This window comes from Acinonyx jubatus, chromosome B4 (assembly GCF_027475565.1).
Source record: "Acinonyx jubatus isolate Ajub_Pintada_27869175 chromosome B4, VMU_Ajub_asm_v1.0, whole genome shotgun sequence".
In the NCBI taxonomy this organism is placed as follows: Eukaryota; Metazoa; Chordata; class Mammalia; order Carnivora; family Felidae; genus Acinonyx; species Acinonyx jubatus.
In genome coordinates this window covers 130153198-130204208 of record NC_069387.1, presented here as the reverse complement: position 1 = coordinate 130204208, position 51011 = coordinate 130153198, and the positions used below count along the sequence as shown (strand labels likewise).

General features: G+C 59.2%; 1 protein-coding gene across 6 annotated transcripts; it reads left to right on the top strand.

The window, feature by feature from the left end:
* Window positions 1-25519: 25519 nt before the first annotated feature.
* Window positions 25520-43662, top strand: PDGFB (platelet derived growth factor subunit B). 6 transcript variants are annotated; one of them, XM_027070706.2, is made up of 7 exons: window positions 25520-26562; window positions 34400-34496; window positions 36836-36925; window positions 38732-38937; window positions 40311-40455; window positions 42771-42921; window positions 43298-43662. In XM_027070706.2, exons 1-6 carry the CDS (start codon window positions 26500-26502, stop codon window positions 42893-42895), a joined length of 726 nt encoding a protein of 241 aa, XP_026926507.1. In that variant the 5' UTR covers window positions 25520-26499; the 3' UTR covers window positions 42896-42921; window positions 43298-43662. The 6 variants fall into 6 exon arrangements, with proteins under 6 accessions (XP_026926507.1, XP_026926505.1, XP_053082793.1 ...); XM_027070704.2 differs by having other exon boundaries at window positions 36836-36937; XM_053226818.1 differs by lacking the exon at window positions 25520-26562 and adding an exon at window positions 28817-30044.
* The last annotated feature ends 7349 nt before the right edge of the window (window positions 43663-51011 follow it).

Genomic DNA, 51011 nt, shown 5'->3' with positions numbered 1-51011 from the left:
AAAGCCAAGATGAGGGGCTTGGAGCTTCTACACCCCCCTCCTCCCCCTCCGGGGGTGGCTCACCTCCAGTCACTGGACTGCAAGGGCTCTCCGTGCACAGGGGCCTCTCCGTGTCCTGGGTCTCATGCCAGCCCGCGCTCTTAGGCATCAAATGCCGGGAAGCGTGGGTCTGCGGGAAGGCCTTGCTCGGGCTGGTGGTGAGCGGAGAGCAGGTGGTCAGTCCCTGGGCTGCCAGCCCGTGGGAAGCAGCACATTTGTCTCTTGGCTGAGTGCTCCTCTCCGCTGTCCACCTGTTGCTTCCACCTGGGGGCGGGGGTGACGCAGGAAGCTAAAACGGGGGAAGAGGAGGGTCAGGCTGGGGAGGAAGCCGGGCTGAGAGCCCCTCCTCTGGCAAGCAACGGGGCGGATCGGCTCCGGCGCTCACGCATTCACCCACCAGTTGCTCCCCCAGCCCTGGGCCGGCCAGCTGTGCCTTCTGGATGGACGTGCCGACCACAGGACGGTCACTGGTTCAGCAGACTTGCCGAGAGGGTGGACGTGGAAGCCTGGGACCGGGGCTGCCCTGCCCCCCACAGTGCTCTGTTTGAGCAGGAGAAGAAAACCACAGAATCACGTCAATTCCTTAGAGTGTTTGCCAGGGTCCAGGCACCGCCCCAAGGCGCTCGAACAAGTGGAGTCTCTCAATTCCCTATGCAACACTCGTATGGCAAAATCATTATAATCTCTGTTTCTGCATGGGGAAACTGAGGCTTGGAGAGGCGCAGGGACCGGATCAAGGGGTCCCAGTGAGTTAGCTGCAGAGCTGGGGGCCGAGACCTGGTGTCCTGCTCCCAGGTCTGGGTTCCCTCCCCACCGTGAAGCTCCTTCCTCTTTTCCCCACCTGACCTTCTAGAACTTAGACCTGGTGCTCGGCACCCCGCACCCCGCCCCTTCCCCCCAGTATCTGACCGGTATTCGAGAAGGTGGTCCGGTGTGCTGAAGAGAAACTTGCAGCAGCCGGGGGATCTGGGCTGAAGTCCTCACTGTGACCTGGGCAAGACCCCCACCTTCTCTGGTTCCAGGTTCTTCGATGGGCCTTTGGAAGGAGCTCTGTCTAGGGCGGCTCTGGAGAGCGTGGGGTGGGTCAGGGTGGGCTCCCTGGTGGGGCCTGGGTCGAAGCAGCCTTGGGGAAGGGTGGCTGCAGCCTATGGGTCATTTCCCAGGGGACACTGGAGTCTTGCCCCCCTCCCCACCAGCACTGGCCGGCTTATCATTGTCTGTCTCAGGCGGTTCTTCCGAGCGGCTCCTCAGATTTCAGCCTGGAGTTTGTGATAGTGGGATCGTGGGGGGACCCGGGGAGGGGGGAAGGTGGGTGGCCTCGCTGCTCGTAGGGCTCCGGCACCCCGTCTCCCCTGGGTTATCTCCGTCTGGGACGGGCTGGGAAAGTGAGAAGCTGTATTATCTCCTCCACTTCCCTCCGGAGATAGGGCTGCCTCAAAGCGCTCTTGTTCTGGCCCCCTCACACCCACTGGCCCCCCGGGGAAAGCGGGGAGGCACCGTTGCAGCACCGAGGCCACGGCGGGGGCTGCTGAGTGGACTGAGCCCGGGGAGGGGAGCCTCGGGGGTTTTCAAGCCCCTCCTTCACTCATTCACCCCATACTCACTGAGCACCTACTATGTGCCAGAGCAGGGGAGAGAGTTAAAGTGGTTCACATCCAGCGTGGCCCAGGCACTGGCCAATCAGGTGACTGGGAGCGGGGGAGGAGGGGGGCGGTGCCCGACCGGGGACCCCCTTCTGGGACAGGGGGTGCCCACTAGGTGCTAGTTCCTGAGGAGGTCCGGGGGTTCTCAGGGGGATTTGGGCAGGTGGGGGGCACGTGGAGGCCTAGAGCAGAGGCTAGATGTGTTGATTTGGGTGTATTTCAGGATTTTCGCCGCCTCTAAGTCCTGGTGACTCCCAGCCTGCAGCGTCAGGGGGAGGAGCCAGGGGCGGGGCTGAGACCCCTGGAGTTCTGTAAAATGGGTCTGGGCGGGGCTGGCTCTGTAAGGACAGTTGCTGTGGACGCGAGGTCCTTCATGCTGGCTGCTGCAGGCCCCACGGCCCGTGCCCATCGGGCTGACCCGATGAAATCGCTGCTATGGGCCCGTCTGTGACAAAAACGACAATTTCCCAGGCTCAGGCTGCAGTGAGTGCCGATGAATGTAGGAATTCATGTTTCCTAGCCTCCTTCTAGGTGCTGGGGACACAGCAGGGAGCAAGATTGGCTGGGGGCCCACGTCCAGTGGGAAGACGGGCCACGGCGGGCGCGTGGTGGCTGGTGGCTCCGAGGAAGCGTGACACACAGGACAACAGCTCCCCTCCCCCCCTCCCCCCAAGGATGACCGTGTAGCCTGAGCCCTGGAACCTGTGACTGTGTCACCACACAGGGCGAGAGGGACTTTGCCATTGAGGATCTTGTGGTGGATTATCCAGGTGGGCCCAATGTCATCACAGGGTCTTTATAAAAGAGACACATTGAACTCTACACTTAAAAATGGTTAAAATGACAGGGGTTCCCCGGGTGGCTCAGTCGGTTGAGCGTCCGACTTGGGCTCAGGTCGTGATGTCACAGTTCGTGGTTTCGGGCCCCGCGTCAGGCTCTGTGCTGACTGCTGGGAACCTGGAGCCTGCTTCAGATTCTGGGTCTCCCTCTCTCCCTCTCTCTCTCTCCGCCCCTCCCCTGCTCATGCTCTGTCTCTCAAAAATGAGTAAACTTTAAAGAAAAAAAATTTAAGTTTTAAAATTTTTTCTAAGTTTATTTATTTGTTTTTGAGAGAAAGAGGGAGAGAGAGAACAAGCAGGGGAGAGGCAGAGAGAGAGGGAAAAGAGAGAACCCTAAGCAGGCTCCCCAGTGTCAGCACAGAGCCCCATGTGGGGCTCGAACTCACAAACCGTGAGATCGTGACTTGAGCCAAAACCACGAGAGTCGGGCGCTTAACTGACCGAGGCACCCAGGCGGGTTTAAAATGACAACTGTTACGTTAGATGTATTTTATTACAATTTAGAAAGTTAGTAACGCGATCAACCCCAAACCAGAGACTTGCACACTTTAAATGGCGGAATTGGATGGCATATGAATAGTGTCTCAAGAAAGCTGTTTGAAAAAACCAAGTGGAGAGACGTTCTACAAAACACCCAAGCAGCACCCCTCAAGTGTCAAGGTCAGGAAAGCCTAAAGAACGTCCCCTATGGGAGCAACAGAGGTGTCATGAAGGCCAAATGCCCCGTGGGATCCTAGACGCGTTCTGGAACAGGGAAAGGACATCGGCGACAAAGCTGGTGACATCTCAATAAAGTCTGTGCTTTACAGGGTTGTATCCCTGTTCACGTCTTCGTTCTGATAAATGCAGCGCAGTTACGCGGGATGGAGTGTATGGGAGCTCTCTGAATGATATTTATGACTTCTTTAATTTTTTTAATGTTTATTTTTGAGAGAGAGAGAGAGAGACAGAGTGTGAGCAGGGGAGGGGCAGAGAGAGAGGGAGACACAGAGCCAGAAGCAGGCTCCAGGCTCTGAGCTGTCAGCACAGAGCCCGACGCGGGATTTGAACCCACGAACCGCGAGATCATGACCCGAGCTGAAGTCGGATGCTCAACCGAGCCACCCAGGGGTCCCCAAATTTGTGTTGTTCTAAGCGGCCACGCTTGTGGTAATTAGTCGCAGCGGCCACAGGAGACTCCTACAGAAGGTAAGGGGGCACCACTGATGGGCCTTAGAAAGGGCACGGCGTGTTCTTGAAGAGCTTTACGGACGTTAACTCAGTTCATCTTCAAACACCCCTCTGCAGAGGGATTATTACCACTCCCATTTTAGATGAGGAAACAAGGTACAGAGAGGTTAAGGAACTTGCCCAAGGCCACACAACTGGAGGTGGCAGGGTGGGATTCTCAGCCAGGCAGGTGCCGGCCCTTTGCCTGTGTAGCCGCTGCCCTCACTGCCTGGCTTCGCCTTGTATGTGAATTCTGACCCCACCCGGTCGATGTTAGACCCTTTACAGAAAGGATTTGGTTCCCTTCATAACTACCCTAGGGGCTAAGATGTTTTTGTCATTCTCCATTTTACAGGTGGGGAAACTGAGGCCCAGTGAGATGGGGGCCCTTGCCTGAAGTCACAAGGGCCAGGCTGGAGAGGGGTCCCCCACGAACGAGGCTGCTGCCTCCAGCTGGGGCCTGGGCCGCTCTCCTGCCTCAACTCCACATTCCCTGTGCTTCCAGAATGGAAATGGCATCCTCTTGTCAAATGTCCCCACACCCCTGCATGCCAGAGGCTGAGGGACATCCCGGACCCATTGTTCGGGCCAGGAAGCTACCCCCTTCCTCAATGGCCAAGGGAGGCGGTCTCTGGGGGGAAAGTTCCTTCCCAGAGAGGCGAAGGCCCGGGGAGCAGACCCTGGTTGGGCCCAGGACAGAAGACACACGCTGGTCCTTTAAGGGAGGAGCAGGGGTGGGGGCTTCAAGCCAGGGTCTTTTCTTATGAGAAACCTTTTCTGGGGGACGGGGGTGGACCCAGGACCAAGGAGGCTGGTGACAGCAACTGGGGTGGGGCTAAGGGGCTCTTGTTTAGGGGATGGCCTCCTCCCTCTCTGGGCTCGGTTTTCTCTGCTGTATAGTGAGACAGAGGGGCAGGGGCTCTCTAAGCCCCCCACGTCCTGTGAGCCCGCAACCCCCTGGGTGCGTGTTCCCTTGTCCCTTCACGACACAGTGAATGCTTACGGGGGCGTCCGCGCCAGGCCTGCTTCTGCTAAGTCTCACAGTGATGGTGAGCCAAGCCCTCCACTCCCGTGTGCTTCAGAGGTGAGGAAACTGAGGCACAGAGAGGTTAAGGAATGCCTGAGCTCAGCCAGCCGGTGAGCGTGAAGCTGGGATGTGCCTGGGAGTCAGACTGCTCGGCAGCCCAAGACGCCAGCCACACTCGCTGCCCTGGGTCGGGGTTCACTCTCCCTTTCTCTCCTACCCGCCCCCCAACACCCCCGCTCCAGTAGCAGAGGGTAGGGGGGTGCTGGATCAGCGGTTGGGGCTTGGGGAGCGAGGGTCTTCTTGTGGGAACTGAGAACGCGGACGTTGCCGACGCTCTCGTCTCTCCTTGTCCGGACGAGGGTGCCGGAGCCAGCTGCCAACCCTGCCCTGGGTCAGGGGGGCTTCTTGGAAGAGATGGCGTCTCAGTGGACAAAGCCTAAGCATTAAACAGGTAAAGGAAGGGGGAGAGGGCATTCTGGGTGGCGGGGGGGGGGGAACCTCAAGATCAAAGAAACGGAAAACCTCCAGCCTGACGTTTCACTTCCAGCTCCCAGGTGCCGTTGGGAAAAAATGCTTGCAGGGAGCCCGTCGGACCTTCCCTGGCAGGGCTGTTGGCCTGCGGGGGCCTCTTGGGGCCAGTCTTCCCCACTGGACTGTCAGCCACATGCGGTTAAGGACTTGCACTCAGGCGCCCGACCGTCCCGCTCAAATCCTGCCTCTGTCACTCTCGGCTCTGTCACCTGGCCCCAGTGACTCCGCCCTCTCGCAACTTGTCTCCGTGTTCCTCCCGCCACTGGTCGTAGAGTTGAATCCTTCCAGCCCGGCGCGCGTCACAAAAGGCTCACGGACTGCATGTGTGCGGGAAACGTAACCAGGGCGCTGAGCGCAATGTGGGGTGAGGTGGCCAAGTGGGGTCTGGGTAGCGGGGGGTCCCCCGGCATGGCCACATTAAAATTCTCCCAACTTTTAAGGGGAGGCCACATTTTATTTGATTATTTTATATTGTATTTTATTTTTTAAATGCTTACTGTTGAGCCAGAGCGAGCGGGGGAGGGGCAGAGAGCGAGGGAGACACAGAAGCCCAAGCAGGCTCCGCGCGGTCGGTGCGGAGCCAGGCGTGAGGCTCGAACTCACGACCTGTGAGATCATGACCCGAGCTGACATAAAGAGTTGGACGCTTAGCGGACTGAACCCCCCCAGGCGCCCCGGGGAAGGCCAAATTTTAGAAAACAACTTGGGGTCGAGGAAAACTGGGCAGGAGGGGCTGCCGGATGTCCCCCCTCTCTGCCTTCTCCCCAGCCCAAGATTCTGATATGTAAATAAGCACCTCGATTTGCGGACGGCCAAGTCCAGAGGCAGGGGAGAGTATAGCCTGCCTGCCCTCCCCCTGCTTGCTCCTTCCCTCCATGCCTTTGGGGTGGAATCGTCTTGAGGGAGGGGGTTTTGCCTGTTTTGCTCACTAGAGTATCTCCAGGGCCTACACCTGCCCCTGGCACACAGTGGGTGCACCTTACCTGTGGAATGAGTAAGTGAATGGTTAGAGGGCTCGTAAAGACGGAGGTAGACGAGGTACAGAGGAAGGATGGCGGGTGTCCCCGACTGGCTCAGCGACCGTGGACAGTCCAGGTCGCCTCTTGGGACCTCTCTTTGTTCATCCGGAGAGTGGGTGCAACTCAGGAGCTTTGGAAAGCAACTTGACCGAGTGCGCCACAAACGTGTATGACTCACTGACCCGGTCATTCCATTCCATGCCAGCGCAGGAGATATCCCTAAATATGGAAACAAGAACAGCTTTCGGTACCTTGATCTACCAAAATATATTATTGATGATGTTGGAAAACTGGAAATAGCGGAGACGTCCAACAATAAGGGACTGGCTACATAAACTGTGGAACTGCCTCTTGACCAGATATCAGGCAGCCAATGAAAATGGAGCTCAGCGAAGAGGAAAAAGAAACGAGGTTCCAGAGAGAGAACCAACCAGAGAAGGGCCCGTGCTCTAACGGCAGGTCAAAAAAGGCAGGATACCACCGTTGTGTTTTTCTTTCATTACACAGTATGATCTCAGCCATGTTTAAAAAAAGTCCCGAAACAAAAAACTATGGAAGGAAATACATCAAACCCTAACAATGATTGTCTCTGGATGGCGGGGCCGTGGGTGGTGATTTTTCTTCCTTATTTTGACTTTTCTGCATTTTTCAGATTTTCGTAAGCGAACGTGTATCGTTGCTCTTACAGTGAGGACGTTAAGCAGGAGAAAGAATTAGAACGTGGGGGTGAGCGTTGATGCTAAGATCTGCCCGGGGCTCTTAGGAGGTCAGACTTGCCGCCTGGGCAGCCGGGAAGTTTCTGGGCTTGGGATTGGCAGCCCAGGTGTCAGAGCCACGGCTGCCCGCGTGACCCCGGGGCAAACCTCTCTGCCCCTTGGCACCCCAGTGGTGTTACCTGTCAAATGGGGCCTGGTCCCCTATTTCCCGGGGCTGTGGCAAGAACAGGACAGGAACCAGGCCCTGGAAGGCCTTCGGGAATTCCGACTGAATGCACAGGAATTACCAGTTCATTCCCGGTTCCCGGGAAGGCCAGTGGCCTTTCAGGCACCTTGGAAAGATGTCAGCATTCTTGTCAGGAAGCCCCTGGGAGTATTTTTGCACCCCCCCCCCCCCCCCCGCCAGGTACAGATGTTCCTGACTCACTTTGCAAAGTAGAGCTGGGGTGATTTCCAGAAATGTATCACCAGGCAGAGAAGGAGCACAGCTGGGGGTTGGAGTCCTGGGATCTGGTCCCCGCTCTTCCCTTACAGCCGTGTGACGTTGGACGAGTCTCTCAACCCTCCTGGCCTCGGCTTCCCTGATGCCACGGGCTCTGGACACAGAGATCCCTAAAACTGCTAAACTCTCGCTGTTGAACCCAGGCCATAAGGGCAGGGACCCTGGAGTCTGAGAGGCAGCCCCTGACAGCCTGGGGTCCCCAGAGCCTCCCCTGGGTGACCGGGGTCTCATTTCTTTCCCAGAGCCCCGACCTGCTTCAGACCCCTGGATTTGGGGAAAGAGCTCTTTGCACACGAATGCGAGGGGGCCTGTCTGTCATCCCTGGCTGCTGGGCGCTGTGCGGTGTTCGCCACACAAGCCAGGAGATGATTGGCTGAGGGACCCAAATAACTCTTCACTCGTTCATCCATCTACTGAGATCCTTCTCAGTGCCAGGTCCTACGCCTGGCCCTGCGGGATAAGGGTGAGCAAGACCCATCTGCTGCTTATAACTCAGGGACTTCCAGGAGGAGGTGACAGCTGAGATTTGGTCAGAGGGAGGAGGGAAGAAAGGGTGTTCTGGGCCCGGGGGACGGCTGATGCGCGGGGGAAGCCCCGAGGTTTCTGGGAGGTTGGCGAAGGGGAAGGAGAGGAGGCTACGAGGGTCCGATGCTGCCGGGGCCGGTGGGTGGGTGAGGGGGGAGGCAGGCAGGGAGTCCACAGGGGGTCGGCCACTGACTGCCAGTCCCCGCTGGGAGACTGAGGCCCACCCCCGGGGAGGGGAGATCCAGTTGAGGAAAGGATGTGGTTCCTGACTTCCTGGGTCACAACGGGAAGGGGAAGTGGGGGTTGGGCTGGGTGGCGCTGAGGTCACAAGGCAGGAGGGGCCACCGTCCCAGCAGCGCCCCAGCCGTGGCACCCCAGCGATGGTCCGGGAGGCTGTTCTGCAAGTACTCATCTCCCAGAGGCGGGAAGGGGGAGAGGGAAGTGGACCCGGCTCCCCGGGCCTTCTCTGACCACAGCCCCCGGCTGTCTTCCTCACTCACGTCTTCACTGGCCTTGCTGTTTCTCCAAGTATCCAGCTCATTCCTGCCACAGGGCCTTTGCACCTGCTCTTCCCACTGCCTCATAATGGCTCTCGTGTTTTAATCAGGTACCTCTTCAAACGTCACCTCCTCAGAGAAGTCTCCCGACACCCCTAACCTGCACTGCCCCCTCCCCACCCACCTTTCCTGCCCCAACACCACTCGATCGTTCGTTATTGCCCTTATTACCGTGCGCCACTCCGTGCCTGTGTGCTCCCTTGTTCATCCTCTGTTTCCCGTCCCGGGAGATAAGCTCTGGGAGGACAGGGGCTTGGTCGATCCGTTCATCACTGAATCCCCAGCTCCAAGCACAGCGCCTGGCACGCATCAGGCCCTCAGCAACACAGCACCAACACACGGCCCTACGGGGAGTAACGTATTTAATGCTGAAAACCCCGTGGGGAGGCAGGGGCTAGTCCTGGGCTGGTGGGGCCTGAAGCTGAATAATCTTGGGACCTGTCAGGAAAACACACACGGTTAGGAATATAAAATAGGAATTTTCCACGTGCCCTGGAGGTGCTGTGCACAGGAGCGGTGCACGTTCGCTTTCAACAAATGAGTTACCCTCTCTGGGCCTTAGTCTCCTCATTTGGAGCACGAGGATGCGCCCTGAACCGGCAGGAGGGTGGCCCATTTCGAGGGACTCGATGCCCCTCCGCTCGCCCGTCAGGGGTTTGGGTTGAGTGGAAGGATTCTGGACTCATTCGTTCACTGAGCCACTCATCCATTCATTCCAGAGACAGCTGAAGCGCGACCACGTGCCCTGCCCCTGAGGACAGAGCGGTAAAGAACAAAGTCGCGGCTGGCAGATGACAGTGGAGGAGGGCAGCCAACGGAACATCGAGATACAATGGACCAGGAGGTGGGAGAGCCAGTGGAGAAAAATAGAGCAGGGAGAGAATGGGGAGTTTCGGGGGCACGGTGCTGGTGGGGAGGCCTCACCGAATCGGTGACAGCTGAGCTGAAAGCTGAGGGGTGTGAAGCGCGCTGGGCAGACGTGTAGGGAAAAGGAACCTGAGGCAGAAGGAACAGCATCAGCAGTGGCCCTGAGGAAGTAATCGCTGGCTGAGTTTGGGGACCAGCTAGGTGCAGTGAGCGAGGGGAGGGGGGAGAGCTGAGGTCAGGGGGCAGACAGTGTAGGGCCTGTGGGTCACTGTCGGGACTTGGGGGGAGATGGGAGCCACCGGAGGGCTTTGAGCGGAGGTGTCTCTGCTCTGCAGGTTCGCTCTGGCTGCCGTGTGGAGAAGGGACTGCAGGCTTGAGGGCAGAAGGAGGGAGACCAGTCAGGAAGCTACTGCAAGCATCCAAGCAAGAGATCATGGTGGCCTGCATGAGAGTGAGAAGGCTCATGGAGGCGTGAGAAGGCACGGAGGCGTGAGAAGCAGTTGGATTCTGGATTGTTTTGAGCATCAACCCAACGCGACTAGCAGCGGGTTGTGTTCCAGGGAGCTACTGGCGTGTAACAAACCCAAACTGGGCAGCTTAGGACAATCAGAATCATTTTACTATTTGTCATGGTTTCCGCAGCTCGGGGATTTGGGCTGCGTTTGGCTTGGTGGCCTGGCTTAGGATCTCCTGTGCATTGCTGTTGGTGGCTGGAGCTGGGACGGCGGGGGGGGGGGGGGGGGGGGGGAGGGGGCAGTGGTGTGAACTGGGACGGCAGGCTGAGAGCGGTGTGAGCTGGGACGGAGAGGGGGGGAGCGGTATGAGCTGGGATGCGGGGGGGGGGGAGCGGTGTGAGCTGGGATGCGGGGGGGGGGAGCGGTGTGAGCTGGGATGCGGGGGGGGGGGAGCGGTGTGAGCTGGGACATCAGGGGGGGAGTGGTGCGAGCTGGGACGGCGGCAGGTGGGGGGGAGCAGTGTGAGCTGGCTGGGCGTCTTTCTCCCCCTCCGGTACTGCCAGGGCCTCTCCATTTGGTCTGTGGGGGCTCATTGTGCTTCCTCACAGCATGGCGGCCCAGCGCTCTGGAAGCAAGTGTCCCAAGAGAACCAAGCAGAAGCCACGCTGCATTTTCTGACCTAGTTCGGAAGCCACAGAGCGCTGCTTTTGCAAATGCAAATGTATCCAGATTCAAGAAGAGGAGCACGGGAGGGGCTCCGCGAGCCTGAGCTTCCCCAGTGTTTGCCCCACTCGGTGCAGCCCGGAGAGGCTGTCTTCCGCGGGGGACTTGGAAACAGGCACTGAGCGGCCCACCTCGTGGCGTCCGTCAACCACACGCCACCTGCCTGGGCCCGGGCTGCCCTCCTTGCGTGTGCCTGTGTGCGTGCGTGGGTTCACGTGCGCTCGTGTGCGCGCACCCGTGTGCTCAGTGCCTGTGGGCGCATCCCTCCGCCAGCCAAGCGGTGAGGGGCGTCCCAGCCTCCCGCCAGCTGCTCCAGCAGGAAACCTTGCCTTGCCCACCACAGCCGGAAGGTCATCTGGTCCCGAGAATTCCCCTCCAACCTAGTTATCGGGATGCCCCCCACCCCCTTGACTTTTCTTGGCCACGCCTGTCATGGTGTCCTCCGCCCTGCTGGGTCGCCGGGTCCCTCCACCCTCCTCGAGCCCCCTCTCCAGAGCTGCGTGGGCAAAGCAGACAAAACCACGTGGCAGGGGCAGACGAAACACATACGGGAAACCTCACAGGCGCCGATGCTCTGGGGAAAAGCAAAGCAGCCTAGGGACCAGGGGAGACCAAGCCCGTTTCGAGGTCCTCAGTGACCAGTCCCCTCCCTACTGTCCCCTCCCAGAGGTCTCCCCTTGAGGCTGTTCCTCAGCAGCCCAGGTGGGGCCAGGCTCTGGGGTGGGGTGGGGTGGGGGGCGGGGCTGATGGCCTGTGCTTCCACATGACCAGGTGAGGACAGGGGGACACACTCCTGCTCTCATTTCAACAGCAGGATGAGGGGACATAAAGGGTTCCAGGTCCTTGGGAGCACGTCCTCGGCACACACGTGCTCCAGGCTTGGGCACACACACTGTCCTCGGACATCAGTGCCCATACCGGGCCACTGGACTCGGGCTGGCGTGTAAATCCACACCCCGACTCTGGTGCCTGTTTTCTTTTTGTGCACATTCTCCAGGACGCACTCTCCGTGCGAACACACACATCCATCGCAGGTACGATCAGGATCACATTTTACTGGTGGGGAAACAGGGGTGCTAAGGGGTAGTTACCATGCCCCAACTCTGCGACTGAGAGCAGAGAGCTGGGATCTGAAGCCAGGCCGTCTCTGGCTCTGGGGTCTGGTGTGTGAGGCTCTCCGTGGAGACCACCAGGTGTTGGGGACACCTGTTTGCAGTGTCTCCTGCTCGTCAGCGGCCCCTGTGCCCCAAGTGTGCACAGCAGCTCAGAGGTTATCAAGCCCTCTCCCATCCTGAGGGGGGAGTAGGGCGGGGTAATTCTCCCGGGTTGATGGAAGAGGAAATAGAGGGAGGAAGGACAGTGATGGTCTTGCTCAAGGTCACACGGGGGGCCGATGGCAGATCCAGGACTAGACTCCACATCCCTGGTCTCTTGACCTTGTCCTGCCCTCCAGGAGTGTTCAGCTGCTGGCCACTGCCAGGTGCACCGGCCTCCCGCTGCACAGACTCAGGACTTTTCTGACGAGCTGTGAGCCAGGGGAGGTGTCAGCACATCCCTGGCACTGGGCAGGACGGGAGCCCTCTCGAGGAGGCAGAATGTCCGGCCTGGTTTTGGGGGGTGGGTTATGGGGGCAGAGGAGGAGTCTGAGAGGCCAGACGTCCTGGGTTCCGAAGCCACTCTTCGGACCGGCCCCCTGCAGGGGAGGAGGGGCCGAGCACCGCAAGCGTGTCTCATCCGTGCCTGTCTGACGGGGGCGGCTCATCCCAGCCAGAGGACAGGCACTCTAGAATCTGGACCATCCCCCGCCTCCCAGAGGGACAGCAGTGTCAAGGCCAGGGACGAGGGGAAGTAAGCAGGGTACCTGTCTGGGACGAGGAGTGTCGGCCCAGGAAGTGTGGCTCCCAGCCCATCCTCGCTCGCTCCGTCCTCCGTAGGAGGCTGTGCCGGGCCAGGCATTGTTCGCAGGTTTAAAAATAAAGGCGTCTTGGCCTGGGCCCTGCTGGCAGAGGGGCGGAGGGGGTGGCCCTGCCCCAGGCCTAAAGGGCATCTGGCTGGAAAAAGAGGCCTCACCCAGCTTCACCACCAGCATGGCTGGGAGCGTGGGGGGTCCCCAGAGAATCGCCAGCCCCTCGGCGTCTGCCACGAGAGAGGCAGGCCAAGGGGGCTGTGGGTGCCGGGCGCCCCGTCCTCGCTCCCACCGCTCAAGGCTGCCCGGCCCCCTCACCAGAAGCTTCCAACAACCTCGGGCCACTGGGGAGACACGAGGCTCCCCCACAGCACCCTCTTTCCCCCACCGGCTGATAATACTAACAGTGACCGCTGTGTCCCAACAGCCCCGGGTGGGGAAGGGATTGCTACTATGGTACTGTTATTAGTACCCTGAAGCAAATGAGAAAATGAAGGCTCAGAGAGGTTTAGTAACTTGCCCAGGGCCACAGAGCCGGCCAGTGGAAGAGCCAGGGCTCAGACCCAGGTGGGTCTGACTCCTGAGCCAGGATCCTCACCAGGTCCCAGGCCCTCCCCCTGGCCAGAAGAGGCGAGAAGCAGTCTACTTCTAGGTGGTCAGGGAGGGAGGCAAGAAACAGATAAGGAGCTGGAGTGTGCCAAGGCCTGGGGCGGGGGTGGGGGCGGGCTGGTGCTGCTGTTACCACATTCAACTCTTTCTTTTTAAATGTTTATTTATTTACTTTTGAGAGAGGGAGAGAGAGAGAGAGAGAACACGCGTGCTTGTGCAAGCGGGGAAGGGGCAGAGAGAGGGAGAGAGAGAATCCCAAGCAGGCTCCGTGCTCAGTGCAGAGATCACCACGGTGGTGGCGCTTGAATTCACCATGAGATCATGACCTGAGCGGAAATCAAGAGTCGTACTGCGGGGCGCCTGGGTGGCTCCGTCGGTTCCGCGTCCGGCTTCGGCTCCAGTCACCATCTCGTGGTTCGTGGGTTCGAGCCCTGCGTCGGGCTCTGCGCTGACCGCTTGGAGCCTGGAGCCTGCTTCGTATTCTGTCTCCGTCTCTCTCTCTCTGCCCCTCCCCTGCTTGTGCTCTCTCTCTCTCAAACATAAATAAACATTTAAAAAATTAAAAAAAAAAAAAAAAGAGTCGTACTACGCTCAACGGACTGAGCCACCCAGGTGCCCCAACCATATTCAATTCTTACATAGGGGGGATTGTCTCCATTGTGTAGATGAGGAAACTGAGGCCCAGAGAGGCAGTCGCTGTCGAGATGGGATTTGAACCCAGATCAGCCTCAGCCTCAAACCCTTTTCTCCACACTCCGCGTCTGAAGGGTTAATAGGAATCTCCAACACAGAGCGCTGCCTCCCCCCACCCCAACAGGGTTCAAGTATAAACCAAGAAGCGCTGAGGGTGTAGGTAGCTGGAGGGGAAGGGCGTGATGGGGGGCACGGTCGCTAGGGAAACAGCTCCCCCACTCCAGGAGAGATGAGCCAGCAGGCGAATAGTTCGGGGAGCCCTGAGGGGGGGCTCTAGTGTAGTGTAGATACCCCCACCTGAGCATGTGACAGGCAGGGCCCTGCCCTTCCCCGGTGGTGGCTCATTGCTGCCAGCCTCCCATTCCAGACGAGATCCGGTGTTCCCCCGTCCGCCCCCGAGGCCTCTGCTGAGGTTGGCACACCGGTGTTGGCACCGGAAAGCGACATTCCAAAGCCCCCCCCCCCCACAACTCCCTGCCAACCTTGGATTCTTGGCAGAGCAGGGGGGGAGGGCTGCGGTTGGGGAGGATCGTGGGAGGGGCCAGAGTCGGAACACCTGTCCACAGGATGTGGGAGGAAGCGGGCCAGAGAGGGGCCAGACCCCACCCCGTCCCCCAGGAGCTGTGCCTCTCTGGCCGGGTCACCGGCCCGGCAACAGGAGCCTGGGCTGAGGGCGGTGTCTCATCAGAGGTGGGGTTGGCGAAAAGACACATCGTCTTCAGGTGGCAAAGTTCCTCTTCCACCTTCTATAAAAGGTTTTCCAGGCAGACTTCCCATTTGCTGTGTGACCTTGGGCAGACACAGGCTCTCTGAGCCTCAGAGACTCGGGAGAGGGCCAAAGCAGGTAAACCTTGAAGGTGCCCTCCAGCAACCGGTGTTTAGTACCCCAAGGTACTGTGACTTCAGTCTCCTCCCCGGGCTGTCTGCTGACCCCTGGCCACACAGCAGCCCACAAATCGTCTTAAATCTGAGTCAGGCACCGGCTCCCCTGCTCATCACCCCGGGGAAGGGCACCTCCTCTCGCTCGGGGAATACTAGCGACCCCGACTTCTTCCCCACCTGGCCCCTGCTGCCTCCTGACTCCCTCCTGGGAGTGGACCCCTGGCCTCCAGACTGCCCCAAACCACCTAAGTGTCTTCTCTCCTTGGAGTCTGCCCTCACCCTCTTCTGGCCCGGAGGGCTCAGCCCCACCCAGCTCTTCGAATAGTTCTTTCTGGTCATCCAAGACTCGGCTCAAATGTCACCTCTCCGAGAGAGGCCTCCCTTGACCCTTTCTCTAAATCGGGGCCATCCACCCCACCGGGGTTTCGCCATCAGGTCCTCTCCAGTTTATTTCCTTCAGAGCATCTGGTAGGACGAAAATGATCTTGGTCATTCACAAGCTCATCGGCCTCCTTCCTCTATCCTGCCCGCTCCGAGGGGGCAGGGTCCCCTCCTTCCCGGGCGCTGGGCCCAGCCTGCAGCCAGCGCTCGGCCAGTGGGACAACCAGGCCATGTCGTGTGTCTTCCAACATGCCCAGGCCCCTGGTGCCTGGCCATGTGCTTCTTGCCCGGAAGCTCTCCCGCCCCTCCCTCGGGGGGTCGCTGCTAAAAAGTTCCTGCAGACTCAGCTCTGGGCCCAGCAGCCCGAGAGGCAGGCGAGGCGTCGGGACAGGCAGGGAAGGAGGGTAGACCCATGGCCCCTACCCCCTGGCAGTCCACTCCCCAGGAACAGGAGGGGAGCCCTGGACCTGGAAACCCCCAGGCCCGGCTGCTGGGGCAGGCAGTTCCGGGGTGACCTCATCGCCTTGAAAGGAGGGCAGCAGGGGCAGGAAGCAGAGGACGCATCAGATGGGCTAAATTTAGAGCGTTTGATTCAGCTCAGGCGGGACAATATTCCTGGAGTCCTCATTGTTTGCGAGGGGCCAGAGGGCAGGCTGTCCGTTGAATGGCTGGGTCTGAGCCATGCCAGGCTGTCTGGGCAGGCAGAGGTGGGGGGGTGGGGTGACCTGCCCCTTGCTGGGGGAGAAGCCAGGCCAAGGGTCCCAGGCCAGGCTCTGGAGCTGCTGCCCTTGGGATTAAGGCCCGAGGCGGGAAGGGAGATGCCTCATAGATGAGGGAGGGTCTCTGGGTGATCACTGCTCAGCTGGGGGACCCTCACACCCGAGGGTCCCACTAACGGACAGCCATTAGCCCCCGTCCCTATTCTACCCTTGTACAGTCCGGGAGCCTGAGGCTCAGACCCAGGAACCGAGCTGACCAAGGCCACACAGACGCCGGGTGTCCTGACTCGCAGCCTGGGTCCGCGGCAGTCACCTGAGCCCGAGCCCGCTGCCCTGCCGCCGGGACACCACGACACCAGGACACCAGGACACCGGGACAGGTGCTGTGGGCCCTCATCCCGGCAAAGCCCTCACTCTCCGTGAGGCCGGGCAGCTGCGGGGGGACACGAGAGGAGGGTGGCTCCGCGTGCGTGCGCAGGCTCCAGAACCCGTTGCCATGGCAACCCAGGGTCCAAGCCTGCCCGGCTCTGGAGGGGAGCCTGAAGCCCAGGCGAGCGGGCAGGGGCTGGAGCTCGCTTCTGACCCTGCCTGCTGGCGCCCCGGGGACCGGCCCCGCACACGGGCTAGGCCAGTGGTCCCTAACGGTGTCCTGCTTCCCTATGCCCCACCTCATGCCCACGCTGTGGCCAGGCAGCCAAAGGAGGGTGGGGATCGTCCTCCACTGAGGGCCACCCCGGGGGGAGAAGGCACCTTTTCCCCCACCTCGCATGCTGCGACTCCTTCCCGCCAGTCCCACGGGAGCCCAGGGGACTCCTTGGGGCACCTGCCTTGGAAACGGGGGACGGGACTCGAAGTCCCAACGGACCCGACCTTCCCACTGATGTGTTAACAGGCATGGGGAGAAGGCCGGGCGATGCTCAAGGTGGGCCCTGTCCTCTTTCCTCTGCCCAGCTCCGGGAGGGCCTTGGGAACGAAGCCCAGGCCCCCTCCCCCCACCCACAGGTCCAGGTGAGTCACTTGAGGGTCCGAGCCGGGATGAGGCTTGTCTGACACCGTTCGGTGGGGCTGCCGTTTCTCCCGTCCTCCCCGGCCCTGCCCCCGGCCGGTCCCCACGCACCAGACCGCCCCCCTCTCCCTGGAGCCCCACTGCCCTGCCCCGGGCGGTGGCCCAAGGCTGCTCACGGCTCCTCTTGATTTCACATCATGACTCATGTTATCATGTTCTCAGGAGCTGAGTAACCACCTGAGTTATTTATATCCTGGCTTAGCAGGCTTCCTTCCCTCCTCCCAGAGCTCAGGCAGGGAGGACTGGGAGGGGGGCGGGGAGGAATCTGGGAGAGGGGGGGATGTGGACTGGGAGAAGGCAGCTGAGCACCCCCCCCATATCACCTCCCCTGGGGTACCACCCCCGTAAAGCACCCAAAAATAACCGTGACTATCCCAGCACAACAGGATGGGCCTAGATCTATGGCATCGATGTACAGGTGTTACGATGGTTTGGGGAGGGGGGAGTTCCTTTCCCGAGCGAGTCACCACGCTGGAAAAATAAAGAAGGAAAAAGCTGAAATTTTTTCCTTCCATCAAAACAGGAAGGAGCCAGGGGAGGCGGGGGGGGGGGTGGATGGGGAGATGACGGGTGGGGGCTGAGATACATCCTCCGCCCTGTGGTGGTCTTCAGGGAGGGGAAGCCCCGGGGCACCTGCACACAGGGCCCACCGGCCCGCGGTGGGCATCCCTGGCCGCCCAGGGGTGTTTTCATCCGCTCCCTCCAGGGCCTGTGTAGGTTCATGGACACATTCACACACACCGCACACAGACCCGCTCGCTCACCCCCACACGCCCTCGCCAGATCCCACAGGAGAAAAGATCTCACTCTGGGCGGCTGGGACTTGGGAAGTCTGTCCTCCTGACTTGTTTGTGCTTCCCTCTCCTTGAGCACTGTTCTGGGAGTCCTAAAACTTAAGCTCACATCTGACTTTGCTCTAACAACGACCAGCAGGGTGACCTTAGGGAAGTCGCTTCTCCTCTGGGCCTCAGTTTCCCATCTGTAATATGGGTATGGTCATTCCTATGCTGCTTCCCTCTGGGGCAAACGATGGAAATGGCCTCGTCCAAGGGAGGGGTCTTGGAACCAGAGCTCCCATTTACTGAGAGCTCTCTGTTTGCGGAGCATCCACAATTAATCGCTAGATTAATGCCATCACCAAATGTGCCGGTTCCAGAATTACCCTCATGTCGAGCCCAGAGGGCAGGGACTCACCCAGGGTTACACAGCTGGGGTGTGGTGGAGGTTGGTTTTGAACTCTGGGCTCCTCTGTACTGTTCCATCCAAGAAAGAATGAAAGAGGTGCCCTCAGAGTCCCAAGAAAGAGAAGGAGGAGGGGGAAGAGAGAGAGAGAGAGAGAGAGAGAGAGAGAGAGATCTAGCTTCCCTGGCCTTGTGTTCCACCTGGGACCACTGTCTTCGGTCCAGGTCTTCAGCAGGGATGTGCCCTGGTGGCCAGGGAGCATTATGCCCACTGTTGCGCTGGTTAAGACGATTAGTCACTCCCACTGGGCTGCCCTGTTTGCTTATTGACTTATGTAAGCACCGCCCGAGGCTGTTTGTACAGTTGTCTCGGTCTTTCTGTCTGTCTTCCACCTGCCTGCCTCAGCCTGTATGCCCCTCAAGGGTCGGGGGCTCCAGAGAGGTGAGCTGGCAGTGTAACACCCGATTCTTTGTGAGGACAAGTCCGGGGTCCCATGCAGGGCATGTCTGCGTATACTCCCCACACGCAGGTTGGGCCGGGACCCCGTTGTACAGATGAGGACACTGAGATCCCCCAAGCTCAACGCTGCACGGGCCCAGGACGGCCACTCCAGGGGCTGGAGCTCTGAAGCCCATGGCACTGGTTCAAATCCAGCTTGGCTAACCCCTGATCACGTGAGTTAGGGAAGTCATGTGATCTCCCCGGGACTCAGTTCTACTGTCTTTAAAATGGGGATAATACACTTTGTTCTCCCTAGATTGTTGGGTGGTTCAAGGGAGTTGGTGTATTAGTTTGAGCCGCATGAAATCACACTGCTTGACCATTTTGACCTAGTCCTTATTTTTATTTTGTTTTTTAAGTTTATCTATTTTGAGAGACAGAGAGAGCAAGCAGGGGAGGGGCAGAGAGAGGGGGAAGAAAGAATCCCAAGCAGGCTCTGCCCTGTCAGCGCGGAGCCTGACATGGGGCTTGATCTTGTGAACAGTGAGATCGTGACCTGCCCGAGCTGAAATCAAGAGTCGGATGCTTAACCGCCTGAGCCACCGAGGCGTCCCTAGACCTACCTTTTAGATCAGTGCTTCTCAAACTACTGTGCACGTGGGTCACTGGGAGTCTTCTTAAAATGCAGATTCTGACCCAGGCAGGACCGGTAAGAAAGTGGGTGAGAGGGGCGCCTGGGTGGCTCAGTTGGTTAAGCGTCTGACTCTTGATCTCAGCTCAGGCCACGATCTCGAAGTTGGTGGGTCAGGCCCTGCATCGGGCTCTGTGCTGTCAGGGCAGAGTCTGCCTGGGATTCTGTCCCTTCCTCTCTCTCTCTGCCCCTCCCCTACTTGTGCAAGTGCTCTCTCGCTCTCTCTCTCTCTCAAAATAAATAAGTAAACTAAAAAAAAAGAGAGAGTGGGTGAGATGTGGTTGGAGAGGAGAGGGAAGGGTGCACACGGAGGGGGAACATCACAAGTAAAGGTGTGGCCTGGGGTAAAAATTAGCCATCTCTGTAAACCCCAGCCTTGCCCAGACCCTTCTCTCATACCCACCCGCTTCCTTTCCTTTCCCACTGCACACACTTCCGTGGTCACTGCCCTGGGGTCCTTCCTCCGGCCCCCAGCCCCCAAGCAGAAGAGGGCCAGGAGTCCCTGGAGTTGGCAGAACCGTCCCTCATTTCTGTCCCTGACTCACTGTGTGATCTCGGGCGGGTCACGTGATGTCTCTGAACCTCAGATGTCCCCTCTGAGCACCCTTGGCTTGTTCTGCAGCGGCATGGTCTTGAACACTGATGCTGTGTCAGACTTTCTCCCAAAAGAGGGCTGTCTAATGGCGGTGGGAGGAGATGGGGACTCGGGTGGCAAGCTGAAGGAAGGGCGGGGGCAACGACCATCCATAACCTGCCAATTGTGTCTCCTTTCTAGCGGCCTCCCCTGCCCAGCGTCAGCCTGCCACGGTGAGTGACAGAGCGAGGAGGCTCCTACAGCCAGGGGTCCGGCCCAGCACCCACCAGAGGGCCCTGCCCAGATGGGGGTGGAGCGAGGCCAAAATCTGTAGGTGAGTGAGGGCAGGGCCCAGATGAACTGGGCGGCTGCGTGTCATGTCTGCCCAGGTTCAAACTCCACCTCTGCCCTCACTCATCCACGACCACGCAAAGCTGTTCTGGGCCTTGGTTTTTCCATCTGTAAAATGGGGGTGAAACACCTCCTCTCTCGTAGGCACGTTGTGAGGCTTGACTGGTTGAATGCACCTCAAGGCCTGGGCTCATTTTCTCTTGGGAATAACGAGGACAAATCTGTGACTCTTACACCGTGATTAGCTTCCCATCCTTTGGACAGGCCCGTCGTGTTTCCTGCAGTTACAAATACCTTCCTCCGGAAAGCTGGTGGGGGGGGGGGGGAATCTGTGTGCTGTGGTACCCCCATCGAGGGGGACTGCCCACTACCTGCCTGCCCCTCTCCCCCCTGCCCTACTCCAGTCAAATCTTTGGAACACAGCGGCAAGGACATCCCGATTTGGAAAGGGCTGGCTAACCCAGATCTGGTACACATCCTCCCATCTGTGGGTCCTCCGGGCCCACCGCCTCCAGCCCTGCCGGCTTCCTCCACGTAGCTCACTTAATCTGTTTAATTTTCTGCAAGGAGAGCGACACGAAGCGCTGGGCAGCTCTCATCCAGGGCACGCAGGGAGGCATCACATAACGGGGAGAGGGCAAAAGCGTGGGCTTTGGCATCACAGCTCTGGATTCAAATCCCGGCACGGCTGCTTCCTTGCTGTGTGACGCCGGGCAAGCTGGTATCCCTCTCTGAGCCTCAGTGCCCTACACGATAAGAGCACCAGCCCTCCAGGCAGTGGCTTTGTTCCGTTGCTGACACTTGCTACATTTTCCTTGTTCCAGTTAGCTCAGGCGGAGTGCTTGGCCCAGGGCGGATGCTCTGTAAGTGAGGTTCACGGTTACCCGAGGCCCAGCATGTGGGCAGCAAAGGGTGCGGTAAGGACAAACCTTCTCTGGGGAAAGCCGACCAGTCCCAGATCCCGGGTGGGGTCACCTCCCAGCCCACTTGGGGGGAGGGGGCTTTGCTCCATTTCCAGCCAGCTTCCAGGACAGGTAGATCTGAGCTGCCCCGTCCAAACATCCTCTTCCTCGTCTGGAGACTAGCGGAGCTAAAAATGCATCACTCAGCCCCAGGAAAACAAACACCGAGCTTCCCTTGCCTTTGTATACAGGACACGAGGCCCAAGGCGGCAGAGGCAGTGTGCAAGGATCCTCCAGGCTGCCCTAGGCCTGGGGGGGTCTGTCTGTCTGTCTGTCTGCCTTCCTGGGTCTCTCTTGCCTCCCCGGGTACAGCCACAGTGGCCAGAGGCTCACCAGTGTGTGGGGGTCTCCAACAGAAGTGGCCGGGGCCCTGTGTGAGGACCTCCTCCCCTCCACGTGACGTGCCCGCAGCCGTCCCAGCCCTGGGCTCCAGCCCTATCTCTGGAGCTCACAGGTGGGTGTGTGCGTGCGCATGAGCCTGAGGCTTGGCGTATTAACAATGATCATCCTGGTAACTAACCAACGTGCGTGCAGTGCTCACTCCGTGCTTTCAACACTGAGGATGTGTTAACTCCAGGAGGTAATCGCTATTGGTATCCACATCTTACAGATGAGGAAACGGAGGCTCAGAAAGGTGAAGTAACTCGTTCAAGGTCACGGGCTAGGAAATGGTTACAGCAGGGTTCGAACCCAGGCAATCTTTGATGGGAAGGCGAGTCCCTTGTCCCCTGCAAGCCTCAGTTTCCTCACCCATAAAATGAGCACCAACGTACCTCCCTTCCCCGGGTGAGGGTGGGGGTGGCAGCAGGCCAAGGGCAGGCCAGGGAGGGGGTCTGGGGGAGCTGACTACAGCTACATGGTGTGGGGGTAGATCGTGTACTCTGCCATCATACGGCCTGGGGCTGGGGCCTTAGGCCATTTGTGGCTTGGCCTTGGACTGTCCCCAGTTTGGAGCCTGACTTGCCCCACCATCAAGCTGGGAAAGCAAACTGGCCTGGCACAGGTCCTCCAGGGCTCTCTCGGGAGAACGGGGATGCCCACTCTGCACTTGAGGGCCCAAGTCTGTCCCCGGGAAGGAAGCCAGCTCCTTCTTTGGCCCTGGGCCCCTGCTCCCAGGGTATGAGATGCTTTCGATGGAGGAGAACTTAGATTGCTCTAGACACACAGTCTAAAAAGCCCTGGCCTTGGGCAGACCCCTCAGCAATTAGCTGAGGTTTTCTGCTCGGCTCAGACATTTCAAGGGGGTGTGTGGGGGGGCGGTGAGAGTTATGGGGTGTGGCCCTCTGCCCACATGACCAGCTCCCAGACCTCCCAGAAAGCCTGATTCCTCAGGGCCCCAGTGCCAAAGATGGGCTGGGATCTTCCCAGGTCTGTGCATTCGGGCTTAGGGGCTCATCTTACAAGCCCCCTCCCCAACTCTTTCCACCCCTCAGGCAGGGCCTGGCATCTTTGCACCAAAAGGCCAGGACTCAAGAGGAAGAAAGAGGCAAGATTTTTACTCACTGATCCATTCTTTTGCAGACATTTATTGAGCAACTGCTGTATTGTGGGAGCTGGAATGAGGTCCTCGTTCACCTGGATCTCAGTCTAGTGCTAGATCGATAAACGGGCAGTGACAATACCACGGGGCACGTGCTGTGGGAACCGAAAGCCAGCACCAAGCCCAGGGGGCTTCCTGGAGGAGGTGCTAAGTGGAGTCTCATAGGAGGAAGAGGAGGAGGTGTTCTTTAGCGAACTGCTTGTGTGGAAAGACGCCCACGCGGTCATGGCGGCTGCAAGAAGAAGGTACAGGAAAGGGTACATGGCATTCAGACCAGGTGCCATGTGGTCCCTGCGGCCTCTGCTATCCTGTCCTGTCCTGCCACTTCTAACAGTGCACAAAGACATCTGGATTGTCCCGAGTATGTCCATCTCACTCGAGAGCCTGGGAGGTCCCAGAGTGCCAGCCCCGGGTCTCCTTTATTACATTTCCACCCAGGGCTGGCATACAGTAGGCGCTCAGTGATGCTGCTCCCAGGAGCCAGCCCGCTTTGCATCCCTTCCCTGAGGCTGAGCTGTGCGCTCCCTCCTTTGTGCCCCTACGGCCCTTCGTGTGTCAGTCAGAACTCCTATGGGCACAGCCCCGTCAGCCGGCAAAGCCCTTGTATGCATATTAACGCGTTTGGTGTTCACAACAGCCCTGTGTAAGATGTGTCATGATTATCGTCGTCAGCCGTCCCCTGCCAGGAGGCAGCACAGCATGGTGGCTTAGGCGTGAGGGCTCTGCAGCTGGAACACGTGGGTTTAGGTCCAGGCTCTATCGCTTACCGGCTGTGTGACCTTGAACAAACTGCTTAACGTCTCTGGGCTTCAACCTCCCCATTTGTAAGAGAGGAGTTAACATCCCTCGCAGGAGCACTGAGACGCTACGTGCAGCGTAAGAACACTGCCTGCTACACAGTCACCTCAATAATAACGGTACCTATTCTCACCTCTTTTATAGACAAGGATACAGAAGATCAAGGGCAACATCACCTAGCGGCCCCGTGGTTTTATCTCTAAGTCTTTAGGCTTCCCGTTTTGTGTTCTGGGATTATCTTCGCACCCCACCCCCCAATCTCCCTTGTCACCCTGTCTCCTAATTTATCTGTTTATGCATCTGTCTGGATGATCAGACAGATCTTCTATGATCTTCTGGATCGGGACTCCTCCAGGCCAGAAGCCCGCGTTAGCGTTGCGCTGTCCCCCCCCATGCCTGGAACAGCGCCTGGCTACCAGGGAACAGTCAAAAATCTGTGTTGAAGGAACGAGGCACTCCATGTGCCAGGCGTCGTGCTCAGTCCTTCCAGATGGATCATCTCATCGGAGCCTCCAGACCACTGTATGAGGTAGTTAAAAATTCTGCAACCATATCGAGGTACAATAAACTCTGCACGTATCAGTTCTGACATGCGTATATCCCCGTAAACTCATCATTACCAGCAAAGCTGACAAACACTCCTATTGCCACTAAAATTTCCCCATGCCTCCTTGAAATCCTCCTCTCCCTCCAATAGGAGATTTATTTCCAGTTTATAGTGGAGGCAACCACGGTAGTGAGAGGTTAAGCTTCCCAGGGACACTTGGACAGCAAGGGGCCGCACCGGGATTTGAACCAAGGTGACCTGCCCGCAGCCTACCTCTCGGCCACTGCTGCCTAGGTGGTACCGGGCGGAGGGTGGGTGCTTGTGGCTGTCTGTAAAGAGGCCCGTCTGGGAAGTCCTCCCTCCTCTGTGCCACCCTCGCTTAGGTCCAAGAAGATGGCTTATGAAGAGACAGCGGGGTGCCTGTCTCCGTGTCCGAGGTGCGAGGAGCAGGCTGGCATCCCAAAGGGATGTGTGGGGTCCAAAGGGCAGGCGACGGGGACATTGCAAGGGGACCGGATAAAGGTGTCCTAGAGCCAGGAGCCGGGCGATGCAGGGAGCCTGCGGGTCCCGTGGTGGGTGCGGGGCTTGGCGTGCGCGCGTGTGACTCTGTGACTGTGACCGTGTGACTGCTGAAGGCAGGGACACGGCAGGCAGCTCTCGGAGGAGCTGGGGGTGGAAGGCGTTAACCGTGTGAATGCTGGCGTGGGTGCCCCCTGGGTGCCCCCCCCCCCGGGTCCCCAAACCTGCCGGCCTAGGGCGGAGTAAACAGGAAGGTGGCTGCAGGAGCCGTGATGGCCGCCCTGCAAGGATGCGGCAGGGTTGTGGGGATTTGTGTGACTTTGCAGTTCAACAAATTCAAACCCAGCCAATGCTGGCAGCGCCCGTTGTGTGCCAGGCAACCAGCTAGGAGGCGGAGACACGGGCCCAGCTTTCAGCTGAACGGTGCCGGCTGTGGGGTTGGTGCTGCTGGCTTGGGGCTGGGTGCCTTTTGGCCTCTCGGGCATGAAGTCCTCGCAATAACCCTACCCCGCTTGGAGACTAGATGGAAGAGCACCGAGAGGAAGTGACTTGCCCAAGGTGACCCAGCTACTCAGCGCCAGGGCGGGATGCGAACCGAGCTGCAGAGCCGGAGTGCTTCGCCCCCTATGCCCGTGCCGGGATGCAAATGCCGTCCTTGGGGCTGCGGGTCTGGAGTCCTGGCGGCGGCCCTGCAGACGACTCCCCAACCACGTGGGCTAGAAATCAGGCCACGGTCACTGTGCTAAGGGGCGGGGCGCTCAGTCGCCCCTAGTTCTCCCTTCGCCAGGGCCGGGCTCCCGGCCGGAGGGGCTGCGGCGCTCTCAGAGACCCCTGAGCGCCCCGCCCCCGCCTCAGGCCCTCCCGCAGCTCCCCCCCCTCTTCCCGGTGCTGACTCTCGGCCAGAAGAGGAAAGGCAGTCTCCACCCACCTCTAGCACTCTCCCTTCTCCTTTATAAAGGCCGGAACAGCTGAAAGGGTGGCAACTTCTCCTCCTGCCGCCGGGAGCAGCCCGCCTGTCTCCCCGCGCGCCCGCAGCCTCCCCCGCTGCCTCCCCGAGGGCTCCCCTCTGGCCGCCAGCGCCCATCTTTCATTTCCGAGATTGCGATATTTTGCGCACACACGCATACACACACGCTCAAAAAGGGGGGGAAAAAAAGGCCCACCCTCCAGCCTCGCTGCAAAGAGAAGCCGGAGCAGCCGCAGCTCACAGCCCGCAGAGGACGCCCAGAGCGGCGAGCGCGCAGACAGACGGACCGACGGACTCGCGCCGCGTCCACCTGTCTGCCGCGCCCGGCACTGCGCGCAGCGGGCACGCCGCGAGCGCGGAGCAGCCGTGCCCGCCGCCCGGGCCCCGCGCCAAGGCGCACACGCTCCGGCCCCCCCCACCCGGCCCGGGCGGGAGTTTGCACCTCTCCCTGCCCGGGTACTCGGGCCGCCGCTGCAGAGCCAACTTTGGAAAAAGTTTTTTGGGGGAGACTTTGGCCTTGAGGTGCCCGGCTCTGCACTTTCCGACTTCGGGGGCCTTTCTAGAAAATGTTGCAAAAAAGCTAAGCCAGCGGGCAGAGGAAAACGCCTATAGCCGGCGAGTGAAGACGAACCATCGGCTGCCGTGTTCTTTTTCCTCTTGGAGGTTGGAGTCCCCTGGGCGCCCCCACACGGCTAGACGCCTCGGCTGGTTCGCGACGCAGACCCCCGGCCGTGGATGCTCGCTCGGGCTCGGGATCCGCCCAGGTAGCGGCCGCGGACCCTGGTCCCGCGCCCAGGCCCTCCCCAGCCCCCCAACGACGGAGCCGGGGCCGGGGGCGGCGGCGCCCGGGGGCCATGCGGGTGAGCCGCGGCGGCGGCTGCAGCGGCCTGAGCGCCTGATCGCCGCAGACCCGAGCCGAGCCCACCTCCTTCCCCAGCCCCCGCCCCCCACCCTGGCCGCGGGGGCGGCGCGCTCGGTCCACGCGTCCGGGGCCCCGCGGGGCCGGGCCCGGAGTCGGCATGAATCGCTGCTGGGCGCTCTTCCTGTCTCTCTGCTGCTACCTGCGTCTGGTCAGCGCCGAGGTGAGTTGCGACGGCGGCTGGGGCTGGTTCGCTTCATTCATTACGCCCACCCTCACCCCCTGGCCGCCCCCTCCTCTCCCTGCAGTGAACTTTGGACCCTTGCAGCCCACGGGCCTAGCGCCGGGCGCTAGGTGACCTCCGAGGGCTGGGACGCGAGGTGCGGGAGGTGCCAGGCTCTGAGGGGAGGGGGCGGGGGTGGCTTGCTTTCCCATGGGCGATCCCAGATCTCCGGCCCTTTTAGCGTCGGGGGAGCGTGTGTGTGGTCCTGTCCCCCACCCCTCAGGAACCTGAAGGGAGAGAGAGTGGGGGTGGTGCCGAGGGTGCAGAGGCCAGCGCGTTCTCCCGAGCCCACTTCGGTTCCAGCCTAGGTTCCGTCCAGGACCCGGCTTGCACGGGAGGTGCGAGCTCGCGCACCGGTGGCAGCCACGCCAACCTTGCGCGGGCGGTTGTCTCCCCACCCTGGCTCCGGCTCCCGGTCGGGACGGGCGCCCTCGGGCCAGCGCAGGGCTTGCCCGCCCCGGAGCGGAGTCCAGCAGCAGCTGGCGCCTTGGGCGCGGGGGGTGCCGAGAGACAGAGGTTTCGGGCACTCGGGAACTGGGGGAGGAGTAGAGGCTTTTAAGGAATCCAGCCCTCGGGGCGGGTGTGTGCCCCAGGCCCCGCCAAACCTGCGCCCGCGCCCTGCGAGGGCAAGCGCCTCTCTCCCCCGCTTGCAGGGTGCGGAGCGCGCCTGTGAAAGCGTAGCCGCAAGGCAGGTGGGGTGTAAAAACGTCTGCGGGAGCTATTAGGTCGGATCTGTAACCCCCACCCCCCCCACCCCTCCCAGCCTCACGTAGCAGTGAGTTGGCAAGTCCACCCGGAATCCAGGTGGGAAAGGGGGCGGGGCAGGGAGGAAGCGCGAGGTGGAGGGGAGGAGAGTGCGGCCGGGAGCGCGGCGTGCCTGGGTCCCGTCCCGCCTCCGCGCGGCCGGGAGCCCGCACCTCGCCCGCTCGCGAGGAGGGCCGCCCCCCCCCCCCCACCCCGCCGGGCGTCCAGCGAGGCGCAGGAAGGAGGCGGCGGCGGCGAAGGGGTTAAGGTGAAGGGCTCCGAGGCCGCGGCCAGACCTTGGGCCGCCGCCAGCGCAGGTTGTTTTGACCACAGAGGAGCCGTCGCCGTCTCCTTTTGTTCTCGGGGCTCCTCGAGGGCCGCCGGCCGCCCGCCCTGGGGCCCCGCCCTTCCGCGGCCAACCCCCCGCGGTCCGCACCCGGGAGGGAGGCCGCGGGGCTCTCGGCCCGGCAGCTTGCAGGCCCCTCCCGACGCCCCCTCCCCTCCTCTCCGCAGCCCCCCGGGCCGCGGCCAGCTGTTGGGGAGGGGGGCGCCGGCCGGCCCCAGCTGCCGCCTCGCCTCGCCGCGGGGCCTGGGGGGCTGGGCCCGGTGCCAGGGCGTCCTGGGAACGGCGGCGCCCCCGCCGCTGCTCTCCGCAGCCCACCCCGCCCGGCCCCCGGACTCGCTCACTCACCCCACGCATGCACACTCTTGGCCGGAGGCGATGCTGCGCTCCGGCGGGCGGGCGGGCGCGCAGAGCGACGGGCACGCACTACCGCGGCCGGGTCGCGCGCCCGCCGCCGCCGCCACGCCCGTGCACACGCGGGGCACACGCGCGCGCACCGCACACACACGTACGCACGGCCCCCGAACACGCGGCCTGAACACACGTGCGCGCCCACCCACGCACGCACACGGGCACGCAAGGCCCCTAGACGCCCAGCAGCAGGTTCCCACCCCCCGTGCAACAGGTGGGCCTACCGTGGGCCCTGGAACCTCATCACCTCGGTGGTGACCCCATTTCCTTGCTGGGCACTAACAGGGAGGGGAAACAGGGACCCTCCCAGCAGGTCCTGGCTCCATAGCACCCACTGTTTTTTGCCTGCTCGGGTCAGCTTGACGCCCCTCAAGCATTATCCCTCGGCGGATTTTTTTTTTTTTTTTAACCACCCCCCAGGTGGCAGAAAATGGTGTTGACGCAACGGGGGGGGGGGGGGCGCTCTGATGTCTGGAACATTTCTCTCTTCAAATAAGCCCTTCTTTGAACCTCCAAGACTGGAGGACCCTGAGCCGCCGAGGGGGCTCCCCCCTAGCTGTTGTGTCTTTGCTGATCCCCGCGGGCTCTAGAGAAGCCTGGTGACAGCTGGATAAGGCTTTCCCGGGGCCTGCCCTCGCCATTTCCAGCTTCTTTCGGCACTTCCTCCTCCTTTTCCCCAACTCCGTGGGTGGGTGTGTTTGGGGGGACCCTATGGCACGGAAGCTGGTGCCTTTCTCCTCACTTGACTCCCAGCGTCCTGGGACACGCGCTCCCTCGGGAACCCACAATTGTGTGGTGCTTTGCAGTTTCCGAAGCACGTTCCTGCTGAGCCCCGGTCGGCCTCAGGAGGCTCTGGGGGAGGAGCCCTAAAGGGAAAACCCATCCACTTGAGGGCCAGTCGGGGACGGGAGGCTCCGAGAGAGCTTGCTGGTGGAGGTGGCCTTGGGGCTGGCCTTGTCCGGGGCCTGAGCCTCAGGTAGAGGCCTGGGCAGCTGGGGAGGAGGGGTGGGCGCTCTGATGCAGGGCCTGGCAGAGGGTCTGTGGAGGCCTAGGAGGTCCCATCTCCCATCAGCTGATCTGGCTTCCGGGCGGCTCACTCCGCTGTCATGTGATGCCTTAGCACCCTTCTGCCCGGAAGGAGGGAAGGGGCCTGGCAGCCCTTTACCACCCAGCTCCTTCCTGGTTTGCTAATGGCCTTAGGTGCCCGGAGACCGACTTGCTGGCATCTCCCAGCCCTAGAAGCGTCTGCGGGTTTAGGACCAAGCTGAATTTCCAGGCTCTGGTGCAGACCCTCGAATGGGGTGCTTGTATGGGGGGGAGGTTGATGCGGGGAGGGGCGAGAGTGGTAAAAACGTGTTTGCCGGGGGCTTCCTAGATCCTTCTCAGTCTTCTCTCACTTGCCCATTGCCCCCCACTCCTCCCCCCCCCCCCATGCCCTTTCTAGGACAGCTATTTCATTTTCTGGTTGAGTCAGTTATTATCTGTTTTCCTCACTAGTCTAAACTCCACTAGAGGGTTTGTCTCAGTCACTACTGTCTCCCATTCCTGGAACGGTGCCTGGTCCAAGGTGGATAATCTATAAATATTTGTGGGAAGGACAGTGGGTGGGGGGGAGTGGGGGAGCGGTGAGGAGGAAGGACCAGACGTGTGTTTAGCACTTGCTAAGTGCTTTATAAACATGCCCTCATTGAGTCCTGGCCCCCAGGGCAGCACCGGCTACTCTGCCCTCCCGCAGGCATCCTCATTGGAGCGCCCCCCCCCCCCCCAAATCTTGAGAGAGAGGCTTGTCTTTCTTTTCTCTTCTTGGGACTTGGACTGCCAAGATTGGATAGGCCAGAGGAAGAAACAGAAGGAAAATCAGACTGCAGAGATCCCGTGTATCTTGAGCTGGGCCTCGGTTTCGGGCGCCCCCAAACACGCGAAGGTTGGTTTCGTTCCTGGTTCCCCAGGAGCAGCAGAATTAACTAGCGTCTCTGGAAATCGCAGATTCCTGCCCCAGAGGCAGTGGCTGCCACGGGCTCCAGGGGTTGTAATTGCTGCCCTGGCCCTTCTGGAAGCCCTGACAGTTTTTCTGCTCCAGTGTGGGGCCGGGCTGACCTTCAGGAGGGGTGGGAGGGTCCCAGGAGCAATAGAGAAAGGAAATGCTAGGTGGGGAAGTCTGGTTCTAAATGGCTTCTGTGGTCTGCCCAGAAAAGGCTTCTTCAAAGGGCTTGGCTTTGGCATGGAATCTAAATCAGGCCCGAGACTGTCAGGCAGGCGGGCGCTCCGAGGCCTTGTCGGCTTCTCTCTGCGCCAGACCCAGACAACGCCCCTGGTTGCTTGGGCTGTGCCAGTGTCCTCTCCCTCAGCGGAGTGGAGCGCAGCCTGCGTCTCTGTGTGTGCAGCTGCGGCCCTGGGGGAGGGTGGGGTCCAAGCCCCTTTGATCTGCCAGCCTGGTTGGGAGCAGGTAAGTCACCTGGCCTCACGCTAGCTCGTGCCCTCCTGCAGCTGGTGTTGGGGGTGGGGTGGGGCGGGGAGGAGGCTCTTTGCCTTGGCTGTGCCCCAGTGGCTTCTCACCACGCCCTTGCCCTGTCAGGAACCCCAGGCCTGGGATCTGGGCAGCCTCATCCGTATGCCATGCCTCTTTTCCCTCCCTGCCCGCCTAAACAGGCTTTTAGAACCTGTGCCCAGGAAAACGGGGCTCCCGGTGGCTCGCCCTCCCCCGCCGAGCAGAGCCTCTGACCCCAAGCAGGTGCCCCTGCGAGTCTCCCCCAGGGCGTCTCATCCTGGAGCTGACCACAGGCTGAATTTCCCCACCCCCGGCCCCAGAAGGGACCCGCCAGCTCACGAGGCCCCAGGCAGTGCCAGTGGGGGCCTGGGGGCCATTTCCTGTGGGCCCAGCACAGGGGATAATGCGAAGCCATATGCTTCGCCCCTGGCAGGGCGGCTCTCCACCCACCAATTGTCATCCTCAAAAATGCCCTGCATTGCTGGCCCTGGGCGTGTGTGGGCTGCTCGCTGCTGCCCTCACAGGAGCCGCACTGAAGGACGGAATTGGCCACAGCGACATTTCATTAAGTACCCGTTATTTGCTGGCTGCTCGGCTAGGTGCGACTCCGCCTCTCGGTGACACCAGTCGCGTCTTATTTTAGCCCCATTTAAAAGCTACAGAAGCTTTATCAGGTTTCAGGTTGTTAAAAGGCTTAATGCCAAGAGGCCAGGTCTCCTGGGCAGCTGAAGTCCCTGCTCTTTCCTGTACTACAGAGTTGTTGACATCTCGGGCCAGATAATTCTTTCTTGCGGAAGGCCGTCCTGTGCGTCGTAGGATGTTCAGCAACATCCCTGGCCACCACCTGCCAGAGGCCAGTGGTGCCCCTCTAGGGGTGACCACCGAAAGTGCCTCAGCCACGGCCAGCGTCTCCTGAGGACCCTCTAGCCCCTGGTTGAGAACCAACCGCTGCTCTGCGACATCTGATGCCAGAAAGCTCCGTGGTGGGCTGGAGGAGGGAGGGGCGCGGCTCTGCTATTGCGTATAGACCTGTAGCCCCTGACTGCATTTCTCTAAGCCTTTAGCTTCCTCATCTGGAAGATGGGGATCACAACAGGGCCAGCCGCTTGGCATTGGTGGTTAGCACAGCATTTCCTCTCAGTGCCTGGCTCATGTCAGCACTTCATAAAATCTGTGTTATTATTCTCAAATCCAGGGGGCCCTTAGCGAGTTCTGGGCATCTAGTGGCCAGATTACTGGAAACAGGTGCAGGGATGGCCTCTCTGCTTAGAATAAAGTGGACTCTTTCTTTAGGAGGCAGTTTGCTTAGGGGGTGGGGGCAAATATCCCAGGCGGTCTTCCTGGGGGAGGAGGTGGGAGAATCATACAGGAGAGAACCCCAGGGAGGAGGAGAGAGTCCTTCGTGCATGCTCTCCAGTGGACAAGGAGTTCTTGGCAGGAATGCGGCATGGCACTTGGGGTGCTTGGGCCCCCCTCCTGGGGGGTTAATTGCATCGTTACTGCACAGACAGCTTGGAGACCTGGCTGGGCACCCCCACCCTCAGCTTTCCTCTGCTGCTTTTCCTGCCACCCCAGGCAGAATTAGGACGGAGTCAAATGTCTTCAACCCCTTGGTTCGCAGACGAGAGCCAGGACCAGAGAGGGGCAGTGACCATCCTGAGGTCATGGGGCAGTTAGTAGGGTACAAGGGTAGCATCTAGCTCTCTGCATTTGATAATCCCCTCAGGGGACGTAGTCTGCCTCCCTCTTAAGTGGGGACCGGCCACCTGCCTTCCGTACTGTGGGGAGGGGGCTGTGTCCACATTTGGAGACACCCAGGGTCTCTCTCTGGGAGTCGGAGGAGGCAGAGCGTGGCGGAGGTAGGGAAGGCATGTAAGATGTCCCTTTCCCCCCTCATTTATGCAGCCCCAGCTTCATAGTCGCGGGCCCTGAAGGAAAGACCCCAGCTCCCGGCCAAGCTTACTCGAGGCCCCCAACCTTTCTTCTCTTTGAACCTCCCAACAGCCCTAGACGCCAGGCAGGATTATAAGTGCCACACTCACATGAAAAAGCTGAGCTCAGGGCTTTCAAGGAATTCATTTTAAAAATCTTCTTTTAACATGTATTCATTTTTGAGAGAGAGAGAGAGGCAGATCGTGAGCGGGGGAGGGGCGGAGAGAGAGGGAGACACGGAATTGGAAGCAGCCTCCAGGCTCTGAGCTGTCAGCACAGGACCTGACGCGGGGCTCGAACCCACGAACCGTGAGATCATGACCTGAGCTGAAGTCGGAAGCTCAACGGACTGAGCCGCCAGGTGCCCCGTCAAGGAATTCGTTTTAGAAGCAGTCATATCCACACTCCACCCTGCGTCTTGTGGCTCCAAGGCCGACTTGGGTGGCCAGAGCTGGATGGGCATGGCAGAACCCCTGGCCGAGCTGTTCCCAGACATCATGCTAACTGTTGAGGAAACAGAGCTTTGGGGGAGCCAGAAACTGATCCATCACAAAGCTCCTAACAGAGCTTGTGGGGAGAGCCCCCGGGGACTGGCCATGGGGTAGATGACCTCCTCCCCCCTGTCGGGCAGGGACTTGGCCTGTGCAAAGCCAGTGAGGACTCCAGTCCTTGGAACGTTCCAAGAACTGACTAGTGCAGAAGCTCCCGCTTCCTTATCCAGGGAAACTGAGGCACAGAGTTGTTGAACCTCAGTAAGTCAAGTCTGCCGGCGCCCCCTCCAGGGCTCCTTCTACAAGACCATGCCTTCCTGTGTCTGTGTGTGCACGTGTGTGTGTGTGTGTGTGTGTGTGTGTGTGTGTGTTTCTCCCCGGGTGTGGGTTTGTACACAAAGCAGCGTCTCATTCATATACCTCCCTTGCCCCAAGGCACTGGGTGTCCAGATTGTGCACTCCTTCTCAAGTCCTGCCGCCCAGCCCCTCAGGTCTCCCTCAGCCCCTCGTGGGCCATGAGGGACGTGGCCGTGACCTTCCTATCAGGCTGCTCTCATGTTGTTGTGGGGCCTGTGGTTTCCCTGGAGGAAGCCCGGCTCCGAGTGGGGCCTGTTAAAGCACTTATTAAGTTTCAAGTGTTTTTGGTAACAGGCCAGAGGGGCTCTAAAAATAGGGTTTCGTTGGGCATGGGGCATGGGTTAGCTTTCAGGTTTCCCGTCTCTAACTGAGGATTCCCTCCTCTCCTCTTGTGAGCAAGAGACTAAATAGAGATATTAGTACCTGTGGCCTCCTGAGACTGTCCAACTCTGCAAGCATTTGGAAATACCTCACGGACCCAGGAGGCTGGAGTTACAGGTCCCTCCGTCAGAAAGCCTTGGGTTTGAATGCAGGTTCTGCTGCTGATTGGCTGCTACGACTCTGTTTTCTCATCTGTAAAACGGGGGTAAATTAGATCTCGTCCGACAAATGCTGGCTGTCATTGGCTGTCACGTGTGGAGGCAAAGAGTCTCCAGGGGTTGTGATGCGGGAGACAGATGTGTACGTAGTCCGATCTAAGTCAGAGCAAGCTGGGCTTCGTGTCTGGGGGTGTGGGGTGAGCTTCTGACCTGGCTCTTAGAGGCTTCAGCAGGTCCCGGCCCCTAGACCTTTGTGCTTCCGGGTGTCAGGCTTGGAATCCGCCCCCTGCCCGCGCCCCCATCCTGGCCGTCTGCCTGCCCAGGGCCGAGAGGCCTTGTGGGAGTTTTCCATAGGAGGGTGCGTGTGTGTGTGTGTGTGTGTGTGTGTGTGTGTGTGTGTGGCGGGCAAGAGGGCCGTGGCTGGAAAGCCCTCACTCCTGGCTCACTTGGCCCCATGGTGTCTTCCTGGCAGGGGGACCCCATTCCCGAGGAACTCTACAAGATGCTGAGTGACCACTCAATCCGCTCCTTCGATGACCTCCAGCGCCTGCTACACGGAGACTCCGTAGGTAAATTGAATCCTTGTTCGGTGCTCTGGGCCCCCACTGAATCCTGGGGAGCCGCGAGGGGCAGGGCATGGGGTGTCCTGTCTTCCTTGACTTCCAGGTACCTAGAGGCCTGTGGCAGCCCAGGGAGGGCGTGGCCACACCTGTCCAGGGCAGGGCTGAGTAGGTGGATGGGTTGGTACTCGGGACGTGGGGCGTGGCGGGAGAAGCACCCACATGTGGCTCTGCCTTGGCTTGGCGCACAGGGTCGGGTGCCAGGAGGAGGGGGGCAGGGAGAAGGTGCCTGGGGCACACGCCGAATGTGTATCCAGGTGTGGCCTCGGCCAGGAAGGGTGGTGCCGAAGGAGCCATCTCCCTGCCCCTCTGGCCGGGGGCCCGGTCTGTAAGGTCTCCTGGGGACACCTGGCCCAGACCAGCGGGCAACCCTGCCCTCGCCCGAGAGTGCCCTCAGCGAATGGGCACGTGCTTGGTGGCACACACGTGGCCGGGCTGGCGGGCTGGGTCAGGAATGTATTTATAAACGCTGTCTTCAGAGCAAATTCCATTCTATTCTAACCTCTGGCCTGTTCCCTGGAGCCCCGGTCAGCGCCCCCCCTGCACCCCCAGCTCTCCTTCCCTCTAGGGTTTTGTCTCTTTGTCACTTTGTAATCCTTGCCCAGACTCCTATCTACGGGGGACAGCATTTCCTGTCTTTGTTTCCTCTCCCCGTTGGGCCCCTGGCTCCCTCTCAAAAGCATTCCCGGGCCCTTTCAAACCCGCCTGTGCCGGGGGCTGGCGAGGCAGGCGGGAGGGGGCCCCAGCTGGGCCCACCTATTGTTCACTCGGCCCCCCACCCGACGTCTCCCACATCCCCCACCCCATGCCCGACTGGCCAGCCCTGGCCAACACAATGGGGCAACTTCCAAATTTAGCCTTTCTGCGGTTTCTTTCCAAGGCCCTTGGCCCCCACCCTCGTTCAGCCCCTGCACACCCCGGGTGGGGGTCGGGATTGGAGACGGAGGTTTTCAATAGCGGGCCTGTTTCGAGGCAACCATGTGGCTATTTTTTCCTAATCAACTTAACCTTGCCACAAAGCACATCTTTCCCCCCATCTCCTCTCCACCAGGGACATTCCAGAGATGGAAGGGAGAAAGGAAGGGAGCGAGAGGGACAGACAGACGCGCTGACGCGCGGGAGCAGTAGGCCGGATGGAAATGCACCGGTTGTAGGATTTGTAGGAGGGTCTCCTCCAGACAGGAACCCCCGGGAGCCCACACGGAAGGGCACACGAGCCTTGGCATTGGCGTTGGCGGGCCGGGAGGAAGGGGAGACAGCAGGAGCGACCAGGGGCTGCGTGAAGGGGGCGGGAGCTTGTCCCTGACACCCCTCGGTTTCTGTGCTGACTCTTCAGCCGTCAGAGAGCTAGAAGGGTCTGCCCAGGATTCGGTGTTGAGCTCAAAGTCCTCCTGTCTGGCCCTCACCTCCCACAGTGGTGTTGGCTGCCTCTAGAGAGAGGGAGCAGCTATGACACCGAGAGGAGGGCGCCCCAGGCTGTAGTTTGTAGACTGTCCCCTGAGGAATAAACGGACCGTAGGGCTGACCCCTCAGACTGTCACCTGAGGAATAAACAGACCGTAGGGCGGACCCGGGGCCAAAGGTTAGAGGGGAGAGGCAAACACAGTGAGCGAGACACTGGGAGCTGGAGCAAAACCCAGGCTGGGAAGGGCACGGGGTACAGGCACCCACATCCCAGCAGGCTGGCTCCCCACCCCTCTCTGCCTTCAGCCCTCACCCCTGCTCCTCTCCCTCCTCCCTCTCTCCCGCTCAGCTGGGCCATTGTCCGGGGCTCCAGAGGGGCTGTGTCCAGGGCAAGCTGGTCCCCCCGGGGATTCTGGGAATTTCTCCATTCAGCACTTCCTATGGGAACGCTGGGCGGAGGGGCATTGGAAACTGGCCTTCCGAGCTCTGGGTCCTTGCCCTGCCCTGGAGGCTGAGGAGGGTTCTTTTACAGTAGCGAAAGGGAAGGGCTATTTTTAACTCCACTGACATGGGTTCTGTCCAAAAATGTGGCCGAAGAGCCCAGAGTGGGGCTGAAGGCCCACCAGGGATGCAGTCAGGGCCTCACCCCCCTCCTGAGCCCCACGGCCACCCCGGGGTTCCTGGAGAGCCCCTTTCCAGAGCCAGGACCCTCGGGTTTACAGGGAGCTGGAAAGGGAGTCTGTTGTCTTGAGTTGGGTACCAGTGACGGGTAAGGGGCCACCTTCCTGCCTACCCCGGAGCCCCCAGGGGAGCCCCCACCCCACCAACGGACCGGCCAGCGCTTATCAGGGTGCATTCCGACTGTGCCTTGCCTTGCCTTGCAGATGAAGACAGAGCCGAGTTGGACCTGAATTCGACTCGATCCCATTCTGGAGGCGAGCTGGAGAGCTTATCCCGAGGGAGAAGGAGCCTAGGTGAGGCTGCAGGTAAGAATGGTGGTTTCTCAACAGTGGGAGCCAGAGAAGGAGACGTGGGGCGGGCGGCCCGCCCACGGCTCTGGGCCGCCCGTTCGTCCGGCACTTAGGACTGACTTAAACTGTAAGAGAGTACAACTGTCCTTCAGGACACTATATCGAGGAGTTGAGTCCTCACGCCCCGTCCCCCAACACACACGGTTTCCTAAATATAGTGTTGTTTTTTTTTTTTAATGTTTTTTATTTATTTTTGAGACAGAGAGAGACAGAGCATGAACGGGGGAGGGGCAGAGAGGGGGGGAGACACAGAATCGGAAGCAGGCTCCAGGCTCTGAGCCATCAGCACAGAGCCCGATGCGGGGCTTGAACTCACAGACTGTGAGACCATGACCTGAGCCGAAGTCGGACACTCAACCGACTGAGCCACCCAGGTGCCCCAATATAGTGGTTTTAAACGCATTTCTTCAACCCGAGAGACAGATATCATTAACCCCATCTTGTCGAGTTGGAAACTGCGGCCCAGAGAGGGGTAGACGTGGCCGAAGTCGCACAGCTAGCAACAATTAGGACTGGGATCCCAGCTACTCTTCTCATGTGGACCCGGTGCCATCCTGGCGGGCTGCGTGTCCCTTCCGCGGCTTAGGGCTGCCTCCTGGGTCAGCAGGCAAAGCTTGGGACCCGCCCGGGTCCCGTGGGAGCCTTCCCTGGGGAGGCCAGTGCGTGCTCTAAGCCCTTCCTCCTCTCTGCCCACCTGAAGTCCCCACAACACTGTAGACAGTGGCTCGGGGACCTCCAGATAAGAGTCGGTGGCCTGAGTTCCACTCCTCCGTCTGTGAATTTGGGCAGCGTCTCTATATGAAAACGAAGACAGAGCCCCGGCGTCGACTGGACGCTTGCTCTAGGCCACTCACGTTAGCCCTTAGATCCGCAGGTGCAGTATAGGCTCTGTCATCCCGTGTCACACGTAGATGAGGGAACAGGCGTTGAAAGAAGCAAGGATTTAAGAATATATTACACTGTCAAATGGCAACATAAGAGCGGTTACAAAATAATAAGTGAGTAGGATCCAGGAGTCGGGCAAGCCCATAAACCTGTGAAATAGCCGAATGAAACCGAGGGCTGGTGGAAGGACGCCGACATTTACGACAGGCCGGTAGCAGGCAGGATAGTTCAGATGGTTTCTACTTCTTGAGCATCCATTGTGCTTGTATGCGTAAGCTTGGTTGTTAGTATTAATGAGATAATGTAGAGGACTAATGAGCTAATTAGAAATACAATTATCAATGTATGGTCATGGAAGTGTAGGAGCTCTTCTACTCTCTGAATGATCTCACTGGATCCTTAAGGCGGTTCTTGGGGTGTAGATCTCATGGCGAAACTGAGGCTGAGGGCCCATCAGCAGCCTGTCCAAGTCCCACGGCTGATAATAGCCAGGACACGAAAACTGTCCCTGGGGCTGAAGGCAGTGGGGATCAGCCCACCCCCCCTTTTTTTTTTTTTTATTTTCTTAATGTTTTATTTTTGAGAGACAGAGGGTGAGCAGGGGAGGGGCAGAGAGAGAGGGAGACACAGCATCTGAAACAGGCTCCAGGCTCCGAGCCGTCAGCACAGAGCCCGACGCGGGGCTCGAACTCAAGAGCTGTGAGTTCGTGACCCGAGCCGAAGTCGGACACCTAACCGACTGAGCCCCCCAGGCGCCCCTAGCCTGCCATTTCTGGGGGACAGCAGTGCCCCCGCTGGGCTTGGCCGCCGGGTGGGGGCTCTGGGCAGGCCCACCTTCCTGACGGAGGCCCCCTCTCCCTTCAGGTTCCCCGACGGTCGCCGAGCCAGCCATGATCGCCGAGTGCAAGACACGCACGGAGGTGTTCGAGGTGTCCCGGCGCCTCATAGACCGCACCAACGCCAACTTCCTGGTGTGGCCGCCCTGCGTGGAGGTGCAGCGCTGCTCTGGCTGCTGTAACAACCGCAACGTGCAGTGCCGTCCCACCCAGGTGCAGCTGCGGCTTGTCCAGGTGCGCGGGGGGCCCGCACCCCACTCCCACCCTACCCCCACCCCCACCCCTGCGCAGCCCACTCGCCGCCCGGGCCGTGGGCGGGGGCTGCCCTCGGGGGCTCGTCGCTCGCTCCGTAGGGGCGGAGAGGCATTCCTGGCGGGCCCCCAGGCTCCATCCAGAGAGGGCCACCTGCAGGCCGCTCTCTGGGCAGGTGCTCTGAGGCCACCTGTGAGTCCTCGAGGCCACCCAGGCCACTGTAACCAAAAGCCACAGGCGGACCCCCAGGCAGGGCCAGGCGTGGGACATTTAGTGAAGGGTGTTGCCTCTTTTGCAAGGATGAAATCCCAAGAGGTCCCCGGAAGAGACAGGTCTACAAGCATTTGTTGGGCACTCAGAATGTTCTGGGCTGCTCAGTTTTCCTCCAGACCTGTTGAGGCTCCTTGCCGTGTCCTTCACGAGCAGGGGGGCAGAGGCCCTCCGGGCAGCAGACGTTGCAAGAGCTGGGGCAGCCCCTAGCAGAGTCAGAATGCTGAACCCTGCCTCCTTTCTAGAAAGATCGGGTGTGCACTCTGACTCAAGGCAAATTCTAGCGTAGAGGCTACCCGGGGGAGCTCCGGGTCTCACGCTGGGCAAGGCAGGGCCAGAGAAGCCTCGGCGGTCTTCTGATTCACGCGGAGAGGTTTCTGTGCCCTTCGGGTCTGCCTCGCCTGCACACCGACTCGGGCTGGGCCGAGCTGCACCTCCAGGGCTCGGCACCGGCTGGCGAGCCCCACTCTTGCCAAAGGCTCCACCTGCGTCACCATACTCCCCTCCCTGAGGTCAGCTGTGGCCTTTCCCCCTGCCCACCATCCATCCCAGGCCTGGGCCCCGTGCCCAGGATCACAAGTGTCACTCTCTACCACACCACCCACTGTCACGGTATCTCCTGTCCCCACTGCTTCCAGCTCTATGGATGGACACCTGACAGCTGACCTCCCCCTGCCCGCCTCCCTCCTGGATAAAGCCTCCCCCCCACTTCCTTCCAGACAACCATCTCCCGCCTCTGCCATAGCCCCTGACCTTGGCTGGCGCTCCGGGAATGGGGACACCGCAGGCCCTACGCTCAACCCGGAAATGCCTTTCTCCCTCTCTGGGAGCTCCAAGGGGGCTGCAGCCAAAGCTGGAGGCCAGGTCGGGAGGGCTTGTTTTGATGGAAAAGCTACAAGAAGGGTAGAGGGCAAGGTCCTGCTATTGTTTGGGCCAGAGTGTCGGCCCTGCCTCTCTCCACGCCCCGCTTTCGAGGAAAGATCCCTGCGGGGGGACACTGGGGAGGGAAGAGCAGGCAGGCGGGCTCCCTCGGCCCCTGCCCACGTAGTGTCTCCCAGAGGCACTTTGATGGTTCTGTCCTCCAGGTGAGAAAAATCGAGATTGTGCGGAAGAGGCCAGTCTTTAAGAAGGCCACGGTGACCCTGGAGGACCACCTGGCGTGCAAGTGTGAGACGGTGGTGGCTGCACGACCCGTGACCCGAAGCCCGGGGAGCTCCCAAGAGCAGCGAGGTAAGCGCTGGTCCGGGGTCTGCCTCCGAACGGCTCAGCCGGGCAGCTCGCTTCTCCTGTGGCCGCTGCCGGTGGGGGGGGGAGTTGGAGCAGGCATACCCCTGCTTAAATTCATCCGAAGCTTTACGTGAGGATGTTAGCCCCCGGTTGGCCTTCCAGCCTTGTTGCCAACCATTCCCCCTCACTTATGCCACCCCAGCCAACCTGACCTCTTTGCGTGGCCAGATGTGTTTCCGCCTCAGGGCCTTTGCACGTGCCACTTTCCCTCCGAAACTCACTTCTGTCAACTCTTCACAAGCCTCTTCGTTTGGGTCTCAGCTCAGAAGTCACCTCCTCCTAGAGGTCTACCCTGACTACCTTGTCCAGGGCAGCCCCCATCCCTGTCCTGCTACCACAGCCCCTTACTTTGTCGAACGAGCACATGAGAGAAGATTCCATGCACATCATCTTCAGATACTTGACAACTTGTCCTGGGGGTGAGAAGTCAAACTAATTCCTTATGGCCCTCAGTGAGGATCAGGACCAGTGGGGGAAAAGCCCCTGGAGAGGGGTTTGAACTCTATATGTCAAAAGCTGTTGATCAGTCAGGGGGCCAAGATGGAATTGCATGCCTTGTGCGGTAGGGAGTTTCTGTTGTTGAAGATGTGTGGGTAGAGACAGGGCCATCCTGCAGCAGTGAAGTGACAGATGGGGTTCAGGCATCTGATGGATGTTTGGAACCGGAGCTGTGTTCCTCTCTTTCGATTTCGTGAATTCACAATTTCAGGGGCGTAGTTTGACTTGAGTCGAAAAGGACCAAAAAAAATGATCTGATCCAAATACCTGGTCCACATTTTGCAGAAGAGGTGCCTGAGGCTCAGAGAGGCTGAGGTCTTGCCCAAGGTCACACAGCCAGTCCCGGGCAGGGGGAGAGCTGGATCAAGGTATCCTCACGTTCTGTTCTGGGCTTTTCTCTCACTCTGACACCAGTCACTCGCTCTTACCTGCCTTATCATTTTCTTTTGGTCAAAGAATTCAAAACTTTGAGAGCCAGAACAGTCCAGAGAGATGACCTTCTAAGTCGGTCTTTCAGTCTTATTAAAGGGGTTGCTGGAACACAGAGAGGGTAAGGGACTTAACGAAGGTGGCACAGTGACAAAGTCTAGCCCAGAACCCAGGTCTTGTCTAGTTCTGGGTTCCTTAGACTGTCCTGCTGCCTTTTCTTCCTCGCACGTTTGCAGTAAGGATCAAGAATTTTTTAGTTAATAGGATTAGATGAGCATTCAAAAAAAATCACGTGTTGATCTTCAGTAACTTACTATTGTTGGAGGACAGACATCTGACAAGCCCCCTGAAGGCAGGGCTGTCTCTTAGCCTCTTTGTCCTGTTCTGAGAGCCGAGCTAAGGCACGGACGCCCTGAGAAGACTAATAATTTGCCAGCTTCAAACTGACCTGCTGTAAATGATCGCTACGATTAACACGGAACAACATGGAATATCACGTATCACGGAATCGCCAAAAGACGTAGCGTGGTTCCTATTCGGGAAACTTCATATTCTTCTTTGTGTTTGGAGTGTGGTTCTTTTACGTGCCTTTGCTTCCTGCGACTTTCCAAACCAGATTTTGGAAGGCCTGTTCCGCTGACTAATCTGTAGATGACCTAAAGTCTTGTCATGTCAGTTTCAGCAACTTGGCCCCACGCGACTGCACCGCTGGCAGCTGTCCGCGGCTTGGCTACGGTGTGGTGGTGTGGCCCGTGTGGTGGCCGGTGTCAGACCCCCCGGGCTCGAGACTCTCCTCTGTCACTCGCGAGCTGCGTGACGACCTCACGCTTGTTCAGGCTTTGCCCAGCCCCGCGTCCTGTGCCGATGACCCCATCCTTGGAGCCCAGACTCTGGGCCCTTTAATGGCCCGTCTAGATGTCCTCCCCCAAGGGGCATCTGACACCTGCCTGTATCCTTACATTGTCTGTTTGCAGAGATGGGCTGACCGCTTCAGGGCGGGCTGTGTCTGTGAGGTGGGAGGTCGGTGTCGGCCCCAAAGAGCTGGGATCGCTGGGGAAGGCCCCCAGGAAGAAACGGGCCTTGAGCTTGGCGGAGAAAGCTTTCACTTCCAGGATGTCGACCTAAGGGCTCAGGAGGAAGAGACCTAAGTGCTAACCTTGACCCAGGCTCACAAGCGCTGTGATTCGTAGGCCAGTGGTTGAAAGCATGGAGTCCAGAGGCAGACTCCTACGTTCAAATCCCGGTCTCTCTGCCTCAGTTTCCTCATCTGCTAAGATGGCTCCCTCCAGAGGCTGTCCACCTGCTGACAAGCCTTTCTTTCTGTCGAGCAGCCAGGACACCCCAGACTCGGGTGACCATTCGGACGGTGCGAGTCCGCCGGCCCCCCAAGGGGAAGCACCAGAAGTTCAAGCACACGCATGACAAGAAGGCACTGAAGGAGACCCTCGGAGCCTAGGGGCATCTGCAAGAGCGTGCGGGCAGGTGAGGCCAGGCGGGGAACCCGAGGTCCAGGCCCCTGGGGTTTCTTCTGCCCTGGCCTGTGGCTTGGGCTGCAGAGAGGTATTTCCCCATACAAAAATCTGAGCTCTAAGCCTGGATCCCCTCCGCCCAACTTCGGCCGACTTTTCTCATGGGGCAGGTGGGTGAGGGTCTTTGGGGACCCCAGCCCAGCTGTGTCCCTACATGCCCTAAGAGAACGGGAAGTCTAAACTTCAACTCCCCCAGCCCTGAGCGCTGCTGGAAACCAGGGATGGCTGGTCAGCCTCGGCTCCCTGCCCCTGGCAAGGGAGGCGTGTGAGTATGGGCCGGAGCCCCCAGGTTGTCTCTGACCCCCTGTCTCCCTCTGCTTGGCCTACAGGGTTATTTAATATGGTATTTGCTGTATCGCCCCCATGGGGTCCTTGGAGTGATAATATTGTTCCCCTCGTCCGTCTGTCTCGATGCCTGATTCGGACGGCCAATGGTGCTTCCCCCCCTCCCACGCGCCTGTCCACCCACCAGCGGGTCCCCTCATTGGCCTCCAGCGCCTTGCCCGGGAGCTCGAGAAGGACACGAAGGACCTGAACTCCATTGCTGTCTTCCTCCGCTGACCCCGAGAATGTGGCATAGAGGTGTAAGAGAGACCCATGGGATCGCCGTTCGGGGACCAGAGGAGCTTCCCTTCCCCAGCTCCTGGCCCGGGTCACACCTGAGCGCCGTGGACTGGCCTGAAACCCTGCACGTGGCCCTGAGGCCCTCTAGGCATGGATGGCCTGCCCGGTCCCAGGACCCCTGGCCCGCTCTGAAGGGAGCACCCCCAGGCAGGCCAGGGTGCCTCGTCCTCCTGTGGCTGAGACCACGCGTTGGACCGTAGACTGGAGAGAAATCCTCCTACGGCGCCCAGGCCCAGTCACTTCTTTCTCCCCGGTCACCTCTGCTTATAGCGGCTTCCTTTCGTTTTCTATGTATGAAATCTTCGAAGACGTGGACTCCTCTGGGTGGGCGTGGCCCGAGTACCCGGCAGCCAAGTGCCCCGTCAGATGGGTTAGAGATGAAGTTTGCTCTGGAGCCACCATGGATGGTGATCTGGGCGCTCACTGCCTCCTTCCACTCCCCTGCCTTCACCTCCTCTGTTTCATCTCTCTACCTCCACCCTGCGTCTTCCTCTTGTCCTGGCCTTCAGTCCGCTCCACCGAGGGACTCCTTGGACCCCATGCTGAGACCGTAAATAACCCCACTCACTGCTCCATTAGGCCGAAGACCAGGGGTCAGGGCAGCAGGGGGCCTGCGCTTCGTATCCCAGCCCGGCCGAGACTGCCGTGTAGGTTCGTGCAGGGTGTGCACTGTGCAAGGGCACCGCGTGCAGGGGTCGTGGTTCACGCCGTAGAACATGGCCCGTTGGTGTATTTGTTAGGACAGTTTTCTGGCAGATGGAGCTAAAATGTCTTGAGGAAAGGGATCCTGTTCCTAATCGACATGAAGGTTCCATGTGGACTGGCTGTGTCCCGACCCAGCCAATGGCTTGGGGTGGTTGGACAGGAGAGTGAGCCCACGTTGGGTGGGGAGGCCACGCGTTGTCCAGCTGGCCTCTATTTTCCTGAGTCCTCAGCTCAAGCAGTTCCCCTTCTAGGCGGGCGTGAAAAACCCAAGAGAGAATCTCCAAGGGAGGGGGCAGCCCTCGCTCTCCCCGGGCACGCTACCCCCCAGAGTAGACCCCCCAGGAGTGGTGGCTCCTCCCAGGAAACCAGCTCATGGGCTGGGAGTGGGGGAGAAAAGGGAAAAGATCCCCAGGGGTCCCTGGGGTGGGGTCTGAGCTCCCACCTCCCTCCCCTCCACCCCACTGCACTTTCCCCCTTACCCCCCCTCCAAAATCTGCTCTCTTCAGTTTGTAAAGTTGGTGATTATATTTTTGGGGGCTTTCCTTTTATTTTTTAAATGTAAATTTATTTATATTCCGTATTTAAAGTTGTAAAAAAAAAAAAAATAACCACAAACAAAACCAAATGAATGAATCCACCGGCGTTCTGTCTGTTGGCATCGGGCGTGACGGTTAACCCTTCCCGCATCGGCAGGATTTACGGACAGCTTGTTCTGTGTTCCTCTCGCTCTGGGAAGTTCAGGCACACACTCACGCACACACTCACGCACACACTCACGCACGGGTGCATACACATGGGGGTCTGCCACTCTGAGGGAGGCCCCCGTCTGGGGGGTGGGTAAGAGCCATTCGGCCCACCCTGCAGGTCTGGGTCCTGCAGCAGCCCCTGACAGGCGGACCACAGGTCCCAGCCCTGTGCCTGTCACTGGCAGTGATGAGAGATGGTTTTCTCCAGTGAGTATCTGTGCAAGGGAACCGGGTCCTTTGCATCATAGGCTGGGGTTGGCTGTGGGGAGGGGACACCCAGGGTGGGGAAGGCCGGAGGAGGTCCTGGAAGAGACGTGGAATTAATTCAGAAGGAACACAGCCGAGGTGCTCCAGGGTGGCTCAGCGGGTTAAGCATCCGCCTTCAGCCCCGGTCGCGATTTCACGGCTCACGAGTTCGGACCCCGAGTCGGGCTCTGTGCCGACGGCTTGGAGCCTGGAGCCTGCTTCGGATTCCGTGTCTCCCTCTCTCTCTGCCCTTCCCCTGCTCACATTCTGTCTCTCCCTCTCTTTCAAAAATAAATAAACACGAGGAAAAAAGTATTTATTTATTTATTTTTATTTAAACTTTCTTTTTTCATGTTTATTTGTTTTTGAGAGACGGAGAGCCAGAGCATGAGTCGGGGAGGGAGACACAGAATCCCAAGCAGGCTCCAGGCTCCCAGCTGTCGGCACAGAGCCCGACGCGGGGCTCGAACCCACGAAGCGCGAGATCACGACCTGAGCTGAAGTTGGAGGCTTAACTGACTGAGCCACCCAGGCGCCCCAGAAAAAAAAAAAATTAATTAAAAAACGAAAACACACAGAAGGAACACAGCTGAGAGGTGGATCTGGGGTCTGACCTGGGCTCAGCCCTTAGCCAGCTGTGTGGCCTTAGTTGAGCCATAGCCCTTCTCTGGTCAGAGCCTCATCTGAAACGCAAGAAGATGACCCGGAGACTTGTGGTCTCCAAGGTCCAGCTGTGGGGTTCTGTGCCTTCCCTTGCCTATGGAGACTTGGGTACCATCCCAGAAAAAAGATTCTAAATGCGCTCTGGGTCCCACATTTAGGTAGACTGGATGGGGCTGATGGGGAAACCCGGGAGGTGGGGGACCTGACTTACCCTCAGGACAGTCTAAAACTAAAACCATTTTGCCCCTGGAAGTAGTGATCTCCCTGTCACTGGGAGTATGTAAGTGAAAGCTGGGTGACAACTCGGCAGAGGTTAGGCTGAATGACACCACGGTTGTGTGATCGGTTGACTGACCGACTCCATTCACTCATGCATTCATTCGTTCATGTTCTTACCTTCTTGAGCCCCTGCCATGTGTCTGTCTCTAGCAAGGGCTTTTATAGCAATTTGATTGAAATTCTTCCCGGGGCTCCTGCTCTTACACTTGAGAAAGTGGGGTCCATCTGTGGTGGTGGGAGGTGCTGGTCAGGGGGGCTTACCTGGAATCTCTACCTCCTACCCAACTCTGTAGGACCCTCCCTCTCCCCCCAGCCCCCAGGGGTCTGGGTTCCCAGGGCACCAGAGAAAGCTCTGGCCGGGAGGAGGGGGCGACTCCAGTAGGAGATGGAAGGAACAGGGCCACCGGAGGGCCCGGCGCATGTGGCACCTCGAAAGCGACCTGCAGCTCTCGTGTTCCGTGGATGGCTGCAGGAACTTCCTGGGGGAGACGAGCAGAATGGCCGACATCTGGCCTGCAGCTCTCGCTTTCCCGGATGCCACCGCAGGCAGCAGCCTGTGAGCCTTTCAGGGGTCTGGTGGGCCCTCTGTGGGTCTTAGAACTGCCAAGTTAGATGGCATTCTTCTAGAAACCCCTCTGCTGAGGAGATGGCATTCCCTTCTTGATCCCTTCCTCTGCCCTGTTGGCTGTAATACGGTCGTGATGCCCGGTACTCAAGCAGCCATCTTGAGCCATGAGAGTCAAGCCAAATACTGAGATTGGAGGAGGAAGACAGAGGGGTCTGGTCCCTGCCACCTGACGACCTAGCTTAGAAGTTTTTATTCTTTTTTTTTTTTTTCAAGTAAGCTCTGTGCCCAACGCCCCACTGGGCCTTGAACTCATGACCCTGAGATCAAGAGTTGCTTGCTCTACTGACTGAGCCAGCCAGGCACCCCAGGAGTTTTTACATAAGATAGGAAAACATTTCTTTCTGTTTGACCTCTTTTTTTTTTTTTAATGCTTTTATTTATTTTTGAGACAGAGCGAGAGACAGAGTGCAAGCGGGGGAAGGGCAGAGAGAGGGAGACATAGAATCGGAACCAGGCTCCAGGCTCTGAACTGTCAGCACAGAGCCCCATGCGGGGCTTGAACTCATGAACTGCGAGATCATGACCTGAGCTGAAGTCAGACGCTGAACTGACTGAGCCACCCAGGCGCCCCTCTGTTTGATCTACTCTTATCTTAGGTTTTCTGTCCTTTGTAATTGAACCTAATCCTGATACACAGCCCCCTTCTTTCTGGGAAAGAGGAGATGTGGCCACCAGGCTGGTCTGGGCATCCGGCATTCAGCCTCACCTTGTGAACGCTTCTCCTCCGTTTGAGGCCAGCTCAGATCTTGCTTCCTCTAAGGAGCCCTCTCTGTCCCTGCCAGCAGCCCGCCTCCCTCAACCAGAGCAGAACTGGAGCCCTCTTTAGAGGCTTAGCGTTCACTGCCTCCATAAAATCACAAAATCGTGAACGCTGGCAGTGTACGAAGTAAAATATCTGTGACACACAGCAGCTCCCGACTGGCTGGATCCCAACAACACCTTCCTCTGCCAACACCATAGCTGGTGTGTTTCCAGCATCTTGTAGCGTCGGATCAGGAGCCCCAGAACCCCAACCCCTGTGCATCGCCTGGGTTGTAGTCCTGATTCAGCCGCGTAGTTACTGTGATGCTGGCGGAGCCCTGTTCCTTCCAGATCTGGGCCTGCGTGCAGGTGTTAGCCTTTCTGAAAGAGCCGCCCCCGGCCCCCCGAGCCCCTCTTTCTTACCCTGCTTCGTTTATCTTCATAGTGATTATCCTCAGCTGGCTGGCTCACTCGACATGTCCGTCTTTCCTTGTCCCCTCCCCTCCCTGGAGTCTCCACATGGAGGTATTTTGTTCACTACTCTAGACCCAGAGCCTAGGATATGGCCTGCTACCTAGGTGCTCAATAAATGCCTGTCGAACAAATGAACATAAAGGTCTGTGATTGGGGCGATCAAGCGTGTCTGCCCCAAGTCACGGCTTGCCTGGCTGATCCTTATCACACACTGGGTTATGGCTGGAAAATTGCAGATTCTGGCAACGTCAGTAACTGCAGATAAGATATTCCGATTTCCCAGCTAACCCCATGCTTAGCTTTGCATCTTCCTTGTTGGAAGACCTTTGAGGGTTAGAATCATGTCAAATCCATTTTCTAAGTCCATCTAGCCATTATCTCTCTGTGTGTCTGTACTTCTCTACCCATCCATCCTTCCATCCATCCATCCACTCACTCACCTGCCCATCCATTCGTCCATCCACCCCTACACCCCCTACCCATCCATCCATTCACCCACCTGTCCATCTGTCCATCCACCCATCCCTCTGTTCATCCATCTACCCATTCATCCACTCACCTACCTGTCAGGCCATCCATCCACCCATCCATCCATCCCACTACCCCTCTCTCATCCATCCATCCATCCACCCATCCACCCACCCATCCACCCACCCACTTACCCATCCATCCATCCATCCATCCATCCACCCATCCACCCATCCACCTACCCATCCATCTATCCATCCATCCATCCACCCATCCACCCATCCACCCACCCATCCACCCACCCACTTACCCATCCATCCATCCATCCATCCATCCACCCATCCACCCATCCACCTACCCATCCATCTATCCATCCATCCATCCACCCATCCACCTACCCATCCATCCATCCATCCATCCACCCACCTGTCCACCTATCCATCCATCCATCCACCCACCCACCTGTCCACCTATCCATCCATCCATCCATCCATCCACTCACCCACTTACCCATCCATCCATCCATCCACCCATCCACCCATCCACCTACCCATCCATTCATCCACCCATCCATCCATCCATCCATCCATCCATCCACCCATCCACCTACCCATCCATCCATCCATCCATCCACCCGTCCACCCATCCACCTACCCATCCATCTATCCATCCATCCATCCACCCACCTGTCCACCTATCCATCCATCCATCCACCCACCCACCCATCCACGTATCCATCCATCCATCCATCCATCCACCCACCCACTTACCCATCCATCCATCCATCCATCCACCCATCCACCTACCCATCCATCCATCCATCCATCCATCCACCCATCCACCTACCCATCCATCCATCCATCCACCCACCTGTCCACCTATCCATCCATCCATCCACCCACCCACCCGTCCACCTATCCATCCATCCATCCATCCATCCATCCATCCATCCACCCATCCACCCATCCACCTACCCATCCATCCATCCATCCATCCATCCATCCATCCATCCACCTATCCATCCATCCATCCATCCATCCACCCACCTGTCCACCTACCCATCCATCCATCCACCCACCTGTCCACCTACCCATCCATCCATCCATCCACCCACCCACCCATCCACCTATCCATCCATCCATCCATCCATCCATCCACCCACCCCCCCATCCATCCATCCGTCCACCCACCCATCCACCTATCCATCCATCCATCCACCCACCCGTCCATCCATCCATCCATCACTATTTATCTCCTTCCTTATCACTTTCACCATGTCCCAAGCTCCATATCTGCCACCTCATTTTATTAACTTCTGAGGAGCTCAGTGCCACCATGGAGAGAACCCAGGTTTAGCAACAGAACACAAGTAGGTCCCCGTCCCAGTATTTCTACCTCCTGCATGACCTTGCAGAGCTGGTGCCTGGGTTTGGGACACGGAGGCCAAGCACTGCCCCTGGCATGTACTTCCCCTTCTGTCAATGGTAGAGGGGTTGATGTCTTTGAACTCTCAGTGCCCAGCAAAGGGCTGGTGACCGTGCAGTGGAGTGAAGGTGGCAGCAAATGGGAGAATGAACACACACTGACAGAGGGATTAGAATTCAGCTGCAGGCAATGCGAGTTTATATTCCAGCCACCGTCCCCTTACTCTGCTCAATTAACCCAACAATCCTTTCAGGCAGATGTTATTGTCCGCGTGTTACAGATCAGGAACCAAGGACTCAGCGAGGTTCAAACCCCTCCCCCTGCTCTCCAGTGCCTGGTTCTTCTGCAAATGGCCACAGTCCCCTAGGGGGGAGGGGGAGGGAGATTGGTGGACAGACTTGGAACATAATGTCAGGTTCTTCCCTCATCCAGGGGAGCTCTGGGTCTATGAACAGACTCAGTCTGGGGGTGAAGGCGGGATCACATGTCTCTGTCCCCAGTGGGAGTGGTGTTGGGGGGGAGGGGTTCATGTCCCTTTTCTGTTTACTGGACCCAGACCTCTGTGGTTATAAAAGCCACATGTCCTTGTGGGTCGCTGATCCATTCTTGCTTTGGGGACCCTGTGGTCCATTAGCCCCACGAGTTCTGCCCCCGCCCCCGCCGGTCAGACCAATGAGATGACTGCTTGGTCCTGCTGCTCTTACGGAAAGTGTCCACTCTGCCCCTGGCAGCCATTGCCGCCATGGGTCCCGTGCCTCCCAGCTTGGTTTCCACCCTAGACATCAGGAGTCAGGCCACCGGCAGGACCCCACCGGGACACTGGGCCCTTCTGAAGGCTGCTGGAACTGCATCAACAAGGTGGTTCCCGCTGTCCCGGGTGAAAGGGCCGTGGTCAAGGCACAGTGGGTCACCCACGGTTAATCCACGACTCTGCATTATACCCCGGCGTTTCTCTCATCACCACCTCCGTGAGCACGGGCCACCGCCGAGTCAGGCTTCGGCAGCACACCTGCCAGGCCGTAAACCAGCCTGGAAACAATTAGA

Bases quoted from the DNA above. Each gene is read 5' to 3' on its own strand.
- PDGFB (XM_053226817.1), top strand. From the start codon at position 29,799: ATGCCCTCATTGAGTCCTGGCCCCCAGGGCAGCACCGGCTACTCTGCC. The intron at 30,045-34,399 runs GTTGGTTTCGTT...TCTTCCTGGCAG, and splicing joins GCGCCCCCAAACACGCGAAG to GGGGACCCCATTCCCGAGGA. The intron at 40,456-42,770 runs GTAAGCGCTGGT...TCTGTCGAGCAG, and splicing joins GAGCTCCCAAGAGCAGCGAG to CCAGGACACCCCAGACTCGG.